The 72,089-nt window shown below is 38.5% G+C and overlaps 1 pseudogene; it reads left to right on the forward strand.

Annotated features, from left to right (window-relative positions):
- The first annotated feature begins 41,043 nt into the window (after positions 1 to 41,043).
- LOC138818539 (U6 spliceosomal RNA) lies at positions 41,044 to 41,140 on the forward strand (annotated as a pseudogene).
- Positions 41,141 to 72,089: the final 30,949 nt, after the last annotated feature.

A 72,089-nucleotide genomic window follows, 5' to 3' on the forward strand; every position in this document is an offset into this window, starting at 1 on the left:
ATATATATAATTTGGATTTATCTCTATATTTTGCTATAAATATTTATGATAAAAACTTTGAATAATTGATTTATAATATATCCTAGTTTCATATACCAAATTACATTCAGAAAATGGGATATAACAATTAACTAAAGTAAGTCTTGGCAGAAAAAATGGCACCCCTATACCATGTGACACCCAGTTCTGATATATTTCATTATGCCTCCATTTAATGAATGTGATTGTTTAAATGTTTCATAAGTACTAATTAAAATTGATCAGTGTATTATAATCTAATTGTTTACAATTTTATCCGAGAATCATTTAAGAACGTCCCATTCAATCATGACATACATCACATTCCATTGGTATTCATATGGATAGGAATGAGTTTCTTAGGATCTCCTGCCATTTGGAGGTGGCAGGACCAGGATTCAAACTGTGGGCTCCAGCTCCCACCACTTCAACCCGAGGATAGGGACTCACTGGTCTGTTCAAGAACATCAGCAAGACCAATGTTTAGGAAGGCACCAGTGGCTCTCAGAAGTCCTCCTTGATACTTATTATAATGCCCGGAGACTTGGAGCCCCCGCCAAAAGACCACCAGGGACCAAAGATCAATGCAAGCGGCAATGAGTCTTTTATTGACGAGCTCGAGCACGGACCCCTCTGTGCACTGATATCCGATTGCAGAGAGAGGCCCCAAGCACAGGGTTACAACACTTTTCATATGTTCTTTGGTAGGGGTAAGGCCTCAGTATGTATTGGCAATGAATTAATATACCACGTGGGAAATTTAAGTCATAATTCTAGCAGATGATTGGCGCAATACAAAGTGGGAAAAGGGCTGGGGCTAATAACTGGTCAGGTTAGTGAGCTATTGTGCTCTAAACTAATTAGACTGTACTTCTAGGGTAACTTAGGAGAAGTTGTTGCCAGATGGCCACTATCTCTGACCCCGACCCGGGGGAAGTGGTTTTGCCAAGCAGCCACTATCTCCGATCCTAGGCACAGGGGAAAGTGATCTGGAATGTGTACTTTTTCAGGTACTCCCTGCCAGAGGGTCGTTAATTTCAACTCCAGATCCAGGAGTTTCTGGGGCTCAAGGGAGGGTAGAATAGCAGCTGCATTCTTCAAGCAGATCTAATACAAAATGCAAATACAGGTCTATCTGATTATATATATCACACTTCTCATTACAAGGTTGAGATAGGAGATTATGGTCAAAGTCACCCTAAGCCGAAAAGTCCTTGAGAACCCTGTCCAACTTCAGGGCAAACAAAGCCAGAAGTATAGCCATATGACTCCAGTGTTAGAGGGCTAGCCTTCAATAAAGCAGCTCACAGACTGTGCCCAGATCCTGAATTCAAGGTCCAGGAGTGTTAACAAACAACCATACACAACAATCTGTGCAGCCATCTGCCTAAAGCAGGTCACCCTCAGCAGCATTTATTTACAATTTATTATGAGGCCAATGCAGGAAGAGTCACGCAGCGGAAGAGAAGACCAGGTTTCTTAGAAGTAACCAATATTCAGAAAATTAAAATTGAGGACATAAAATGGTAGCATATTTATGTAAAAACTACCATTAAGAAAAAGATGAGGGGGCTGGGAATGTGATTTAGTGAGAGAGTGTTGTCTAGCATGCAAGAAGCCCTGGGTTTGACTGCTCAGTAGCACATTCAAGAAAAAGCCAGAATTGGTCTTGGATGTCAGGAGGAAAGAAGGGAACACTCCCCAGTCATGAGGCCTTCTGAAGCGTGCCAGGACACCAACATGTTCTTCATACAACCACAGAGCAGGAAGACCGTCTCCCACTTCTCAGTCAGCCAAGGGCCCCAGAGTCAAGAGGGCAGAGCCAGGTTCTAACTCAGGTGCTTGGAGCCAGAAGAGAAAGGACCCTGCCTCTCTTTGGACTGGGGATTTGCATTAATGATGTGGAGAATGAAGGAAGGAGAATGGACAGGCAGAGCGAGAAGAAAGGCCTTCAAATCTGACAGATGGAGAGTCAAAACCCCACTCCCTAAGACCAAAGAGCAAGGCTCTCTATTGTTAACCTAAAGATAGCCTGAGGTTTCCTTCACCTGAGGGAGGAAGGTTAATTAGTCATTGTTTGAAGAGGCTGAGAAAAGCCTGATCATTGTGTAACTCTGACAAATGTTCAAGTTTTCCCCTCATTGCTGGCTGTGTCTGGAATGAATGAAATGGTTTTGCAGCTCACTTCCCTGTTGAGTGTGTACATTCTAGCTCCTAATCCTGTAGGCCTAGGTCTCTTCGCATAGTCTGGCTTTTGAAACTGGTTTCTGCCTTCAAATATTGTTACACTGGAGTTCTTCCTGCTAACAAGACTAGGGCTTGGAAGCTGAGAACTTCATGTGAACCCAGGATTGGTCAATGATGTTTATTTCCTGCTTTATAACTCAATAACTCTAAGAACATTTAGAGTGCAAGCAACTTCTCATTACCACGGGAAACACAGGAAGCTCTTGAACATCTGACCTTTCAGCAGTAGAAGTCAGAGAGTCATAGACTTTCCAGCCCTGGCTTGCTTCATCCTGTGATCCTCAGAATTCAGCCTCCTGAGCTAATGTGATGGGCATGAGCTACTGGTGCTCTCCTAGGTTCAGAACTGTAATAATGTTCGCATTACAAGTCAGCTGCTTATCACAAAGGGCTTGGGCAGCATATTAGGCCTTTCAACATTGGACCTTTCAGAAACCTGTAGGACACAAGGTTATAATGCTAGAATCTGAGAGGCTATGCATATGAATGGGCTACAATTGAACCTTGAACTCTAACTCCAATTCTGGTGTACATGAACATTCATTTTTTCCAGAGAATGTTCTAATTTGCAAACAGGCAATGTACTTTGCTTAACCCTCACTTTTTTCCAGTTTTTGGTCTCAAATTCAAGCCTGGGCACTGTCCCTGAGCCCTTCAGTTCAAGGCGAACACTCTACCACTTAACCCACAGCACCACATGTGGTCTTTTTTCGTTCATTGGAGATAAGAGTCTAACAGGTTTTCCTTGCCTAGGCTGTCTTTAAACTGTGGTCTTCAGGTCTCAGCCTCCTGAGAAGCTAAGTTTCCTGTTGTGAGCCACAGGCATCTGGTCTGTTGTTTCTGCCTGACCTGGGGCTTGAACTAAGGGCCTGGGTACTGTCTCTGAGCTCCTTTTTCTCAAGCCTAGTGCTGTACCACTTGAGCCACTCCACAGCTTCTGGCTTTTTCTGAGTATGTGGCACTGAGGATTCAAACCTTACCATTATGCATGCTGACTCAGCTCAATACCACTAAGCCACATTTCTAGCCCCACCATTACAATTTTATCCCTCAACTTGACTATCCCCAATATAAGGCTTCTGAGTAAAAATCATCTAAAGAAATTCCTTTAGGAAAATTATAAAGATAAAGAAGACAAAGTTCATACATGGGAGAGACTCTAAACATGTGAAGACTGTGAAAAATGTTTCCATTTAATTATGTATCATGTTTAACACTTAATAAAATATTAATGAAAAACCAGTCAATGTCCTAAATTATTGTGTACAAATTTATAATAGATGTACAACATGTACTAAATATTGTGTGCATAATAATACTAAATACAATAAACAATAAGTAAATGAAAAATAAAAAATAAAAAAATACAAAATCAATAATAAAAGTTAAAATATGTAATAAACATACAGATGTAAATATATATCATATATTACACATATATAGAAATATTTTTTCCATTGCAGGGTTTTCATTCAGACGCTGGGATCTCTAGCCTGAATTTCTTTTCCTCAAGGACAGTGAGCTTTGCCTACATTCATGGTGCAAAAGAGTTACCTGGATGGTTAGATCAAATCCCAGCAATGATGGAAATACTGGCCCCAGTTCCAAGACAGTGACTTAAATTTTTTAATGGAAGCAGTTATGTTTATTCAGTTACATACTGAACATTAAAAAAAATGCAGTGTAGAATTTTGTACATCTATTCAGACACTTTCTCTTACCCCCAAAATGCTTCTCTAAGCACTACTTTTTTCATTTTTTATTGTAAATATGTTGTACAGAGGGGTTACAGTTAAATGAGCATGGTAAATAGTACAGTTCCTATTGAGCATTGTTGCCTCCTCCTTTGCTTTCCCCCTACCATTCCTTCCCTCCCATCCCCACAACTACTCCCCCTGCTGAGCTCAGTGACTTAATTTTTAATTTTGGATTTGCATGGGGTTTGAACTCAAGTAGTGGCAAATCTGCATTTTCTTTCACATTGCTACATATTTACCATGACCCTGAGTTCAAATCCCAGGCTAGGAAAGAAAACTTGTAGAAATGCAAAACAAGGGAGCTTTATTTGTTTTTTAATTTAGTTAAATAATTAATTAATGTTTTTATTTATTCTTTATTTTGCCAACAAGGGGCTTGAACTCAGGTCATGGCAACTCTGCCTCAGCTTCAATCGCCCTAGGGTGGGGCACCCTCGGACCCATTGCCAATCCAGGGATTCTAGGCCCAGAGGGCTTTCAGGAAGAATAAGAAATATGTAGCATAGCACAAAAAATGGCAAGCTGCAGAGGACTGAGGGTTTTACATTTTTTTCTTTGCACAGTGACCATCCTAGGTCTGAATAACATGGCTGCAAAGTGGACCTGACCTGCCATACCTGAAGGCTGGCTTCCTATCAGAGAATCCATAGGCTAACCTGTGAACATAGGCCCCGGGTAAAAAATCCCAGTAAAGACACCTACCAATGGCAGGAGATCACAAAAGACTCGTTCCTCTGCATAGGAATACCAACTGAAAGAGTACATCATGCTTCTGTCTAGTCTAAAATTGGATGCAATAATTCTAGGATGCTGATTGATCTTAATTAATAGGTTATTATGCATGAAAAGAATAATATTCCCTCAATGGTGATATAATAAATGTGTAAGAGTTGGTAGGAATGTAGTAGGTGTCATTCAATCATGGATAGATGCCTCTGGCGCTCGTTACTAATATATATTTATTTGTATACCACCCTCTGCCTATACATGTATCACTGTTTTAGCCAAACCTGGGGCTAGATCTCAATACCTGGGAACCACCTCACAGCTTCATTGGCTAAAGGCTGCCATGTTTACACTCATCCATTCATGAATTGGGCTTGCTAAACCCTGAGTTCAGATCCCAGCATATCCAAAAATTTAATGTTTGAGTAAGAAGCCAAGTGTGATACATGTTTTCCTTTTCTGTGATAGTCCTGGGTGTCAGGAATGATGGAGAACATATTTACAAATCTGGATGCTGTTATAGGATGTAAACAATGTAATAAATGGTAGAGGGGTCATTAGAGTCAATGAAATAAATAGTAAATAAATGAATAAAACAAGAAATAAAATGAATAACCACACCCAACAAAATATGGTCTGACTGTGTGTATGGAAGCATAAATCCTATCTTTAAATTGGATATAAGGAGTATGTTTTCAAGCTCTTAGGCTTGAATTCAGGCCTAGAGAACAGGCCTGACTTTCATGTGTTCAAGCATGTTCAGATTCCCTTCCATCACGGTGCTGCATACGTACCCAGACCTTGAGTTCAGATCCCAGGCCTGGCAGAAAAAAATGTCATGAATTACAAACCAGGGAGCTAAATATTTTTTTAATTAAGGGCTATTGGAGAAGCCATAGTCCCACACGGCAACATAGGCCTACAGTTCGAATACAGTCATGCCACTTCCAGATGGTGGGATATCCTAAAAATTCGTTCCCATCCACAGGAATATTGATGGAATGTTATCAATGTCACAGTTGAATGACATGCTCATGAATGGTAATTGTACACAATTAGACTTCGTGATTTCAGTCGGCTGATTGATTTTATTTAATATATCATAAAACATTAAAAGAATACTATTTCTCACAGGGACGCAATAATTTCAGGACACTGATTTACTTAATAGTTTATTAAAGATAAAAATAATAACATTAATTACATGGAGGCATAATAAATACCCAAGAATTGGTAGGAATGTAGTCTATATAACTGAACAATGGATAGACATCTCTGGCACTCTGTATATATATATATATATATATATATATATATATATATATATATATATATATATATATATATATATATATCTTAGTGTACTATGATCTGCATTTAAATCTGTTCTTATTTTGTCAACCCTTGGTGCTTGACCTCAGATCCTGGAACTGCCTATCAGCTCAATTTGTTCCAGGATGGCATGCTGACACAAACACATTCATGAATTTGGCCCTGTAGGCCTTGAGTTTAGATGCCATCACGCCCAAACAATGAATCATGGAGTAAGAAACTGATGGTGACACATGTTTTCCTTTTCTGTGGAAGTCCTGGGTATCAGATATAAGTGGAATACATATGCAGAGCTATATCCTATTTAATCAATGTAACCAATGTTCTTTTTGCCATATTAGTCAATAAAATAAACAGTCAATACATGTTGGGTCTTTGTTTGCCCCGGAAAGATGGATGGGGCCTGGGAATGTTAAGTGTACCACTGGTCCTTTCCCTTAGCCCGGGAGATATTCAGACACAGTGGGGAGTCAAGTGAAGCAAGAACTGGTCAATTACCAGACAGCAAGTACCTTTTAAAGGGAAAATCTGCGAGCAATGGAAGGGGAGGGAAAGGAACCTACCAATCACTATAAAGGTCACACCCTATTATGCACCTAAGCTTTATCCAATCAGATTTTAAGGTAAACAATTGAGCTGTTCCCACTCAACTTCCTCTCAATCTCATCTTTGCTGCCCTTGTGCCCCACAAACACATGAATAAAACAAAAAATAAAATGAATAACAACACTGAATGCAATATGGAGTCAACCTATGTATGTAAATATAAATCATATACTTAAAATGTACACAAATAAGATGTATTCTAGTGCTGGGGATAGATTTCAGACCTAAGGAACAGATATGAATTTCTTGACTTCAAGAAGGCTAGCTTCCCCTTTCCATACAGTGAATCAGAGTTACCCAGACCATGAGTTCCAATCCCAGTCCTAGCAGAAAAAATGGCACCTTAATACTATGTGATGCCCAATTCTTAGGTATTTCATTATGCCCCATTTAATGAACGTGATTGTTTAAATGCTTCATGAGGTATTGATTAAAATCGATCAGTGTCCTATAATATAATTGTGTATAATTAGAATTATTAAAGAGCTGCCCATTCAATCATAACATACATCATGTTCCATTGATATTCATATAGAAAGGAATGAGTGTCTCTAAGGATCTCCTTCCATTTGGAGTTGGCAGGACCAGGATGCCAACTGTGGGCTCCAGCTCCCACCATTTTAACTGAAGGATAGGGAACTCACTGGTCTGTCCAAGAACAGCAAGACCAATGATTAGGCAGGCACCAGTCACTCTCAGCAGTCCTCATTAATGTTTACAAGTCTGTGATAGGAGGATCATGGTCAAATTCACACTAGGCAGGAAAGTCCTTGAGATCCTTGTCCAACTTCAGTGCCAACAAAGCCAGAAGTAGAGCCGTGTAGCTCCAGTGGTAGAGGGTTAGCCCTGGTCAAAAATAGCTAACAACACACACACACACACACACACACACACACACACACACACACACACACACACACACACACACACACACACACACACTGCAGTCTAATCATCTATCTGTTTATATATCGGCCATTCCTAGGGGTTGATCTCAGGTCCTCAATTTGCCCGCCAACTTCTCTTGCATCAGACTGGTGTGCTATTATTTACCCACTCATGAAGTGGGCCTGCTAGGCCCTGAGTTCAAGTCACAGAACTGCCAAAAACTTAATCCTGGTGGAAAGCCAATTTTCCCACTTGGTTTCTTTATCGATGAAATTCCTGGGACTCAGGAATGATGTAGAATACATAGGCAAACTTATGTCTTATGTAATAAGATGCAAAAAATATTATATGTGTAATCATATTCACTAAAATATATAAGAAACAAATAAAACACAAAATAAAATGAATACTCTAACTGTAATATGTAGTAAAAATTTGTAGGTCAATAAAATTCATGTACTTAAAATATATACGAATATTATTTTTTCAAGGGCTAAGACTTGAATTCAGGCCCTAGAAACAGGCCTGACTTTCTTGTCTTCCAGAATGGTGATCTTCCCCATCCCCCACAGTGCTGAGGATTTTCCCAGACCCTGACCCAGACCCTGAGTTCGAAGCCCAGGCCTGGCAGAAAAAATGGCATGAATTCCAAGCCAAGGAGCCTCATGATTTTTTAATATATTTTTAATGTATGTACATATGTATATATGTATGTATGTATGTATGTATGTATGTATGTATGTATGTATATATGTATGTATGTATTTTTCTTTTGTCAAGCACAGGGCTTGAACTCAGGTCATGGCAATTCTGCCTCTGGTTTGATCACTCCAGGCTAGGGTGCAGCCACTGGACCCACAGCCGAACCTGGGTTCCTGGGACCCAAAGGCTGACAAGAAAAAAAAATAATGGAAAAAAAAAACTAGCAACTTGCAGATGACTACCAGTTTTACATTTATTTTCTTTGCAAGGTGACCATCCTGCTTCTGAATGACACGGTTGAAGAATGTTGGTAACTTGGTACTGCTGAAGGCTGGTGGGCTACCAGGCAAGCCATAGGCCAACACGGCAATATAGGCCCTGTGTTTGAAGCCAGGTCCTGACCCCTACCAAAGGATGGAGATCCTATGTCTCCTTCCTATTCACAGGAATACCGATGGAAGATTATGAATGGCAAGGTTGAATTAGTTGTTTCTGAATACTACTATATAAATAGAGTGATTTTAGTAGTCCAATGGATTTTAATGAATATTTTTGACATATTCAAAGAATACTATTAATTACATGGACACAATAATTCCAGGGCAGTGGTTGATTTAATTAATAATTAAGGATGAAAACAATAATATTGATTACATGGAGGTATACGAAATACCCAAGAATTGATAGGAATGTAGCCTATGTAACCAAATAATGTATATACATCTCTGGCACTCTATAAAAATCAATATTTATTTGTGTACTACCATCTGTATGTCTATCTGTTCTAATTTTGTCAACTCATGGAGCTGGATCTCAAGTTCTGGAAATGCTTGTCAGCTCAATATGCCTCAGGCTGGCATACTGACACTCATCCATTCATGAATTGGACCTTGTAGGCTGTGACTTTAGATGCCAGCACACACAAAAGTTGAATCGTGGAGTAAGAAGCCAATGGTGACACAGGTTTTCCTTCTCCGTGAAAGACCTGGGTATCAGGTGTGAAGTTTCATACATAGGCAAATCTATATCCTATGTAATAAATGTAATAAATATTTCATGTGTAATAACAGTCAATAAAATAAATGGTAAGTAAATGAATAAAACAAAACATAAAATGAACAAGCACACTAAGCATAAAATGGGGTCAACATATGGGGTTCAATTTCAGGGCCTGGGAAGTGCCTGGCAGCTAAATTGGCTAGAGGCTGCTGTTCTGACAGTCAGCCACTTATGAATTGAGCATTCTAGGCCCTGAGTTAGATCCCACCACTGCCAAAAAATGTAATCTTGGAGTGAGAACCTGAGCGTGACACATGTTTTCTTTGTCTTTGAAAGTGCTTGGTGACAGGTAGGATGTATAATTCAGATGAAAATCTATATGTAATATATGCAAATCTATATGTAATAGGATGTCATAAATGTAAAAAATGTCATAGGTGGAAGAATTGTCACTACAATAAATGAAAAGCAGATTGAATTAGTAGTGAATCATTCTAGAATAAAATTAGACACTAAAATTATAGGATGTGGATTAAGTTTAATATTTTATTAAGTATTACCAGAATAAAAATTGCATGGAAACATAGATACCTAATAATTGGTAGTAACACATGATGCATAATTTAACTATATATATATATATATGTCTCATTCTATTAAATATGAAATTATGTGTATGGATGTATGTACATATGTGATAAAAATAACAGTATATTGAGTAATTTAGTTAATGCTTTATTAATTGTTAACTGGGACACATCATTAATAATTTAATAAGTAATAATTTGTAGTAATATCTATAAATTAATAATATACAGACATCTTTCTGTGTATATATTGCTTATATACATCAACCTCTATTTATACCTGTTCACTCCTGGGGCTCGGTTGTTGAGTACTCACCTAGTGAGCATGAAGCCCTGGGCTCAATTCCTCAGTGCCACATAAACAGAAAACCCAGAAGTTCTGCTGTCTTTCAATCAATTGAGTTCTACCCTTGAGCATAAATGCTTAGGGACAGTGTCAAAACCTTTTTTCAAGCCCCAGGACTGCCGCCAAAAAGAGGTACAATGTTCTAATGGCAACTATAGAAGGACAGGACTTCAAATACCACATGAAAGAGCAAGCTAGGAGTCTGGTGCTGACAGCTGCCACCTAACCTGACTTAGTCAGATATAAACTGCTGCAACCCAGCTCCATGGGTTACCCCCATCATCCTGGTTTACCATGGCTTACCCCCGATATCCTGGCCTCTCTGGGGCTTTAAAACTTGACAGGAAGTCTGCTAGACTCTTTGAAATATGGCTTTAAGTGGTAGAGTTCTAGCCTTTTGCAAATGTTATTAGAACAATAATATCCCCAAGCTTTAAGCTCAAGCTCCATGACTAACCTCCCCACCCTCCAAAAAAAAATCCAACTAAACTGTTAGGTGTGAACTTGTGTGCTTTGTGAAATGTGCCTCAAAGTATGGTGATATTGATTAGAGCACCCTAAGTCTAATGACAGCTTGTGGAACAGAGCTACGTGTGAGTCATCCATAGGGTACTCTGTGATGAGTCCTGCACATGGTGCTATGTGCTGAGTCCTTCACAGGTTGTAGTGTACTGAGTCGTGCATTGGGTGCTGGGTGCAATGCAAAGAGTGCCATGTGCTGTGTCCTTCACCAGGTGCATTCTTTCATTGGGTCCTTGTAAGATCTCCCCACTGAGATGATTATGCAGACAAGAATATTGAGGCTCATATATGTATCCATGGCAGGGACAAAATTATGTATTACTGTAGACTAGTGAGTTGTTTACTTCAGGCAATTGTTTGTTTTGTATTTTCTCAGTCATAAACCTTGAAATAGGGGTCTAAACTCTGACCCTTACCTCTTGGGCTCATGTTTAGCACTCCACCGCTTGGAGCCATGGGCCCCTTGCAGCAGATGCCACAGCCTAGGGGTCTATAGCTGAGGTCTCTCATCCTGCCTTCCGAGGAAGCTGAGATCTGAGGATCTGGGTTCCAAATTATCCCAGACACAAAAGGTCCCATGAGCGTATTATCTCCAGTTCACCACTAAGAAACCAGAAGTGAAAGCTAGGTGCTTGTCACTCATGCCTTTCATCCTAGCTACTCAGGAGGATGAGATCTGAGGATCATAGTTCAAAGCCAGCCTGGGAAGGAAAGTCCTTGAGACACTTAGCTCCAATGGGCCACCAGAAAAGCTGAAATGGTATTTTGCTCAAGTGGTAGAGCACAAGACTTGAGCTGAAGAGCTCAAGAACAGCATCCAGGCCCAGACATCAACTCCTACAATAATAACAATATAGAGAAACAAACTAACATACCTGAAGTAGAGGGCTTGGAGTATGCCTTAGGGGTAGAGTGCTTTGCAAATATGAAACCCTGGGTTTGATTTCTCAGGACCACAACAGTAAAAAAAAAATACTGAAGTAGCTCTGTGGTTCAAGTGGGAGAAGGCCATGATTGTACAAGACAAACTAGGTACAGTGCTCAGGTCCTGAGTTCAACCTCCAAGAATGGTGTATGTGTCCGTGCCCCTGTCCACCCACGTGCATACACACACACACACACACACACACACACACACTCACACACACACACACACACACACAGACTAGAATTGATGCTGTTACACAAAATGGTAAAGCACCGGGCTTCTGCACTGAGCTCATGATCAGCACCCTGGCCCTGTGTTCAACCCCCAAACCTAGCCACCCAGGGCCCAAATAGGAGAGGTCAAATGTTTCAAAACCTGATGGGATTCACCATCCCTAGATGACAGGAACCTTTGTGATATCAGACATGTGCTTGGATTTCCCAAGCTTCCAGAAACCTAGGAGAGGCATCATAGGCCCATAATCACTGGCAATGAAACAATGAAGTTCAGTACCCTAGTTGTCTGCCAGAAGGACTCTTGAATTATATTGAGCACTGTATCTGAGACACCGAAATATAGTCTCACAAAGGCAGGATAAGTGCACAGGACTTGTCCTGCCACAGGAGGTGTCACAAATGAAGGCTTCCTGTCAAACCAGAGCACTGGGGAGACAGAGAGTTTGGGATACAAAGAGAACTTTTTCTCCTGACCTTCAGAGCCTGCCCAAAATCATCCTCACTATCTAACCCAGATGGAGTTGTTTGTTACACAGCTGTACAAGAGTGAGGCCTTTAGTCTGCCTGTCCAGACAATGAGAGAGACTTTTTCCAGCAGGCCTGGGATGCAGAGACACCCTCAGGCTACACTGGGAACAGTGAGCGGAGCTCTGTATTATGCACTGTCATGAAAGCAGTCTCTGTTATGAAATCATTTTATTGAATACAAATTTCCTAGCTTGATGTCATTCATCATAACTACTCTGGAGCTTCACCTCTAGGAATATATCCATACATACCCAAAGACATGGAGGTACAAGCTCTTTTTGAGGGGGCAGGTCCTGGGGTTGAACTACGAGCCTAGGCATTGTCGCTGAACTCCTTTTGCTCAAGGGTAGTGCATTAAATTTGAATCACAGCCCCACTTCTGGGTTTTCCTGTGATCTCTTAGAAATAACAGTGTCATGGATTTTGCTATACTTGCTGGGTTCAAACTCAGATTCTCTATACCTCAGCCCCCTTTGAAGCTGGGATTACAGTGAGAAGCCACTGGCACCTTCTTTCTTTTCTTCTTCATTTTTTCATCTGGACAAGCTGACTTCTTAACAGGGTCATTCCAAAGGTTTGAATTTATAAATTATCTACCCAATGTTCTTTATAGCTGTTATCTCTGAGAAGGATTTTCTCTCCTCATCTTCTCCTCTCAGTCAGGTCACAGGTTTGAAGCCAAAAGTGAGAAAAGAGTGTCACAGGATTTGGGAGCAAATGTCCACAGGACACGCACGTTCTGTCACTTAGCATTGAGCTGCAGTGAATTTGCTGTCTCAAGATGAGAGGACCAAAAGCTGGAGCGATCCTTATACTGTCTTCATTGCTCCTTTTGTCTATAAAATGATCTAATAATTATGAGAGTTGTGTGTCTCCAACCTTAAGTATGTAGAGCACACTAGACTCGTCTTCATGTATCTCTTTTTCTCTAGTGCCTCTCGAGATTTAGACTAAGGTTTTGTATGGAGGGGCTCCTTGGTGTCTTCCTGAGGAAAGCCGATTGAATCCTGTTTGCAAGATTGCCATTCAAATTCAGCCTGAGCAGGCATTCTGTGAGACTCTTATCTCCAATAAACCACCAGTAAACCAGAAGTTGTACAGTGTTCCAGAGAGTAGAGCTCCAGCTGTAAGAGAGAAAACCGAGCAGGATTCACAGGCCTGACCAGGAAGGAAAGCCTGGGAGGCGCTCATGTCCAATTAACGACCAGATGGCTGGAAGTGGAGCTGTGAAAGTGGTAAAGCCTCAGCCTTGGGAAAAACAGCTGAGAAACGCACAGGCCCTGAGTTTAAGCCTTAGTATGGCCACAAAAAATTTTTAGCGCTCTACCTACTTAATCTGTATACTACCTCCCAGAATGCAAACAGACCTTATGCAATGCTTCTCCCTTTATTTACTGATTTATTTTTCAGATATGCTCCTTATGCATACTGTATCATTCTCTTCATTGCAGGCCCATGGCTTTTCTCTTCCAGGGTTCCAGGCTGTGTCCTTATATGATACACTGACGCTCTCAGCATATTTTATTTACATTTTATTATGAGGCCAATGCAGGAACAGTAACAAACCAGGCAGGGGAAGAGAAGAACAGGTTTCGTAGAAGTAACCAGTATTCAGAAAATTAAACTTGGGGACATAAAATGGCAGCCTACTTATGTAAAAAACTACCATTAAGGAAAAAATGAGGGAGCTGGGAATGTGGATTATTGAAAGAGTGCTTGTCTAACATGCAAGAAGTCCTGGGTTCGATTTCTTGGTACACAGAATAAGTCAGAATTGGGACTGTGGCTCAAGTAGTAGAGTGTTACAGACAGTGCCCAGGCCTTGAGTTCAAGACAAGTACTGGCAAAAATATACCTAGGTGTTGGGTCTGTGTCTGTCCAACGAAAGATGAACAGGGTCCGAGGAAAGGTCAGTGCCGCGCTTGCTCGTTCCCTAGCCTCCCTCAGCTCGGGAGACAATCATACACAGTGGGAAGCCAAATCAAGCAGGAAGAAAAACTCATTTATTAACAGAGAGCAGCCCTTTTTAAAGCCAAAAAGTGTGGGTGGCATGGCAGGAACCAACCACTGTCAAGGTCACACCCTATCAGGCAACTAAGCTTTCATGGGCTGGTTCCGCACTGAACTTAAGGCAAATTGGGCTCAGCCCACTCTACTCTCTCAGCACCTCTTTGCTGCCCATGTGTCCTGCAGATTCCCCCTCACTTTTTTCTTGTTTTAACAGGATTACATTTGTAAGAATAGGATTTGCCACACAGGGGTTTCGAGGCAAGTCTGGGGGCCGAGATTCACCAGACAAGGATAGGGAGGGCCCTTGTGCATGATCCAAGAGCCTGTCCCAGTTGCCTCAAATCCCCACCTAGCACAGTAATAAACATCAGTCCCACCACAGTTAGAAATGTCCGAAGCAGTTCAATTATTTCCTGGGCATATATAAAAGTCAGTATCAGTATCTCGTAAGATCGTCCTCTTTAGAACATGGGAGCAACCTGGGTATTGGGAGTTCCACACATGTGACACGGTACATCCTCGTGGGCCACCACACTTAGGCCGTTCTACTATAGTCCAGAAAAACAAGGAAATTTTAAAACAAACTGCAGACATAGCAAAGCAATCCTGGGCACCTGGTGTCTTTTAAGTAAGCAAGTTCCTTGTACATTCCTTTAAGCTAGCACAGGGGTCAAAATGACCTTTGAGCTTTACTGTCAATGGCTCCCAACATCATCTCCCCCATCTTTGTTTAAAGAAGCGAAACCACCTGTCTTACATTGGGGTGGATTGCCTTGTCTGCCTTACTTGTCATCGGGAAGTTCTTCAGAGTGAAGCTGAAGGCCCTGTATTTAGGTTGGTTAGACTGACACCCCCTCTTACCTGTCTCTGGCTGCGATTCCTCTAGGGGGGAAATTCATTCACTTGGAGCTTGATCTTATGTAACAGGCTGGCTAAGCTCAAATGAGTTTTGCAGTGTAGGTATTATGCAAGGAATGTATAGAAAAACCATTAGCAAAAGCATTACCAGGCCAGGAAATGTCATTACCAGTCCTTTAACATTAGTTAAGGATGGAATAGCAGTCTTTGCTACTTCAGAGTCCAGAGGTGGGGCTTGTAACAAAAGGTAGTTGTTTAACAATAAGTATGGATTCAATGCCGCCATACAAGCATTTAGTAAAAGAAAAATTGAAGCAGGTAATATTAAAATGACATACGGTGGTGATCAAAATGAAGGTCAGGCCACCAGGTCAAAGGGACAGCTTCTCTTGTGGTGCTATTGATGTTTTCTGCATTGCCAGCGCTGATAACTGCCCAGGTCAACCGTTGAGGTTGATGCAGATTCCGTAGGTCCATTGCCAGGACTGGGAGGGTCAGGACAGCCAACAGCTGGAGTATCGCCATCTGCAATTGTTAGAGAACACAAGAGCTTCTCAAGGGCTGGTTGCCCTTGGGGATAGTTATTAGATATCTTTCTGGATTTTCTCTTTTAAACACAAGCCTTGCCCATGGCTGTTTCTTCCCTTTGTTAGTTTATCTTTGGGCATCCTCTTGTATAGAGGAGATGGGTAAAAACTTAAGGTTCCTGGCAGGGATCCAAATGGGGGCTGTCTCCCCTATGGGAAAAACCACATCCAAATCCCCTGCCCATAGTAACTAAGGGGTCAGGTCCTCTCCAATGTCATGTCGGGGATAGAAAAAAACAATCTTTCACAACCAAGGTATATTCTGATGGTATAGCAGGAGTCCAGGGCATGCTTCTTAGGGGTGTTCTTATTAGCTCCATCCTTTCATGTATCTTATGTAGATCTTGGAGCATATGCCAAGCCCAGGAGGCTTTTTGAATAACAAATATTGGTGTTAGATATGGTCAATGGCCACTGCTCCATCCAGATTGGGCTTCCCGGCTTCCACCTAATGGGAGGTACTCCGGAGGAAGTGACATTTTAGGATTGGGGGTGCACCTGAGTGGGTAACCTATGTTCTTCTCTGTAATTATGAAAGTTAAAAAAATCCTTTTCCTTCACTCCCTCTAGATCCTGTTTAAGCCTTTGTGCTTTATCCCCATCCAGGATATCATCATAGGATGCTTGATGGTCTGTACTGACCACAGCATCCATTTGTCTTAGCATGTCTTGTCTTAGTAAATTGGCAGGGAGTTTTTTGCTACTAAAGGGCATATCTTTTCCTGTTCTCCATCTGGGCTAGTCCATGTCATAAGGGCAACCGTCTCTTGGAACTGGGTGTTGCCCTCTACCCCCAATAACAGGGGCCCAGGTGAAAGCTTCCAGTCCAAGGGCACTTCCTCCTCCCTGAGTATGGTTCCATCTGCCCCTAGTGTCAATTAAGCAGTGAAACTTCTTTCTGCCTACGAGAATACTCATTTTAGGGCAGAGTCCTTCCACCAGGGGGACGGTCCACTGGACCTGGGTCACCCTGCCACAAGGCTGCCTGGGCCTCTCAACAGATGGGGTTACTCCTTGAGTTAGTGGGGCTGGAGGATGCCCCTCCCCTACTTTAAAGGCTTCCCATCTAAATCAAACTTGTTTTCCTCCCTGCCCGTGGGGCAGAGTGTAGGGGATGGTTTGCCCCCAGGACGATTGTTGGTGGATTGTTGTAAACAGTCCCTCTTAAAGTGCTCTTCCTGCCTGCATTTAAAACAAGTCCTCTCCCAGATGATCTTGGGGTTCCTTGGCCCTGGGCTGCCAAATCCTGGGTAATAGCCTCAGTCATTGCAGATGTCTGAGCCTTTAAAGCTAAAGCTAATGATTGGAACTGGTGCTGTTGCATTCCCACATCCTGGGAAGCCACCACCCAGCTGCCCAGGGAACTCTCTCTCAATCCCATGCAGGCCATGCGATGGTCGGCATTCATGCCTTCCCAGACCAGCTGCTTTACAAACTGATCATGGAGGTTCCCTTCTGGCAGCTTGCTGTGAATGCTCGATTGGATTCGGTCTATGAAATCTGGTAGAGGCTCACCCGGTTTTTGTCTCACTCCTGCTATGGGGGACTCAATAGGCCTATCATCCTGTTTGTACCACGTGGCAAGTCCTGCCTGCCTCACCTGGTCACAGTACGGGCCAGGTATTGTGGCCTGTTGGATGTCAGTGGAGTACCCTTCCCCCATCCCTGCTAACATGGCATAAGTAATAGCTATCGCAGGTTGAGCCTGACAGTTATTCTCCGCCCACATTCTGCATTCCTCCTCAAAGAAAGCACACCATTTAATAAACTGAGAACTAGTAAGGACGGCTTTGGACATATCCAGCCAGTCCTTAGGGACACATGGGTAATAAGCAATGCCCTGTAATAGGGTCTGGGCCCACGGAGAGTTTGGGCCATCCTCTGCCACTGCCTTGCGGAGCTCTTTAAGATCCTTAGCTTCCAAGGGCCTACTACTCCAAGGGCCTGTTAGCCCCTGGTGACAGATTAAACAGATACGCTTGGGGAAGTGAATCCTGTGGCCTAGAATCCGAGCTCTCGGGTGGCCCTTACTTTCCAGGGTAGGTCTTCCAGTAGGTTACTTCCCCACCCCTTAACCCCTCCATGGGATAGGGGTCTGGGTCTTGCAAGTCCCTCTCACAGGTCTCGTAGGGTGCCATACCTCCCCTCCAATCAGGGGAATAGGGAGCGGACCTACGACGGTCAGGATCACCTGAGTCAGAGGGGTTAACTTTCACCCTTATTTTGACGTCCACTGTGCATGTTTCAGTGCCCCTCAAGTCAAGGCGAACACTCTACCACTTGAAACACAGTGCCACATGGGGTCTTTTCGTGGTTCACTGGAGATAAGCATCTAAAAGGCTTTCTTTGATTAGGCTGTCTTTGAACTGTGATCTTCAGCTCCCATCCTCCTGAGATTCCAGAGTTCCATGTGTGAGCCACTGACATCTCGTCTATTGTTTTTGGCAGTCCTTGGGATTGATCTTAGGGTGTGGGTACTCTCTCTGAACTCTTTTTCCTCAAGTTAGCCACTTGGGCCACTCCACAGCTATTGGATTTTTCTGAGTTTGTGACACTGAGGATTAAACTCGGGCATTCATGCATGCTAAGGGAACTCTTTACCACTAAGCCACATTTCTAGTCTCACTCTTACAATTTTATCCCTCACTAGATTTACCCAGCTCCTGGGTTCAAATCCAATGCCTGGAAGAATAAATATCACGAATTGCAAGCCAGGGAGCTAATTTTTTTTATTTTACTTTTCTCAGTAAGGGCTTGAATTCAGGTTGTGGCAACTCTGCCTCAGCTTCAATCACGCTAGGCTGGGGTGCAGCCACTAGACCTACAGCTGCTTCTGGGATCCTAGACCCCCAGGTCTTGCAGGGAAAGCTATGCACAGAAAAAATGTGGCCTTTTTATGTTTTCTTCCTTTGCTCGGTGACCCTCATGGGTCTGAATGACACTATTGCAAAGGGTACTTCACCTTGCGTTGCTGAAGGCTGCCAGAATATCTGGGAAGTCATAGGCCCACGTGGCAACATAGGCCCCGATTTGAATCCCTCTCCTAACACCAACCAAATGGCAGGAGATACTAAGAAAATGGTTCCCATCCATAGGAAGAAAAATGGAATGTTATCAGTGTCAAGGTTCAATGAGTTGATCATGAATGATGCTCCTATAAATTTAGGCAGCATCATTTCAGGAGGCTAATTGATTTTATTTAATATTTATGAAGCATAAAAAGAATATTATTACTTACAGGAACACAATAATTTCAGGACAGTGATTGATTTCATTAATAGTATAAGGATGAAAACAATAACATTAATTACATGGACGCATGATTAGTACCCAGGAATTGATAGGAATGTAGTCTATATAACTGAATAATTTATAGACATCTCTAACACTCTATAACAATACATATTTATTAGTGTACTGTCATCTGCATGTCAATCTGTTCTTATTTTGCTAACACCTGGGGCTTGATCTCAGGTCTTGGGAACAGCCTGTCAGCTCAATTTGCCCCAGGATGGAGTGCTGACACTAACCCATTCATGAATTGGGCCTTGTTGGGTTGTAGGCCGTGAGTTCAGATGACAGCACTCCCCAAAAATTGAATTGTGGAGTAAGAATTTGATGGTGAGACATGTTTTCCTTTTCTGTGAAAGTCTTGGGTGTCACATATGACGTGGAATACATATGCAGACCTATATCTTATGTAATCAATGTAATCAATGTTTTATGTGCCATAATAGTCAAAATAAATTGTCAATATATGAATAAAACAAAAAAATAAAATAACATCACTGAATGCAATATGGAGTCACCATATGTATATAAATATAAATCATATATGTAAATTGTACATGAATAGGATGTTTTCAAGTGGTGGGGATCTATTTCAGGCCTAAAGAACAGAGTTGAATTTCTTGACTTCAAGGAAGCCAGCTTCCCCTTCCCACACTGTGCAACAGAGTTACCAAGGCCACAGGTTCCAATCCCAGTCCTGGCAGAAAAATGGCACCTTTATATTATGTAATAGTATAGTAATTCCTAGGTATTTCATTATGCCTCCATTTTATGAATGTGATTGTTCAAATGCTTCATAAAGCATTAATTAACATTGATTAGTGTCCTATAACATAATTGTATATAATTTTATCCTAGAATCATTGAAGAAATGCTATTTCAGTCATGACATACATCATATTCCATTGGTAATCATATGGACAGGAATAAGTTTCTAAGGATAGCCTTCCATTTGGAGGTGGCAGGACCAGGATTCCAACTGTGGGCTACAGCTCCCACCACTTAAACCCAAGGATATGGAACTCACCAGTCTGTCCAAGAACATCAGTAAGACCAATGATTAGGCAGGCACCAGTGGCTCTCAACAGTCGTCCTTGATACTTACAAGGCTGTGATGGGAGGATCATGGTCAAAGTCACCCTAGGAAGGAAAGTCCAAATTCAGTGCCAACAAAGCCAGAATCCCTGTGGCTCCAGTGTACAAGGCCAGCCTTGAGCAAAAGCAGATCACAGACTGTGCCCATATCCTCAGTTCAAGGTCTGGGACTGGGAACACACAGCCATACACAACAATCTGTGCAGCCATCCGGCTAAAGCAGGTCACCCTCTTGTCTCCAACTGAATTGGACATTGTTCCCTGGGAAAAGGGCTAGGGGAGCTGCTATCTTCTTGACTCCTCACATACTGTTTGCATCACAGGATTCTGGCCACACCCTCATTCTTTCATTGTTCTTTATGACCAAAGAGATACAAGAATGGTGGCCACGCCCACATTCCATGCTGCCTGGTAGCACCAGGATTCCCTCTGTTAGTTTACACCACTACCAGCAGTTGAGGAAGGTAGAGATGGCTGAGTGGTGAGAAGAGACTCAAGGTGACTGGAATATAGAAGGAAATTGAGATGCCTGCCCACACCCCAGCCCCCTCCCTGCCTTCCCAAGGTTCGGAATTTCAAACATCAGGAAATGGCACCCTGCCAGGGCATGTAAAGCCCCAACCTGGTCCCTGGGTCTGGTTCTCTTCTCTGAGGCCATGTGTCTGCAATGCCACTGCCATTGCTGCTGGCCCCACCTGGAGCAGCCTCAAGCAACTTCTCCCAGGAGCACTTGTGAGTAGCTGCCGCAAAACCACCCTTACCCCGGGTCAGATACCCCTCTGGGGGCACCATGACCCCCTACCTGTGTCCTCTCCCTGTCTGTGAGGAGCCACCTTTCTGTCTTGGGCATTTCTGAAGCAGAGCCTGGCTCTGGCTGGACTGGATAGAGGCCCTCCTTTCTGTGACAGGTATGCTCCACCAGGCCTGGAACTCTGTAATTGGGATGGTAGACATTTAGCAACATACACAATCATTGATTTAGATGGATTATCCCTAACTTTTACTCCACAGCAGCCGAATCATTTTTTTCTTTTTTTTAATTGTGAAAATACTGTACAGAGGGTTTAAAATTACATGGGGAAGATAATTAGTACATTTCTAATCAAGCATTGTAGCCTCCTCCTTCGTTTCCCCTTCCCATCCCATCCTCCCCCCTCACCCTTACCCGATCCTCCACCTCCCCCTACCAAAGTGGTAAAGTTCATTTTTGACATACAAATTCGACGTCTCATTGTTGCAATGGGTCCACCTGTAATCCCTATTTAAACGATTTGTTTTTTCCCTTCCCCTCCATAAATTATAACATCAAAAACAGTGTAAGCAGGGATTGTACCGTGAGGGAGCGACATAAAAAGCAACAAAGAAATAATCTTATAAATGTACTAGAAACAATCGTATAAAAGAAAAAAATTTGAATACACACCTTAGGGTTCATTTTCCTAACATGAACTTATTGGAAATTTTCTGCTTGACTCAGATATATACTAGTTATTGCAAATAAGGGAAACCATGGGACCTATGTTTATTTGGGCCTGGCTTACTTCACTTAATATAATTTTTTCCAAGTCTTTCCATTTCCTAACAAATAGAGCAATGTCATTCATTCTGATGGAGGCATAGAATTCCATTGTGTATATATACCCCATATTGTTGATCCATTCATCTACCGAGGGGCATCTCGGTTGGTTCCATATCTTAGCTATGGTAAAAAAAAAAAAAAAAAAGGCTGCAATAAACATAGTTGTGCTGGTAGCTTTATTGAGGTCTTGTTTGTGAACATTTGGGTAAGTGCCCAAATTGGGATTGCTGGATCATAGGGCAGCTCTATGTGGAGTCTTTTGAGGAACCTCTATACTGCTTTCGAAGTGGTTGAACAAATTTACACTCACACCAACAATATAGTAAGGTTCCCTTCTGTCCACATCCCTTCCAGAATCTGTTGTTATCAGAGTTCTTGATTATAGCCATTCTAACTGGGGTGAGGTGGTATCTCGATTTTGTTTTGATTTGCATTTCTTTTATGGCTAGAGAGGTTGAGCATTTCTTCATGTGTCTATCGGCCATCCTCTTTTCCTCTACAGAGAAGTTTCTTTTTAAGTCTTTAGCCCACTTATTTATTGGGCAGTTGTTTCTTTGAAGATTTGTTGTTGTGGGACTTAATTTTTTGAGTTCCAGGTATACTTTAAATATGAGACCCTTGTCCGTTGTATGGTTAGTGAAGATTTTCTCCCAATTCATGGGCTTTATAATGATCTTACTAGTTATGTCCTTTGCCATTCGGAAGCTCTGCAATTTCACGCAATCCCATTTGTCCAACCTTTCTTTGATTTCTTGTGTTTCTGGGTCTCTATTAAGAAAATTTCAGCCTGTGCCAAGGAGACCTAGGATTTCTCCTATTCCCTTGTAATGTTTTCAGGGTGTCTAATTGACTCTGATTTATTTGATTCATTTGGAGTTGATTCTGGTGCAGAGTGATATATAAGGATCTAGTTTTAGTTTTCTATAAGTAGTTAACCAATTTTGCCAGCACCATATACTGAAGAAGCTGTCTTTCTTCCATTCTATTTTGTTAGCTCCCTTATCAAATATTAAATGGCTATAGGTATGTAGGTTCATTTCTGGGTTTTTAATTCTATTCCATTAGTCCTGAGGTGTGTTCTTGTGCCTTACCAAGCTGTTTTGATTACTATGGCTTTGTAGTAGAGTTTGAAATTTGGTATTGATATTCCTCCAGGACTGTTCTTTCTGTTGAGGATAATATTTGATATTTAGGATCTTCTATTTTGTCCACTATGAATTATTGGATTGCCTCTTCTATTTCCTTGAAGAATAAGGTTGGAATATGGATAGGTATCACATTTAATTTGTAGAGAGCCTTGGGAAGGATGGCCATTTTCACGATGTTTACCTTTCCAATCCAGGAGCATGGGAGTTTCTGCCACTTTCTAAGATCTCTTTTGATTTCCTTTTTCAGGTTTTTAAAATTTTCATCATAGAGATCCTTCACTTCTTTGGTTAAGTTAATTCCTAGGTATTTTATTTTTTGTGGGACTATTACGAATGGAGATGCTTTCCTAATTTTAGCCACAATTTTCTCATTGTTGGTATAGAGAAAAGCCATTGCTTTTTTGTGGGTTAATTTTATACCCTGCTACTTTGTCAAAGTTTTGAATCAGCTTGAGTAATTTGGGAGTGGCGTCTATGGGGTTCTTTAAATACAAGATCATGACATCTGCAAAAAGGGAGAGTTTTACTTCTTCTTTCCCTATTTGGAGCCCCTTTAGGGGCTAGGCATTCTAATGCTAGATTGAAGAGAAATGGAGAGAGTGGACATTCTTGTCTCGTTTCTGAGTTAAGAGGAAATGGCTTTTTTTTTTTCACCACTAAGTATAGTACTGGCTGTAGATTTGTCATATATAGTCTTTATTGTATTGAAGAAAGTTCCATGGATTCCTAATTTTTCCAGATCCTTCATCTAAAGATGCGTTGGATCTTGTCAAATGCTTTTTCTGCAACTATTAAGATAACCATGTGTTTCTTATCCTTGCTCCTGTTGATGTGATGAATTATATTAATTGATTTGTGAATATTGACCCAGCTGTCCATCCCTGAAATTAATCCTATTTAATCATGGTGTAGGATTTTTTGGATAAATTGTTGAAGTAAATTACCCAAAATTTTGTTGAGAAGTTTTGCATCAATGTTCATCAAAGAAATGGGTCTATATTTATCTTTCTGTGATAAGTTCCTGCCTGGTTTTGGGATGAGAGTTATGATGCCTTTATAGAATAAGTTCAGTAGTGAACTTTCTCTTTCAATTTCATTGAAGATTTGGAGGACTATTGGTGTGAGCTCTGTTTTGAAGGCCTTATAGTATTCTGCTGTAAAGCCATCTGGTCCTGTACTTTTCTTAGGTGGGAGGTTTGTTATTTTCGAAGAACCAACTCTTTGTTTTGTTGATACTTTCTATCGTTTTTTTGGATTCTAATTCATTTAATTATGATTAAATTTTAATTATTTCTTTGCATCTACTGGATTTGGGTTTATCTTTGTGCTCTTTTTCAAGGAGGTTTAGATGTGTCACTACATTGTTGGTTTCAGATCTCTCCAATTTGTTGATGTGGGAACTCAGAGCTATAAACTTGCCCCTGAGTACTGCCTTTGCTGTGTCCCAAAGGAGCTGGTAATTTGTGTGTTCATGAACATTTGAATTTCCTTTCTAATCTCTTCCATGACCCACTCTTGATTCAGCAGTATGTTCTTCAGCCTCCATGTGTTACAGGATTTTCTCTGGTGGCTTTTGGTGTTGAGATTAATTTTATTCCCTCGTGGCCTGAGAGAATGCAAGGTATAACTTCAATGTTTCTGAATTTGGACGTTTGTTTTGTGGACTAAAATGTGTTCTATTTTCAAAGATGTTCCATGTGCTGCTGAGAAAAATGTGTATTCTGATGCTGCTGGGTGAAATCTGTGAATTGTAGTTGATCTATGCAGTTTTTTAGATCTCCAGTTTCTCTGTTGAGTTTTTGCTGAGTTGATCTATCTAGTGGGGAGAGTGGTGTGTTAAATTCCCCAACAATTAATGTCTGTGTATCTAAGTGAGATTTGAGGGAAAGTGCTGTTTCTTGGATAAATTTGGGTCTTCCGTTGTTTGGCGAATAGATATTTAGAATTGTAATATTCTCCTGAAGGAGAGATCCCTTAATTAGTATGTAATAACCTTCTTTATCTCTTCTCATGTATTTTAATTTGAAGTCTCTTATATCTGATATTAGGATTGCAATTCTCACCTTTTTATGGGGGCCGTTTGCTTGGTAGATTTGTTCTAGCATTTCACATTCAAAATGTGTTTATTTTTATGGGCAAGATGTGACTCCTGAAGGCAGCAGATAGAAGGATCTTGCTTTTTAATCCAACTAGATAGTCTAAGTATCTTAATTGGAGAGTTAAGTTGTTAATGTTGAGAGATAGGACTGAGGTATTTGGGAGTACCTGTCATTTTATCCATCTTCTTGGGGGCTGCGTCAACTGGGTTCTTCTTATGGTTCTTGGATTCTCAGTTTGGGTGCGATTTCCTGGCATTTATTGTTATCTCGTTAGTTTTCTACGTGTACGACGTCTTTAACAATGTTTTGTAGAGCTTGTTTGGTGGAGATATATTGTCTTAATTTTTCTTTTCTATGGAAGGTTTTTATTTGACCTCCAGTTATGAAGGAGAGTTTAGCTGAGTACAGAATTTTGGTTGATAATTGTTTGTCTTTAGGACATGGTATACATCATTCTAGGCTCTTCTTGCTATGATTGTTTCCGCTGAGAAATCTGAGGTGATTCTACTTGGTTTCCCTTTAGAGGTGATTAACCTTTTCTCCTTGACAGCTTTAAGGATCTTTTCTTTGGTCTGAATTGATCATGCATGGATTATAATTTGATGGTGGGATGTCCTATATTGGTCTGGTCTTTTTGGAGTTCTAAAATCTTCTTGTATCTGAATGGCCTATATTTTTGCATGTTTGCGAAGTTCTCTGCTAGGATCCTGTTAAACAAATTTCCTAGACCATTAACTTCTGTTTCTCGGTTCCCCCCTACACCCATTATCCTCAGATTAGGCCTTCTGATGGTGTCTTCCCAGTGTTGAATAGATCTATCATATTTCTTGGATTTGTCTTGGATGGTTGTATGTCCTTTCTCTATAATATCTAGGCTGTTTTCAATCTCCGAGATTCGATCTTCTGCATGACCTAACCTACTATCAAGACTTTATACTTTGTTTTAAATTTCTTTTTCTTCTAGTTGGTCAGCTTTGATGGCTTCAAATTCTTTGTTGGAGCATTGTTTTAGATCTTGTGTGAACTTCTTTACTTCCTTAATTTGGTTGTCAGTGTTTATTCTCAAATTATTTAGTTGATTCTTTATTCCCATTCCTCCTGATGGGTTCCATTCAACATTCCCTTTGTTGTCTAGCTGACATCTTTCAGTTCTCTGTTTATAGATTCCATGAATGCCTTTAGTGATCATTCTGCATTCTCATCCCGCTTTCTCAATTCCCGTATTTCTCTCTGATTAGCTTGCTCACATTCACGCAGTCCCTGTAGTTCTCTTTGAGTGATCTCAGCCTGCTTACGACATTCCTTTATTTCTCTGAGTGTTCTGAATCTGCTCATGCAATTATGTATCAATATTTGAGTAGCTTCCTCACTCTCATGATATTCTTGTATTAAATTTTGTTTTGCCTCCTCTCTCTCCCTATCACGCTCATTCAGAGTCCTTTGCAGGTTTTCAATCTTTTCATTTACTATATTTACCAGTAGTGTTTGTAGAGCTTTTTGAGAACTCTCCTCTGGATTATTGATTATCTTTTCTTACCCCTGATTATCATGAGTGGGAGTTTGATACCCGGACTTGCCATTTTTCTTGTGTTTTTCCAGGTTGCTCTGCCCATTTGGGATGAAAGTAACGCTGGTTTTGTGCTAGCACACTATTTTAAGGCAAGCATCAACCACAGTTTGCAGTTTCACTGTCAAAAATCTGCAGATACAATCTAGTTCAACAGATATACATATTCAACATCAAACAACTATGTATTAAGGGGCTACAAACCGCAAAGAAGAATTTGGCAAACAGAAATTATTAAGTTTAGGTAGAGATATGGGTAAAAATCGGCATATAGGGATGTGGAAAGGCAGTGGGAGAGTTAAATTAACTAAATCCTAATCTCAAAGCAGGAAATAGGTTGGATAGAATGATAGTAGAGAGAGAGAAAATAAGAAGAAAGAGAAAGAAAAGACAAGAAAAATAGAAAAACAAAAATTAAAAATTAAGAAGTGCAACATTTAAAAATTATGCAAAATGAAAACGTAATATTTAGAGAAGAATGTGGATAGAATAAGAGAAGGGGAGGGATATAAAGGAGACGTGAAAAACTTAAAAATAAACATGCTTAAAATATTATGTACCTATAAAGAGGTAATACTGCTATTAAGGAATTTAAGTCTAAGAGGTTTTAAATTGAGTAATAAATGTCTGGATGAAGTTTGTACACAATGACGTCTAATAATCAACTATTGGCATATCTCAGGATGAGCAGAACAACAATTAAGTCATCCAAAGAAGAATGAAAAAGAAGAAAAAGTGAAAAGAGTGAGAAGGAAAGAAAGAAAGGATCAAATGATCAGTACAGCTAAACAAAAAAAATTTTTAAAGAGAAAAAAAAGTACACACACATATCCTCTAAAATAAAAATTATGAGAGGAAGAAAAAATTAATAGAAAAAATTAAAGTTAAAAAATAAAAAAAAAACTTTTAGAAAAAAATTTATAAAATGTAAAAAAAAAAGAGTTATTTGATTTTTTTTTGGGGGGTGGGGGAATTGGAAGATCCTGTATCTCCCTTCTGTCCTTAACCTGTCTCTTGTTGCAGTCTCTGGTCTGCTTGTGGTGTTTGATTTTCCTGTGGCTTGAATTGTTTCTTAAGTCAGTTTGAGCAGGCAAAAAAAAAAATCACAGCAGTTGATTCTTGACCACAGGTGAAGCTCTGGGTAGGGTCAAAACCATTAGACCTCATTGTCCTCAGAGGAGTTATGAGGAAACAAAGGATTTATACAGAGGGAACTCTGGAGCATGGCTAGGTACAGAGGGAGCAGCCTTTAGATAAGGTTCTCCGCAATTCTGTGAGCAAATAACAGGAAGGTAGCCGAAAAGGGCTCAGGTGGGGCCTGTTAATTGTGTAACAGATGTGGGATTATGAAACAAAACATTGCCCTCTTTCATAATTACCCTATACCCATGAGGAAGAGGATCCTTCACTATGTTGAGTTTTGCAGCTGGTGAAACCAAGGCAGAGAGAAGCCAGGTGAACTAGTTATGACTTCAACTTCACAGGAAGCTCTGCCTGACTTCGCTACCTTGCTCCCTAGGACAATGGGTGCTATTCAATCCACTTCTTGTGGTAGGAAGTCCACTTCTTGTCAGTCGTGGGGCTGGAACTCTAGGCATAGGTGATGTTCCTGAGAGCCTCAGCCAAAGGCTAGTGCTCTACCACTTGAGCCCAGAGCACTACTTCTGATTTTATGGTGGCTCTTTGGAGTAAGAGTCTCACAGACGTTCCTGCCTGGGCTGTTTATGAACCATGATCCTCATATCCAAGCATCCTGTGTAGTTAGGATTAGAATTCTGAGCTACTGGCACCAGACTTAATTGTAATTTTGACTTTTTTTCTCTATCTCTCACAAGAACTGGTTGAATGGGTGCTGGAGGAGGGGGCCCAGCATCCCCATGTGGCTGGAACCCAAGGAGGCCCTCTCATTCTGGAGGTTGGCTCTGGGTCAGGAGCTGTCTCGCTCAGCTTGTTGAAACAGCTCCATGAGATAAGCACCTATGTTCCCTGGCTACACCGTGAGAGTTCTTCATTGTCCATCCAGCCTTACTAGACTTATTGTATTGTATTTTTTTCTACATCATTTTCTAGCACCTGGCCAAAATTATGATACTTAGTTACGTAATGAAAATGTATTGCCATCTTAAGAAAGTTATTTAGGGCTCTGGGAATGTGGCTTCATGGTACGGTGATTGCCTACCATCCATGAAACTCTGGGTTCAATTCCTTAGTAACACATAAAAAACCCCACTGGAAGTGGTGCTGTGCCTCAAGTGATAGAGAGCGAGCATTGAGCAAGAAGAAAAAAAAAAGCTCAGGAAAATTCCCTACCCCTCAGTTTAAGCCCCTCGACTGGCAAAAAGAAAATAACAAATAAAAAAAACAAAAAAAAAACAGTAAATGCAAAATAAATAACCCATACTTGGAATATATAATTGGTCCTTCCATACTGACACCTGATTCATGTACTTTACTTATATGAGGCTACTGTGTTGAAAAAAGTTTTGTTCATTAAGTCACAGCAATTAATGCCAGGAATGTGCTTAGATGTCAGTTAAAGTTTAACTCTGGAAATTCAACGATTCCAGGATTTGTGTCATCATTGATAATCAGAAAGAGAAGAGTAGGCTATGTGTAATCTTGAAATCTTTTTGGTCAATTATGGCACCCAAAAGGCAGAGGTTAATTAATAGTTGTGACAGAAAATAAGGAATAACTCCAGACAGAAGGAATAAATGATAGTAATTAGGGTATACCAGAAACTGTTCTTGAGAATCATTTTTGGTTATTGTAGAACTAGTTGTCAACTAGGATTTTCCTCATTGCCTTTAGCATTCTAAATCTCTTAGGCTAGCTCTTAATCTCTGTTTGATAAATCTATCTCCTTCTATGCTATTCTTTCATACTTTCTCTCCTTTGCTTTCTAAAAATATTATTTCTATATTTCTCTATGAACATTTCCTGATACTAAATACACCTATTCAGATGTCACAGGATGCTAATGTAAGGGTCCCATAGCTCATCAGTCATTAATGTTACAAAATGGAAAAGGAGGACATATTTATTGCTACTTCAATTTTTCTAAAGTGCTGCAATGTCATCATTTGGTTAAAATTTCCATTCTTTGTCTACACAGTGTCATTCAGTGCACATAAATGCAAATATGAGCCAGGTGCTGGTGGTTTACTCCTTTAATCCTAGCTACTCAGGAGGTTGAGACCAGAGGATTGTGGTTCAAATCCAGCCTTGTCAGGACAGTCCATGAGACCCTAACCTTCAATTAACCACCAGAAACCAGGAAGTGGTGCTGTAGCTAAGCACCCAGTATCAGAGTTCAAGCCCCACAACCAACAAAAAATGTGAAATATGACTTTAAGTTTCCCCAAAAGGAACGACAAGATCAATAATCTTCCCAAGCAAAAGAGAATAATTCCAAAATGACTCAGTGCACCTACTTTTGCTGAGTTATGTTATGGATTCTTTGCTGGACATATTCTCCAAAAACAAATTGTTAAACCAGGGATACAGGTGGACCCATTGAAATAATGAGATGTACAAGTCGTTATGTTGAAAAATGAACTTGACAACTTTGGTGGGGAGGGAGGATCAAGTGTGGGGAGGGGGTATATGGGAAGAGATGGGAAGGGGAAACAAAGAGGAGGCAACAATGATTGATATGAAATGCACTCGTTATCCTGCCCATGTAATTGTAACCCCTCTATACGGTATGCTCACATTAATAAAGAAAGAAAAAATTGTCAAATATTCGCTTTACAATAAACTTCATCTAAAATTTCTTTTTGAAAAGAGAAGTCTATACAATTGATGTCACTTGGCTTTCTTACTATCTTAGTTTAAAGCCAAACCAGGTAGGAGAGTCTGTCAAACACTTATCTGTAATTACACAGCAAAAAATACAGAAGTGGAGTTTTGGTTCAAGCAGTAGAGTACTAGTTTTGTTGGTAGGTGAGCAGGAAAGAAAACTGTTCAGGGACAGGGTCCAGCCTCTGGGTTCAAGCCCCAGAACCAACACAAGCTAAAAAAAAAAAAAACAAAACAAAAAACAAAACAAAACAAAAAAACAGATATTTCATTGGGACCCTTCTTAAAGGAGTACTGATCTGAAAAGTGGCTCCTTTTGCTGATCATACGCACTAGATGCTTTTTTGAATCCTTATTGCTCTAGAGATCTCAGGACCAAACTAAAGGAATTGATAACTGACTCCTGCAACAAAAGAATCATCTCAGGGGCCGGGAGCTGTGGCTCACACCTGTAATCCTAGCTACTCAGGAGGCTGAGATCTGAGGATCGCAGTTCAAAGCCAGCCAGGGCAGGAGAGACCATGAGACTCCTATCTCCAATAAACTACCACAAAACCGGAAGTGGCGCTGTAGCTCAAGTGGTTGAGCGATCGCCTTGAGCTGAAGAGCTGAGGGACAGTGCCCAGGCCCAGAGTTCAAGCCCCATGGCCGACAAAAAAAAAAAAAAAAAGAATCATCTCAGGGGTGAAATATCCATCCCTAAAACACTTTTAAACTAACATGTCTTTGTTTCTTTGCAGTAGAATTTTTTTTGGGGGGGGGTGCCAGTCGTGGGCCTGAACTCAGGTCGTGGGCGCTTTACCTCAGCTCTTCAACTCAAGGCTAGCGATCTACCAATTGAGCCACAGCACCACTTCTGGCTTATTTTTGCTTATGCGGTGCTGAGGAATCTAACCTAGGGCCTCAGGCAAGTAAGGCAAGTGCTCTAGCACTGAGCCACCTTCCCAGCCCCTGCATTAGATCATATTTAAAACAACGTTATCTCCTTTTGTTCTATGCTGGTCATCAAATGGCCCATTATATCTTTCTGTAATTCTCTCAAATAGAAGTTTACAGAAAAATTATATATGAGTAAAAACACACTAGACAATGTCAGGGACAGAGTTTCCTTCAAGCCTTTGGATTCTCTTCTTTTACAGTAAAAAGGAAAGCACAAGTTAATTTTAACTTTATCAATCTTTTATGTTCCATTCCTCTCCTGGGTTCAGTTACCACATCCAGTAACAATTACTTTCAGGAACAATCTATGGTGCTGCTTGAGGTATAATGAATGTTTTCTGGCTTCACCGAAATAACACAAGGACACCTTTGGACCTGTGTTAACACGTGTTTCAGAGACAACTAGTAAAGAGAAAATATGAAATTTATATTTCTTATAAATACATTATCCATGAGTATATTGAGTTCAAAATTTGTAAATTCTCTGTAAATTAAGGCGAATTTTAAAGGGGAGAATGTTCTCAGATCATTTTTTTTGTGTGTGAGTGTATGTGCTGCACATTATTTCCCGAGTGTACATGAATTTGTTAACTCATGTTAACTATAGCAATAATAAGAGAAAGAGAAATTCTATGTTTAAGTATAAGGGTTCAATACACTACAGAAGACTCTACAAATAAGACCACGTTGAAACAATAAATCCATGTCCAGTATGTAGATTTATGAAAGTGATATAGAAAAAGCATTACGCCTACGTGGAACACAAAGTATATTCTAAATAACGCTTGCTAATGACACAACTTTGTAGAAAGTAGAATGGAAGAATAATTCTGTTTCAAATGCAAGTCAGATATAAAAGCATGAACTTAATTGGAAAAAAAAGTCCATCTTGAGAGAGCAGGGATTATACTTGCCATGAACTGGTGGATAAGATCACATTTTTTTTCTTTCCTTTACTTATGTATTTTTGTTGATGGTGGTCTTGGCACTTGAACTCTGGGCCTGGGCACTGTCCCTCTGCTATTCAGCTCAAGGCTAATGCTCTACCACTTGAGCCACAGTGCCGCTTCCAGTTTTCTTGCAGTAAATTGGAGAAAAGTGTCTCCGGGACATTCCTACCGGGGCTGGCTTTGAACCCCAATCCTCAGATCTCAACACCACCCAGCTTAGGATCACATTTCTAACAGTGTACACTCAGCATATGTAATTTGTATATTCATCTATCTGTATATGAAATCTTGAGTTAAAAATCTGGACTACAGCTTAGACTTTAAACTCAAAAAATGTTTGTAGTTTAAAAGTTGATTCTACTGGATAAATGAAACCTAAGAATGTAAAGGACTCTGGGAAGTTCAGTTTGCATCCAGCCTGGGCAGAATAGTGTTTGAGATACTATCTATAATTAACCAGCCAATAGCTGGATTGGAAGAATGGCTCAGGTGATGGAATAACAATCATGAGCAAGAATTATGAATAAGAGCTTGAGGCTTTTGCAAACATACATATAAACATACACATACACACAGAGGCACTTATATGTGCCACTGAAGCAACTCTCAGAATATGTAGAAAAGTTAGAAAACAATAGAAAATATGTCCTGAGTAAGACTGGAATCAAGTAATAATTTTTAAAATGAGAAAATCCTCAAATGAACTTTCTTCAAAAAAGTTTGAGAATATTACATATGTAAAGACCAGAGATAGTAAGAGAGTCAAGTAATCAATATTAAAGGGATTGGATCTATGGAGGAATGAATGAGAGACCCGGCAGATGCATTGAAAATGTTCATACCCTGTGTCAAATGTTAGAACATCTTTGAAAATAGTTCATGAACAGTCTGAGAAGTCCAGTGGATAATATCACTGGAGAAGTTCAGAATTTCTAATCTGTATCTAGATTAAATAAACCAAGCAGGGGCTGGGAATGTGGCTCAGTGGTAGAGAGCTTGGCTTGCATTCATGAAGCCCTGGGTTCGATTCCTCAGCACCACATAAGCAAAAAGAAAATAGCTGGAAGTGGCTCTGTGGCTTAAGTGGTAGAGTGTTAGATTTGAGCTGAAGACCTGAGGGACAGCACCCAGGCCCAGAGTTCAGACCCCATTACCAGACCCAAAAATAAACAAACAAACAAATAAGTAAATAAACCAAGAAACTATGGTGGGGCAATGTGATACAAGCCTTGAATTCGAGCACTCAGACTGACAGGAGATTAGAGACTGCAATTACTACTGATACCTTCCCTGAAGCAGGTAGTATAATTTTGTCTTAATAAAACAAACCAAACAAGATAGGAATATACTGTTGGAAGTTTGGGCTAATTTCTTCATTATTGTTTGAAAAGCCAAGTTTTCTATTGAAATGCAACTGGTATATAATCCTCAGTTGTGTTTTAAATGTTCTCTTCATTACAGAACATTCCTAGATGCAAAATGGTTCATGATTCCCATCCAAAATTTGAAAAAGTAAGTAATCATCATTCTGTTAGATTCCAAGGAAAGGATGAAGGATTACAAAAGCTTAAGCCTGGGGGAATAGCAAAGTTCATCTAATGTAGGTCTTTATAGATCTTGCTAAATTAGAGTTTAGACTTCAAAAAATACTTTGATTTCGTTTGTAATTTCATATTCTATATGATACAACAAATTATTTTTAGGTAGAGGGTTTAATTGACAAATTTATAAATGTTTCTTGCATTCTATTTGCCTAGCATATTGTTTCAAGAGAGTTATAATTAGATCTCAGTTAAAAGATAATTCTAACTGCTCATGTAGAAAATGATAATATGAATAATGTAGACCAAGTTGCCAACAAATTGATGACATTAATTTATAAATTTAGAAAAAGTGTAGAGAGCTGCGAGAGCTGACCAAAGATGGCGGGGCCACATGGCACGGCCATGACCAAAGATGGCACTGGCTTCCGCCTTCCGCATTCCCGTTGGCGAGTGCTCTCTGTGAAAAACAACTCCTTATATGGCTATAGCTTGGCTACTGGCCTGCTTCCGTGTTTGTGACCCTATTGGTATTTGCCACTTGGCACTTCGGGGTTGGGCATCCAGGAGGCTTATAACCGGAGTGCGTGTGCGGGGCGAGGGAGAAGCAGGAGAAGCTAGCAAACAAGGTTCCTGAATAAACTGCTTTGAGAAGAATCCCGGGACGTGTCTTCCTTGCTGGTCGAGGTAGATGCGACAAAAAAGCAATTTTTTGAGGCTTTAATATAACATGGTATGAAGAGAATTATTGTGTGACATCTTCTTTCTTCTACCTGTATGTAACACAGGAAGCAATTTCCTTAATTACGTGCCTCTGTATACAGTGAGAAAAATGCTAGGTTTGGGGTTTGTTTTTATTTTGTTTTTGTTTTATTGCTTTGTCATAGGGCTTGAAATCTGGACCTGGACACTGTCTCTGAGCCTGTTAAGCTCAAGGCTTTTGCCCTAACACTTCAAACTCAGTACCACTTTTGTCTGGCTTTTGCTGAGATGTTTATTGGAGATAAGAATCTAGGGAACCTTCCTGCCTCATGGGCTTTGAACTGTAATCTTCTGATCTTAGCATCCTGAATATCTATGATAGTTAAAAAAGTATAAATATAAATAATATTTGCAAGAATACCAGGGTAGGAAAAATGATGCAACCAGTTTATTGTGGTGTTATTTCCAGAACACGGAGGGCATCACATTAGCAGAGGTGTAGTATTTTTCCCAATAGAGATAAGCTATTTGTGATGTGAATTAAGGGAATTTTGAGGTGCACACTACAAGTTGAAAACTGTTGATCTAGGATGACTTTATGGCATAAATTATGGGATTGATGGTCATAGAAATAATAGCTTAATCTGATAAACAATTGCTTGCTCTTGAAGAATTAATTATAACCGATGCTTTACAGTTTTATCCTATACCAGAATGTGGCTATTTTTCTGTTCACTTCTCAATCTGTAACACCCCATTGGAAAATGCATCTACTGCAGAATTACATAACATGGAAACAGGTACTATTTTGAATCTCTCAGGTATGGAATGTTCAGAATTTAAAAGTGAGTAGTTATTAGTCATAGGAATTTTGAAGAACATACATATTCTGTCCTCTAACCAACTTATTTACTTTTAAAAGTTATGGGTTTCCATAGAATTAAACGGTTTTCGGTTAGTATGAGAAAGTACTAGTTAATTCTTTTTTGAAAATATTGGCAATTATATTGTGAAAAAAATTGTCTAATTGGATAACATTCAAGTTGATGGCCCTCCCATAAAGAAGGGGTAATTCATTCAAATTAGATGCCAAATAGTACTGATTTTTTAAAAGTTAGTACATAAAGAACAATATTTACTATACCAATACAGTGAAATTTTATTTCAGGCAGCTTATTTTTTAATTTAATTTTAATTTGAAAGTGATGTGCACTGGGTTAGCAATTGTAAGGCAGTGAATACATAACTTTTCAAACTTATTATCCCTTCTTTCATTTTTCTCACAGTTTTCCTTCACCCCAAAACCCCTCACAAGTTCTATTGTACATTTCCAACATATTGTCTTCTGAGTATTGCTATTGCATTGGTTTGCCTTTTGTCCTTTGTCTCGCCATTTTGTTGTTCCTCTTCCCTTCCCTAATTAAGGTAAATGTATACACAATACACAAGGTACCAATATCAAACACAGTAGGAGATAAACAATAGGGGAAAAACCCAAGGAAAATAGAAATCACATAGTACATTAAAAACAACAACTGCGAATAAATATCTCTTTCCATATCTTAGAGTTCATTTTGCTCAGCATCATGTTCATATATATGCATAACAAAGTCAGTGGAAAATAATAGTTTCATGGATACTATATCATGAAAACAACATGTTAACTGTTTTTGATGGTAAAGGTGGAATTAGGATTGGTAAATTCGCGATTCTGATAAAGGAATTTCAAAAGAGTTTTAAAATTATGACAGGTAAATTTTAATTGTTCAAAATTTTAACTTAGCCTATTAAGAAAATTTAAAATTGCCTGAGAAAATAGGCTTTCATGCAAAGAAATTCATGGAGACTTAGCTGAGAAGTAACAATGTGGGTAAGATGGCTCATTTTCACAATAAACAAACAAACCTCACAAACCTTGCTGTAAATCCTGTAGGTTCCCATAAAAATTTTCCTTACCCAGGAAATATACTCTTACTGCGTGAAACAAGGTTGTAATGGAATTTAAATTCAAAGTTTTTTTTAAAATAAGACATCAAAATTTGTGAATTGACCTTTAATTGCTAAACAGTAATTCTCTTAAAAAGATAATTTGAGTCAAAATATATAGGGAGAAAGTGCCCCTCACAATGAAAGAACGTATAGAGTTTACACTTTTCTTTTTTAATACTTTCCATAATGTCTTTGCACGTGAAGCACTGAAACACAGAACAAAATCTGATTGGATAATTCAAACCAATGATTTCTCATTTCATAGTAGCTTAAAAAACTATAATATCCTTATTAACATGAGATAGTGAAGACTTCTTTTATTACATAAGCCAAAAAGTTTGGGGATCAGAAAATAATTGAGCAAATTAAAAGGTAAGAAAACATGTTATTAGAAACCCTAGCTAGGCATTTTGGTTTCAGCTGTGGAGGGGACCAAAACTTTTTGATATAGATTGTCTTAATGTTTTTGCTACCTAAAATGATTTTACAGAGCCTATTTAGATCAGTGTAATGAAGAACAAATTGAATGAAGACATGACAATAAATTCCACCTCCAAGTAAAAGAGCTTTCAAAGAGAAACCATGAAGATGTAGCAGTGGGGGACTTCTTATAGTCATTCAGCTTCACTAGACTTGAAGCCAAGAAGTTGTGATTAATTGGAAATCAAGCAAGAGATAAGAGGAGGACATAGAAGTAGGAAATAGAAGTATTGTCCTTTGAAACAGACAATGTCATCCAAGGAATAGGTGATTTAACTCTATTCTTCTCCATACATCATGTTGAGCAAATACAAGACCAAGAGGAAAATAATCTATTTAAATAATTTTGCAAAGAATAACTTCACTGTTCCTGATATGGTATCTAAGGAGATTCTTAAGAGAGAAGATAAAAGTCTTAAGAGAGAAGATAATAGTGGAGTATTCTTAGGTTTCCTCCAAATATCTTGTTAGCAAAATATATCGTTGAGGTTAGAAGTGATTGAACCAAAAAGTGGTGGAGTACTTATTTTTGTGGGCACTTTAGACACAAGAAAATTTCAAGGTAAAAGAAAAAAGAAAAAAAAATTATAGCCAAATACTTATGATTATAGGTCCTTGGACTGGATTTTTGGAGACAAAGTTTTGCATTAGTGTTGCTCCTCATTAACATAGTTGTTGGGTTTTCGTGGCAACCAAATGAAAATGGGAAGTTTAATGGACTCGCTTGAACAAGTAAACAGCATGATAGAAAATAATGGCAAAAAATATTTAATGAATTATTTTGAACAATTACTTTGTGAGAACAAAGAAGGAAAGAAAATTCAAAATCACATGACGTTATTAAAAGTATGAAAATGGAGTAGTGAAGAGATTGAGAGAAAACATAGAGTACTATTTTCTCTCCAGTGGAGTAATAGGTTCTTGATCTTGCTTCTTCCATTCTTTCTTCACAAGCTATCAAGTGTGCCTCAGGACTGGAGTATCCAGTTCAGACAAAGAGCACTCGCAGAAGAAAATATTTGCAGTATATATAGGTGATTTATAACCTTAGACAATCTTGTTAAATCTGTTCAAAATTCTCCCCTACCCCAAACTTCCCTCTTTGAACAGCTTTCTTTGCTTTTCCAAAGACCTCCCTTCTTTAACTGCTTAAAATTTTGAGAGGGCATATTCATACTCTCTAGAGATTGCTGTTTGGTTGTGATTTTTGTGTGTTTTTATTGTTGTTTTTAAGTGAATTTCAAAAGGTTGTGCAAGTGTGTTACAATTAAATATGTCCATCTAATTGTCTAATGTTCCTGGATCAGAGTCACTCCTTCTATCATTCTCAACCAACCCTTTCTCCATGATTTAGTTCAGATTTACCACTTCCTTTATTACATATGTACATTGCGTATTCTAGCTGTACTTGCCCCTTGTTCCATTTTTCATTCATTCTATTTCTTGACTATTGTTCCTCTCTGGTTTCAATTTCCTGATAGTCATTCTGTTAAACTGCCTGTTAATACTTTGAAAGGTTTATATACATTCCATGGAGTTTCACTCTCACATAGACTTGAACTGTTGTCAGCTTATATTTCCATAATTCATTCATCTGCAATAACAATTTGCAAGACTGGAGATGTTAAGCACTTAGACATGATTTTATTCTCATTCATTTGGAAGATTAATCTTTAATCAATAAGAAAGTTTAAAAATGGCTTAGAATTTATTCCTAACTACCAGTTTTTATAAATAGCTTTGGACAATGGTGTGTGATTATTTTATTTTACATAGGATAATTTTTTCTACTACCTATACGTTTTGGAAAAAAGAACAAAACTAAAATTTACTTCTTAAAGGAATATGACAGAAATAGAAGACAGATTTTATGTTTGTCACATCTCTCATCAGTACCCATATTCAAGACTTAAAATCATATTTCTTACTATGTTAAACAGATAGGGAAAACATAAAACAACACATGATAAGGCAGCTATTAGTGACTTTTTCAAATGTACCTTCTTATTTGATGAAATTTACTTTGTTAGCTAATATTTGGTTTTGAAATATGGGAGGCTGATCTATTTAACACATTTCTGGAAGGCACCTACTAAACAACACAAATGGTGAGGGGTACTATTTCTACACTTTAATGAATGGTTTAACTTGTTTGGTATTAGTGCTGGGTACATAAATCAACTCTATTGTAACTTGCTCCCTACACTTGAAAACATTGTAATGCACTATCATCTACATGTCAAGGGTTTGGCATGTGTGATTTTAAATAGTTTATTTGAAAATGAGTATACTTTCAGGAGATTAAATGTAGGTTATCATTGGTTTGAGAATGACAACATTTTTATACCACAGAACCTAGTTTTACTGAACTACCAGTGTTTTGAAAAACTAAGGATCTTCCCAGTTAATGTTTTTCTAAATGATATTTGACCTCTAAATCAAGTATTCCTAGCCTTGGTAGACCAATTATGGATCTATCATTACAAAACTATATTTTGGGGGGGTGCAGTCATGGGGCCTGAACTATGGGCCTGGGCACTTTCCCTCAGCTCTTCAGCTCAAGGCTAGCTCTCTACCACTTGAGCCACAGCGCCACTTCCGGCTTTTTTCTTTTTGCTTATGTGGTGCTGAGGAATCGAACCCAGGGCCTCAGGCATGCAAGGCAAGTGCTCTACCACTGAGCCACCTTCCCAGCCCTACAGAAACTATTTTTTTTGGCTGCACTGAAATCTTTCATTATTCATTAGGAGAGGGGTACTAAAAATAATCTTGTTCATTTGTGATTTTGTTCACTCATATGGGCTGGTCATGTGTAAATTGAAAGTTTGAATTACAGTACTTTCTCTCAGATTTTGTGATCTCATCTTTCATTTTAAGTTGCCTTGCATTTCACAATTGATTTCTGCTAATTCTTGTAAGGAATTGGGGTCCTGAAATAACGTAGGAAATGAGCATTTGAGATGAGTCTTCAATTATTTTCTAGATTCACTGTGTAAAATTTAAAATCAGCACATATAAATATAAAATATATAAGTATATATAAAATAAAAATTGTTTTACATTATTGTGTTGTGGTTAGGGAATCAAAAGCAACTCTGTTTTAAAGTATTATTCCATTATCTCTATCTCAGTTTTTGGTAGAGTTAGACTTCAAGCTTTACCATTTGTAGATTTACAGCCTAGAGGCAAGAGGAAACAATATGATTAAAACATTACCAATTTAAGGCCTAATATCAAGGAGAAACATATGGCCTTCTTCAGGACCTATGGAAATATTTGGTGATAGAAAATCAGTAGTGTAAATTCCTGCCAGGTTGGATGATGGGCAGGCTAGAACAGTAGGTAATCATGCATATGAACAATTTTTTCACCTTCTTGGCTTTAGCTACTTTTGAAATGATAAGTATAATAAACAATTATATTTTGATAAAATACCTTCCATTCCGAACAATTCGGTCTGAACTGTTCATCTCTCTATGATTCCTTGTAACTAAGATTAGTTTTCTTCCAGTAAGAAAATCTATGCTGTCAGGGTAAGATATTCTGGTTGGTCTGTTCCTACACGGAAGAAGGGTAAAGGTTCAGGTAGACATTTGTCCCAGTAAGACCTCATTTGGGAAATTTTAAGCTGCAGAAGTTTAGAAGTAGCTCTTAAGCAAGACTTACTTTGAATCCATTAGCTCTACAAAGCTAACTGAGTTGATAAATAAGTATTGAAAAGCCATCACCTTTGGACTTAGCTGAAAAGGTTTCAAAGTATGATGAAATTTAAAATGAAAATGACAAAATAGACATTGACAAAAAAATTGTAAATGTAAGTAATCGACCAAACGATATGTTTTTTCCACAATACACAGATTTTTAGAGTAATAAGATCAATAGCATTTTTAGGAACAAAAAGGGTTCCTTGTTACAAATAATGAACCATGGATAGATGCCTGTATAAAGATTAAATCATTAAGTACTTAAATTTAGAGGGTACTACATACTTCAGAAGCAGGTCTACCCAAATTACAATAAAGAGATTAACATGGCACTTGCACAAAGATGATATGAAAATTTGTGAAGTATTCCATATTTTTCATTCTTCTGATGCAAGAAATGAAAAACAGTTATTAAAAAGTTAATTACAAAAAACAAGTGTAACAATACATGTAATTTATAGAATTAAAGGTTAGTTTGACATCAGTGTATTAATTCTTCACCTTAGAAAGGCCTTTACATAGCATAACCTTTACAAAACTTGAAATTAGATAACATTATAATTTTATCCCAAAGAAATAAAATAAGGACCTAGGAAAAAAAGAAATCTTAAACTTCTTCTATATGGAATGCAATCTGAAATGACACATTTATTTATGAACCTATACATTATATAACAATGTAGAATTCCAACTATTATATCTAGGAGTGAATGAAATAGATTATGGATATCATACAAACATAGACATACTTTTTTTCAGAAAACTACGAGGAAAAACTTTAGTTTCTTTACTATGCATTTCAACAGATAAGTTAAAATTATTTCTGATTTAAAAAAATCACAAACTGCAGAAATCATTATAGATGAATACAAACAACTATTGAATACATTTTGACATCAAAGTCAGGCAATTCACTTCGAAGAATACCATGGAATCCATGAATTTTTAAAGTAAGATATTGCTGTTGCTTTGTATTTTGAAAAAAAAATTTAAGGGACACAAAGGATGGACTGGCATTTTTGAAATTTAAGAAACTTAACCACACCCTTACGACTTAGGAGAACAATTAGTAGAGCCTTCCACAACTTCATAGAGGTAGTGATACATACTTATCTTTTTGGCAATATTAAATGCAGTTTCTTCCAAGTGGTTCTTCAGACCTGGTTTGATATAATCGTTCAACAGAGTATCTTTTCTATTTCTATTCCCAGCAGCAAGATGCAAGGCAATCAAGAGGCCTTTAGTTTGGGTATTGGTATCTGCATCATGATGAATTAAGAAAGAAGCCACTCTAGTATTATTGCACATATAAGCACTGTGCAGGGTTGTCAGCCATTCAGAGTTATTGCATGAATATCTGCCTTGAGCTACCAACTCATGGACAATGTCTAAGTGTCCACTCTAGGCTTCCCAATGAAGAGGGGTATACTCATCCTCATCCCTAGTATTCATCTGGGTGGCCTTTTTGTAAAGTAGTCTACACAGCATAGTAAGCCGATTAATTTCAGCATCCCAAAGAATATATTTGCTTGAATCCTACTCCATTTTTTTTCGTGCAATTGATACCGTTTCTCACTTTTTCATCTTGTTCCTTGTCTTCGTCAGAATTGCCTAACCAGAGACTTTGAGTGCAAATGGGAATGAGATGTCCATGTATTTCACCATGAGTTCACAATGGTTGAACTGAGCAGAAAAATTGGTGAATTTCCTGCATATGTTTTTTCACCATGATTTATTTTCTCTTTTTCCATTTTTAATATTTTGAATTAATCTAACGGGATAGTAGGGAATTGATAGACAGCAGAGGAAAGATTTTCCTCGGTATTCAAAGTACAGTCTGAAAATGAGGACCAGTGGGGTCTTCATGTGCAGCTTATTCTAGGAATGAGAAAATAGGAAACAATGCCTTCTATGTCAATGATTTGGGAAATACCATGTTAGAGTGTGAAAGAATTCACTATTCAACATAAAGGCTTTAATAGCTTTCTAATAGCTTTGTAATGTTGGTAACCAACATTAGAAAAAATGTATAATGCAGTAGTAAAATAGAAGTCCTTTGTATGACTACCTAAATTCTTGTCTTTTTTTTAATAGCTATAAAATTCTGAATTTTAAAAAAAATTTTATTGTGAACATACTGTACAGAAGGTTTACAACTACATGGGCAAGATAATGAGTACATTTCTTATCAAGCATTGTAGCCTCCTCCTTTGTTTACCCTTCAGATACCTTCCCAGCCTCCTCCTACCTCCCACCCAATCGTCCCCCCACACCAAAGTTGTAAAGTTCGTTTTCGACATTACAACTTGTACTGCTCATTGTTGCAACGGATCCATCTGTATCCTTATTTAAACGAATTGCTTTTCCCCATCCCCTCCTCAAATTATATCGACATCAAATACAGTGAAAGCAGGGGTTATATTGTGGGGGAGGGACATACAAAGCAACAAAGAAATAATCTTTTATATGCGTTAGAAACAAATGCATGAAAGGAAAAAAACCTTTTAAATACATATCTAAGATTTCATTTTCCTAACATCACCTTATCTGACCTTCTCTGATTGAGTCATACATATACTAGATATTGAAAATAAGGGAAACCATGGGATCTATGTTTCTTTGGGCTTGGCTGACTTCACTTAATATAAATATTTCCAAGTCTTTCCATTTCCGAACAAATGCGGAAATGTCAATCTTTCTGATGGAGGCATAGAATTCCATTGTGTATATATACCACATTTTCTTGATCCATTCATCTACTGAGGGGCATCTGGGTTGGTTCCATATCTTAGCTATGGTAAATAATGTTGCAATAAACATAGTTGTGCTGGTAGGTTTAGTGTGGTCTTGTTTGTAAACATTTGGGTAAATGCCCAAAAGTGGGATTGCTGGGTCATAGGGGAGCTCTATGTGAAGTTTTTTCAGGAACCTCCATATTGCTTTCCAAAGTGGTTGAACAAGTTTACATTCCCACCAACAATGAAGTAAGTTTCCCTTCTGTCCACATCCACTCCAGCATCTGTTGTTGTTAGAGTTCTTGATTTTTGCCATTTTAACTGGAGTGAGGTGTTATCTCAATATTGTTTTGATTTGCATTTCTTTTATGGCCAGGAATGTTGAGCATTTCTTCATGTGTCTATTGGCCATCCTTCTTTCTTATTCAGAGAAGGTTCTCTTAAAGACTTTCGCCCACTTATATAATGGGCAGTTGTTTCTTTGAGGATTTATTGTTGGGGGAATTAATTTTTTGAGTTCCAAGTATATTTTAGATATGAGACCCTTGTCTGTTGTATGGCTAGTGAAGATCTCCCAATCGTTTGGCTTTCTATTGATCTTGCTAGCTATGCCCTTTGCCATACAGAAGCTCTGCAAATTTATGCAATTCCATTTGTCCAACCTTTCTTTGATTTGTTGTGTTTCCGGGTCTCTATTCAGAAAATTTGGGACTGAGCCAAGGAGACCTAGGGTTTCTCCCATTCCATCCTCTAATGTTTTCAGAGTGTCTGCTTTGACTTCGAGGTCTTTGATCCATTTGGAGTTGATTCTGGTGTAGGGTGATACATAAGAATCTAGCTTTAGTTTTCTACAAGTAGTTAAGCAATTTTGTCAGCACCATTTACTGAAGAGGCTGTCTTTGTTCCATTGTATTGTTTTAGCTCCCTTATCGAAGATTAGATGGCTATAGGTCTGTAGGTTCATTTCTGGGTTTTCAATTCTATTCCATTGGTCCTGAGGTCTGTTCTTATGCCAATACCAAGCTGTTTTGATTACTATGGCTTTATAGTAGAGTTTGAAATTTGGTATTGATATTCCTCCAGGAGTGTGTTTTCCGTTGAGGAGCGTTTTTGCTATTCGGGGTCTTTTATTGTTACATATGAATTTTTGGATTGCCTCTTCTATTTCCTTGAAGAATGAGGTTGGAATTTTGATAGGTATCACGTTAAATTTGTAGATAGCCTTGGGAAGTATTGCCATTTTCACGATGTTAATCTTTCTAATCCAGGAGCATGGGAGGTTTTGCCATTTTTTAAGTTCTGTGTTGATTTCCGTTTTCAAGATTTTAAAGTTTTCATCATAGAGGTCCTTCACTTATTTGGTAAAATTAATTCCAGGTATTTTATTTTTGTGGAGCTATTACAAATGGAGTTGCTTTCCTAATTTCAGCCACACTTTTCTCATTGTTGGCATACAGGAAAGCCATTGATTTATGAGGGTTAATTTTTTACCCTGCTACTTTGCCAAAGTTTTGAATCAGCTTGAGTCATTTGGGAGTGGAGTCTATGGGATTCTTTAAATACAAGATCATGTTGTCTGCAAAGAGGGAGAGTTTTGTTTCTTCTTTCCCTATTTGGATTCCCTTTATGTCTGCATCTTGTCTTATTGCTGTAGCTAGGCATTCTAATACCAGAATGAAGAGAAGTGGAGAGAGTGGCATCCTTGTCTTGTTCCTGAGTTAAGAGGAAATGGCTTTAATTTTTCACCATTAAGTATAATGCTGGCTGTAGGTTTGTCATATACAGCCTTTATTGTATTGAGGAATGTCCCATGGATTCCTAATTTTTCCAATACCTTCATCATAACGGGGTGTTGGATCTTGTCGAATGCTTGTTCTGTGTCTATTGAGAAAACCATGTGGTACTTACTCATGCCCCTCTTGATGTGATGAATAATATTAATTAATTTGCGTGTATTGAACCAGCTTTTCATCCCTGAATTGAATCCTGTTTGATCGTGGTGTATAATTTTTTGGATGAATTGTTGAAGTCGGTTGGCCAAAATATTGTTGAGAAGTTTTGCATCAATGTTCATCAAAGAAATGGGTCTATAGTTCTCTTACTTTGATGAGTCCCTGCCTGGTTTGGGGATGAGGGTTTTGATGGCTTCATAGAATGTGTTCGATAGTGAGCTTTTTCTTTCAAATTCATTGATGAGTTGAAGGAGAATTGGTGTGAGCTCTGCTTTGAAGGAATTGTAGAATTCCGCTGTAAAAACATCTGGTCCTGGACTTTTCTTTGCTGGAAGGTCTCTCTTATTGCTGTTTCTATTTCAATGCTTGATATGGGCCTATTAAGCTGGTTTAATTCATCTTCGTTTAGTTTTGTCATGTCAATATTTTCTAGGAAAAGGTCCATTTCTGTCAAGTTCTCAAACTTATTAGCATAAAGTTTTGAGGAGTATTCCCTTATAATGTTCTGAATCTTGGTTGTTTCCATGGTGATGTTTCCATTCTCATCTCTGAGTTTATTTATTTGGGTGTGTTCCCTTCTTTTTTTGATAGATTTGCTAAGGGTTTGTCAATTTTTTAATTTTTTCAAAGAACCAACTCTGTTTCGTTGATTCTTTCTATAGTTTTTTTTTGATTGTAATTCATTTAATTCTGATTTAATTTTAATTATTTCTTTCCTCTAATGGATTGGGGTTTATCTTGCTGCTCTTTTTCAAGGAGGTTTAAATGTGTCACTACATTGTTGGTTTCAGATCTCTCCAGTTTGATGATGTAGGAGCTCAGAGGTATAAATTACCCTCGGAGTTTTGCTGTGTCCCAGAGGTGCTGGTCATTTGTGTGCTCATTTTTGTTGAATACCATGAACATTTGAATTTCCTTTCTAATCTCTTCCATGACCCACTCGTGATTCATCAGTGTGTTGTTCAGTCTCCATGTGATACCGGACTTTCTTTGGTGGCTTTTGGTGTTGAGTTCTAATTTTATTCCTTTGTGTTCAGAAAGAATGCAAGGTATAAGTTCAATGTTTCTGATTTTAGACAAGTCTGCTTTGTGGCCTAAAATGTGATCTATTTTGGAAAATGTTTCTTGTACTGCTGAGAAAAACTTGTATTCTGATGCTGCTGTGTGAAATATTCAACTAGATATATCAACTAGATATTAAATCTAGTTGATATATGCAGTTGTTTAGGTCTGTAGTTTCTCTGTTGAGTTTTTGCTGAGTTGATCTATCTAGTGGGGAGATTGTTGTGTAAAAATCCCTAACAATTAATGTCTTTGTATTTATATGGGGATTTGAGGAAAAGTAGTGTTTCTTGGATATATGTGGGTGCACCATTGTTTGGCAGGTAGATATTTAGAATTTAATATCGTCTTGAAGGAGAGATGCCTTTATTAGTATGTAGCAACCTTCTTTATCTCTTCTCACGAATTTTAATTTGAAGTCTCTTTTATCTGATATTAGAATTGCAAATCTCGACTGTTTATGGGGGTTGTTTGCTTGGTAAATTTTGTTCCAACGTTTAACATTGAAAATGTGTATGTTTTTATGGGCAAGATGTGACTCCTGAAGGCAGTAGATAGAAGGATCTTGTTTTTTAATCCAACTAGACAGTCTATGTCGCTTAATTGGAGAGTTCAGTCCGTTAACATTAAGAGAAAGGACTGAGAGGTATTTTGGAATTCCTGCCATGTTATCTACCTTCTTGGGGGCTGCAAAAACTGGGTTCTTCCTATGGTTCTTGGATTCTCAGTTTGGGTGCAGTTTTTTGGCCTTTATTGTGGTCTTGTTGGTTTTCTATGTGTAGGACATTTTTAAGAATCTTTCGTAGGGCTGGTTTGGTGGAGATGTATTGTTTCAATTTTCCTTTGTTATGGAAGGTTTTTATTTGGCCTTCAGTTATGAAGGAGAGTTTAGCTGGGTGCAGTATTCTTGGTTGATAGTTGTTTGTTTTTAGGGCGTGGCATACATCATTCCAGGCTCTTCTTGATTTGATTGTCCGTGCTGAGAAATCTGAGGTGATTCTAATTGGTTTCCCTTCATAGGTGATTAATCTTTTCTCCTTGACAGCTTTAAGGATCTTTCCCTTGCTCTATGTTGATCCTGTGGATTATAAAGTGACAGTGGGATGTCCTATTCTGGTCTGGTCTGTTGGAGTTCTAAAAGCTTCTTGTATCTGAATAGGCCTATCATTTTGCATGTTTGGGAAGTTCTCTGCTAGGATCCTGTTAAACAAATTTCCTAGGCCATTAACTTCTGTTTCCAGGTGCTCCTCTACACCCATTATCCTTAGATTAGGCCTTCTGATGGTGTCTTCCAAGTGTTGGATAGATCTATCATATTTCTTGGACTTGTCTTGGATGGTTGTATGTTCTTTCTCTATAATATCTAGGCTGTCTTCAATCCCTGAGATTCGATCATCTGCATTGTCTAACCTGCTATCAAGTCTTTCTACTTTGTTTTTTATCTCTTTTCCTTCTAATTGGTCAGCTTTGATGGCTTCAAATTCTTTGTTGAAGCTTTGTTTTAGATCTTGTATGAACTTCTTTACCTCCTTAATTTGATGTTCAGTGTTTATTCTCAGATCACTTAGTTGATTGGGTATGGTTTCCTTGGACTCCCATTCCTTCTGTTGGGTTCCATTCAGCATTCCCTTTGTGGCATCCCTGACTTCCTTCAGCTCATTGTTAATGGATTCCATCAATGCCTTTAGTGATCTTTGTGTATTCTCTTCCTGTTTTCTCAATTCCTCTATTACTCTTTGATTAGCTTCCTCCCGTTTGTGGGACTCCTGTAGTTCTCTTTGAGTGCTTTCAGCCTGCTAACGCAGTTCCTGCCTTTCTCTTTGAGTATTCTCAAGCTTCTTACGCAAATCCTATAACAGTTTTTGAGTAGCTTCCTCATGCTTATGATATTCCTGTATAAACTTTTGGATTGCCTACTCTCCCTCCCTACATGCTCATACAGAGTCCTTTGTATGCTTTCAATCTTTTCATTTATCATGCTTGCCAGCAGTGTTTGTAGAGCTATTTGGGAATTCTCCTGTGGATTATTCATTATCTGTTCTGTCCCCTGATTATCAAGATTGGGAATTGAGATACCCAGATTTGCAATTTTTCTTGTGTTTTTCCGGTTTACTCTGCCCATTTGAGATGAAAATAGCACCAGTTTTGTGCTAGAACACTATCTTAAGGCAAGCATCAACCCAAGTCTGAATTTGCACAGTCAATAGTCTACAGATACAATCTAGTTCAACAGATACATCTATTCAACGTCAAACAACTATACATTAATGAGCTACGAACCCCAAAGAAGAATTTGGAAGACCAGAAATTATTAGGGTTAGGATGAGATGTGGGTAAAAATAGGAATAGATTGATGTGGGGAGGCTTAGGGAGAGTTAACTAAGACCTAACCTCAAAGCAGGAAATAGGTTGGGTAGGATGAAAGTAGAGAGAGAGAATAAAAGAAGAAAGGGAAAGGGGAAACAAAAGACCAGAAAAAATCGAAAGGTAAAAATTAATAAAATTATGTAGAATCAATTACAATCTATTTAGATAAGAATGTGAATTTATTGAGAGAAGGGGAGGGATATAAAAGAAATGTGAAAAACTTAAAAATAAAAATGCTTAAAATATTACATAGGTATAAAGAGGTAGTACTGCTATTAAGGAATTTAAGTCTTAGAGGTTTTGACTTGAGTAATAAATTTGTGGATTAAGTGTGTACACAATGTGGGTAGGGTCTAATAGTCAACTACTTGTTTATCTGAGGATGTGCAGGACAAGAATTAAGTCACATAAAGAAGAACGAAAGAGAGAAGAAGGTGAAAAGGATAAGAAAGGATGAAGAAAAAGATGAGAAGTTTAGTAGAGCTAAGCAAAAAACAAAAAGATAATTAAAAAAGACAAAAAAAAAAGAGAAAGAAAACCAAAAAAGAAAGAAAAACGCACACTCACTTATTCGTAAAATAAAAATTATAAGCGGAAAAAAAAGTTTCTGGAAAACAATTTTTTTTTCAAAAAAGGCAAAGATTGAAGATTTAAAAAAAAGTTTTAGAAAAAAAATTTTATACAAGGTACCAAAAATAAAAAATGAAAAAAATAAGAAGAAGAAGAAGAAAGAAAGAAAAAAGTTCTTTGATTTTTTTTTTTGGAGGAGTGGGAAAAGTCCTGCATCTCCCTTGTGTCCGTAACCAGCCTCTTGTTGGAGTCTCTGGTTTGCTTGTGGTCCTGTGGTTTGGTTGGTTTCTTAAGTCAGTTTGTTCAAACAGGCAGAAAAATGCTCTGCTTTACCCAGGATTTGGCGATCCTCCTCCCTGGCTAGTTCATTGGGAGGCAGATCTGCTTTGAGTATCAGAAAAGAGGGGGATGCTGTGCTGAGGCTAGGTTCTGGGTAGAGTTGAGGCCTTTCAACAAACAGTAGCTTTTCCAGGGGGCTAGTTTGTGAAAACTCATAGAGCCCAGCCTGGAGCCATTCTCAGGGTTTCTGTTTACTGAATTTCAATTGATTGTCGAGGCTGCTAGAGGGAGGAGCAGGCCTCTGGATCTGATTACGCAGTGGAGAAAGCCACTCCAAGGGCTGGCACCCGAGCTGTGGGACTTTTCCCTGGGTGGAGCTGAGTCTGGCAGGTCAGGCTGCCGTTAAGTTCTTGTGACCTGCTAAATGACTCGTTTTATTCCAAGGCCTGAGTTGGAGCTTGCAACTCTTCTGAGCTTTGTCGGTATCCAAGATGGAGATATCCGGTGCTGGGGGGGGATGGCCTTCCCTCCTCTGCTCCCTGAGAAGGAGTGAGCATGTCAGGCTTCTACTCACGCTGAGTCTTGGTTCCTGGGTCGTCTCTGGTCTACAAACTGCACGATAAAGATGTCTGCTCTTTGTTGGTTCTTGCTGGTGTTGAGTAGAATCTGCTTGCCTCCTGTGTCTGGCTCCTTCATGACATACTCTCTGTGGCTCAGGTAGGCTTCTGCGCTTACCCGCCATCGCCACAGCGGCAGCCCCTGCGGTGGCTGCAGGCAAGAGCTCAGAAGTGTCTCCTTGCCTGGGTTTCCCCTCTCTGGCCTATCACTCTGTCCTGTGATGGCTCACTTCATGTAATTCTCTGGCTTAGGACTGTTCACTGGAACTCTAAAACTGCTTTCTATGCGAGAGCTTACTTAGACTCCAGCTTCTCCTCCACCATCTTCCCGGAACTCCCCAATTCTTTGTTTTTTAAAAAATACACATGTTTTCATCTACAAATAGGCCTGTCTATTGTCTTCAGGTGATTTTGATGATTGAAGATGATTAATGAGAAGTCAAAATGTATTAGTAGTCCTTTGCTATCAATTAAATTTGACTTTTTCTTCTTGGAGAATATAATGATCAAAGCAATAGTTCACAATCAGCAAGCAACAGTTCAGAATCATGGTTCAACTGCAAGTGAATCACCAGTAAGTAATCCGTGATTCCATTTTCCACAAAGTTTTGTCACAGATACAATCTGCCTGCCTTCTCTAGTTGATTTCGTAGCCTGGACTTATTCCTTAATTGTACAGGAAAAGTGTAATTCACCTGATTTCAGTCAGATCTTTTAGTAGAATTATCAAGTATATAGATTTTTTTTTATTAAATTAGTTGTGGGGCCTGAACTCTGGGCCTGGGCACTGTCCTTTAGCTCTTCAAATCAAGGCAAGCGCTCTACCACTTGAGCCACAGAAACACTTCTGGATTTTTCTATTTGTGTGGTGCTGTTTTGGGAAATGGCAGAGCAGAAAGTGAAATGATGCAACCAAAAATATAAAAGCAAAATAAATTAGGATAATTATTGAGCAACCATATTGTCTATGAGATCCATGAAAGAGAAAGCGGAAAAGAGATACAGATGTGCAATGACCTAACTAGCCACAAAATCCATGCTTCTAATCAATTTACAGAGCAAACAATTTTTTTATTTTTTAAAAGAGACGGAAATAATATTTATATATAGAAATTAGTAAATACGTTTTTAGTCGCCTACATAAAGAGAAGAATCTTAATCCTTGGACTGGGAAGGTGGCTCAGTGGTAGAGTGCTTGCCTTGCAGCTTACTACAGTGCAGAGACGACTTTCCAAAAAGGCCACTCATATGAATACTAGGGATGAGGATGAGTATACCCCTCTTCATCGGGAAGCCTATAGTGGACACCTAGACATTGTCCATGAGTTGGTATCTCAAGGCAGATATTCATGACATAACTGTGAATGGCTGGACACCCCTGCTCAGTGCTTATTTGTGGAACATATTGCAACAGCACAAACACACACACACAAATATACACACACATCATCAGATTTCTTCTTAAATATTTTTTTGTGTATGATCTTAAGAAATTTGCAATACTAACTTGAATTTCTGACAGGACAATATTATCACTGTACATCTTGCTTCTATGTTCTCAGTTTTAAATTAATATCTAAGTATGTGCATTACATAAGTACAGGAAAAAGTAGGAGCCACACGGGTGGCTCAGGTCTTTAATCCTACCTCATCAGAAAGATGAAATCTGATGATTGTGCTTTGAAACCAGACAAAAAACGTCCCTTAGAATCTCATTTGAAAGTAACCAACAAAATCTAGAAATGGCGCTGTAGTATAAGCAGTAAAATGCTAGCCTGGAGAAACCTAAAACAAAAAAGTTAACAAATTCTGCGACAGAGCCAGGCCCTGAGTTCAAGCTCTAGTATTAGCACCAAACTAATGAATGAAAGAATGAATGAATGAATGAACTAAAAATAAATTAAGTGGTCACATGTGGAGAGACAGGTAAAATGTAAAAACCGTGGTGACTGGATTATGTATTATTTTGTAATAAGTCAAATTATCATTTTTCCTAATCACTAATATTTTATTTGAACTTTTTTGTACAATAAGCCCTGAATTTGGCATGCATGTATATGTGTGTGTACATGTGCACACATGTGTGTGTGTGTGTGTGTGTGTGTGTGTGTGTGTGTGTGTGTGAGGTTGCAATGTTGCTTGCCAATGTGGACAGACTGAGGCTAAAAAGAGCTGTGTTGCAATGTTGTTATTTATCAGTGTTCCTTCCTGTCATTTCAGTGGAACCACCCTTCTGCACATTTTATTTGTCAAATAATAACATCATCATAATCAAAGAATTTAGATCATTAAGTTAGATAAAAGAGAGCATTTTCAGCTCTTAGTAAATGTTAGGTAAGAAGATACACATATAATTAGGTAGTAAGTTATTGCTGTAAGATGACTGTCAGTACAAAATATGTATTTGACCTCTTAAATTGGATATACTTTTAAGATATACTCATGGAGTGATTTTGACCAACTTGACCAAACAGGTATTACAAGATATGTATTTTAAATGTTTTTCTTTTTCTTTCATGCATTTGTTTCTAACACATTTATAAGATTATTTGTTTGTTGCTTTGTATGTCCCTCCCCCACAGTAAAACCCCTGCTTTCACTATATTTGATGTCGGTATGATTTGTGGAGGAGAAGGGGAAAAAAAAGTCATTTAAGGATACAGGTGGACCCGTTACAACAATGAGAAGTACAAGTTGTCATGTCGAAAAAGAACTTTACCTCTTTGGTGGGGGGGCAAGGATTGGGTGTTGGGGCGGGGGAGGCTGGGAAGGGATGTGAAGGGTAAACAAAGGAGGAGGCTGCAATGCTTGATAAGAAATGTACTCATTATCTTGCCCATGTAATTGTAAGCCCTCTGTACAGTATGATCACAATAAAAAATGAAAAATAAATATGATTCTCACTTGTCAGCCTCCTTCGTAGCTAGGGTTACAAGCATGAGCCATTGCTGCCTAGCTATATAATTATTTTTTACACATTTATGAAGTATGGAGTGGTAATCCCATTCATTTATATGTTGTGTAATGATCAAGCTACATCATATCCATTAATTTCTGCATGTAACACTTCTTTATAGTGATAATGCTCAAAAACTTATCTTCTGGCTATGATGAAATATCTATTCTTAACTATAATAACTTTGCTTCTTGTAGTATAAAATTGATATATTTACTTTTAGTCATGGAAGTCTGCTAATTAAAGTTATATCAAAAAAATGTTGGAATCATAAAGTTATATCAAACATGAATTGTAAAGTGAAAGAAATTCATAGTTCCATTACATGTTTAAAGAAAATGATTATGCACTTTTTCAATTATATTTCTTTGGAATGTGTAATATTCTTTGATTTAACTTAAAATTGATAATAATTATATTATATCAAATTGATTCAAACTTGTATTTGAAAATTGCACACAGCACAAATATACTTCCACTTTCTTCTAACACATAATTAAAATAACATTATTGGAAAATTTGGTGTTAGCTGTTCATGTGTAGAATCATAGAAACTCAGGATGCTAAGACCTGAATATTTTAGTTCAATACCAGTCCAAACAGACAAAAATGTGAAAACTTATCTCCAATTATCTAGCAGGAAGCAGAAGGTGAGGATGTGGCTTAAGGAATGGCGTGTCATAAGCCATGAGCAAAAAATACAACAGAGACCATTAAACATTGAGTTCAAGCCCTAAAAATGGTAAATACACAAAAGACAACAACAAAAAAGTAGTATAAACATCAATAATAAAGACAAAACTAGTAGAAAAGATCATGAGAAATGTTGTGTGAACATCTGGAAGCCAGAAATCATTTGCCAGAATTTTGATTCATTAGAGGTAAAAGTCACAGTATAATTTTAACAATCTCCTTGAAGTCATTTGTGTTGAAACCTGGCTATTGGGTAACAGGTGAAAGAGCAGACTGGATTACCTGACATAGTAGACATTGCCTGAAACTATACACCATCCCACTCTGCAAAAATCTACAATCGTGCCTGTTAATTTAAAAAGAACCTCATGCTAGAGACTTTTTGGTCCACACAGACTGGGGTCCTTATTTTGTGGCTTCAGACCAGTGCTTTTTTAAATAACCACTCCTGTTTTACTACCCTTCACTGGTGAAGCTATACCCTAAGCTGGCACCATGTCACTCCCTAGAATAGGGCAAGAGCATTTGCCGATGCTCTTCCAACTTCTCTCTGAGTCTCTGGATATCCAGACTCTTGTAGCTAGTATGGGTTACTTTGATGTCCAGGTTGCCTCAAACTGGAGATAATCATGTAATGGATATGTCAACCTGAGTTAGTTTCAAACTATGATCTTCAGATCTGAGCCACTATGCTCAGCCCAGTATTTCCAGTAAGTTACTTAATCTTTCTGACACTCAGGTTCTTCCTGTGTGGAAAGTGAAAAGAATTACTTTGTGGACCTATGAATCCAGTGGGAGTTATGACTAGGTGCAGGAAGTATAAGTGTTCAGGATGTGTGGACAGAGTCTGACACTCTCATAAAACTACTGGTATTTATATTGAAATGAATTCCAGGAATTGGAAACAAGAGGGATATTTCTGTTCTTGTTTATCCTTTTATGGACATTGAAGGAGCCACAGAAATTCAAGGAGAACAGGGAAACCAATGCAGCAGTTGTACTCTGTACATATTATATTCACAATGAGCTAAACTTGTGGACAGGGACAGGATGGAAAATCAGAGAGAGAACAAAGTGATGAGATTGTCAAACAAGAAGTGAACTGATTAGCCACTTATAAAATGGTGATCTGTATATACACTACCTTAACAAAAACCATTTGTAAAATCCAGGTGGATGATTCTCTATTCCAGTTTTTGTAGAGGTCCTTAAGACTCAGGTTCACCTGGAGTTTTTGAAGGTCAGATTATATGATTATTAATGTAGAGCCAGAATCTCTTAAGAAATGTTATAAAAAGTATTTCATTCTTAGTACCTCTTTCTTTTTGAGTGGCGATTCTATATGTTGCTGTTAGATCTAAATTTTTACTTTTTGTTTTTAGTACTTGTCAGGTGTTGAATCCTTCTTAAAGCTTTGTGACAAAGGTCTGCTATATCTTGGCACCCTGCCCCTAACTAAAATGGTAATTAATCTTTTAAATTTATGTATTTGAGTATGAGTTTTATTTATTGATTTAATTTGTGGGTGGTGCTGAACTCTGGGCCTGGTTGCCATCCCTCAGCTCTTCAGCTCTAGTCTAGTGCTCTACCACTTGAGCCACAGTACCACTTCTACCTTTTTCTGCTTAGGTGGTGCTGAGGAATCAAAGCCAGGGTCTTCTGCATTCAAGGTAAGTTGTCTACAACTGATCCACCTTCTCAGCCCTTATGAGTGGTATGTTTGTGCACAGGTCTATCAAGCAAATCTATTGAGCAAATGTATTCATTTGCCACTAGACATATTCAAAATTCTGAATTATCTGATATTTTAATGAATAAAACTCTTATCATTGATACTAGGAACTCTTTGTCTCCCCATACTGAAAACACGGAGGAGGGTTTTTAAAACTAAAACTACAAAATAAATTTTAAGATCTTTTTGCTAACAAATGTGTCCAGGTGTTATTACATTAAACAGAAAATTCAAAATGGTTTTTTTCATGAATACAGAGATCAAAGGTCTTTTAATTCTTATTTCGAGATGAAAATTAAAGGGGAAAAACAGTCATGAGGTAAAATTTATATTGAATGTTAATAGTTAAGAGGAAAAGAAGATCCTAGATGACAAATTAAAGACAAAGCAATATCAGAGCACTATATGCTCAATATTAAATAAGAAGGTTTAATTGAAAAATTGAGCTGGAATGTGCACATCAGGCAAAAGCAAGAAATCAGAGCTTACCACCAACAAAGAAACACCATAATGCATATCTCAGAAAAAGGAAAAAAGTTCCTTGTCCTTGATTTCAATGATACATATAAACCCCCCCATACACGCGCGTGCGCTCACACACACAGACACACACACGAATGTATGCAACAGCTCAATCTAGTCACATTCATTCAACATGAATCAAAGATCTTCCTATAATATTTGGAACTTTAAAAGTTTCTAGTCTTGGAAATAATTGATAACAGATGACTAAGCAAATATTTTCTGAATAACACTCTGTTATGTAAATGAGAATTTCTGATGGATATAAGTGAAGTGAAAGACAGTTATCAGAGACCTATGCTGCCTCTAATTCTCAGCAGGCTTCAAACTGTGACACCTTTGATTCTGCTGTGCCAGGCCCACAGTTATTTTCCCTAGAGCAGTGGCCCTGCTGGGCTTGGAAATGGGGTCTGTTTGGAGAGGGAGGATGCCACAGGGGAGGCCAAGCTTTGGTTGGGGCTAAGAGCGGTGGGGAGAGGACGGTGGGGAGGCCCTGACAGAGGCTGTGAAGGGAGGAAGAGGCAGTTGGCCAACAGCTCATGCAGCAGCAGCCCTAAAGGCAGCTGGGTTCTGGGGAGTGTCTGTGAGGTGTAGAATTTGGGGTGAATTTGCTAGGGCCTGTTTGTTTGGTGAGGAGAGGAAGAAGTCTCGAGTCCCACCCAAATAGATAATGAAAAATGAGACAACCAATGCCTGAAGAATTTCAAGAACAAAGGCAGGGACTTATAGGTAACCTCTAGGGGCAGTGAGGACAGCAAGGTTGGGCCTTGGTTGTCATGCCTCCTTCGATGCCCTTGGAAGTGAAGGCCAGCTCTGCTGTGATCTAGGCCTGGCTCTTGCCTTGAAACAGGCACCAGGAATTGTCAGCACAGCCTCAGCTTGGCCCAAGGAGGTGGCCTGTTGTGGGTGCTGTAGTCTGGGCAGTTGCTAGGAGGCTATACACAGAAGGGCAGAGGAAGCATGGCTGGTAGGCTCAGTTCCAGCCCAGCCAAGCACAGGGCCACATGAGAAGTTCCAGCTCTGGATCAGGATCAGGCACTGCTCCAGACAAGTAGGGCCTTTGGGGACCTGTGCAGTGGCTGCCACGTGTGGGTTGTGAACCTCCTTAGAATGGCCGAGGAGTCTCAATGGAGAGATGCATTTGCTTCTGTGCCTCTCCCATCTTCTGGATTCCTGCTCTCCTCCTGCCTCCTGCCATGTCCAACTACAGGAGTCAACTTCTCCAAGCCACTGAGAGGCCATCCCGGAGATGTTCACAGGGCTTTCCAGGCTGCTTCACCATGAATGCAGGGCTCACAAGATCCCATTCTCCAGGCAAAGCATACCCCCATTTCAGCTTGGCGACTCCTGCCTAGAGGGTCACAAACTGCATTCTTACACAGAAATCCAGGGGTACACAAAGCTGTCCTGCAGTCTAAGGCATCCTTTCCTTCCTCCTGCTCAGCTGTGGAGCAGCTGTGGAGCCAACTGCAACATCATGATTGATTATCTAAAAAGAAGTGGAAAAAAGCTTCATTGTCCGAGATACAGCTGCTCCTGGGTGTCTCTGTGTACACTAGTCTTGTGCTTAGATAACGATCCCCAAAGACCACCATGAAGCCAGTCTCATGTGACCACATTAGAGTCATTTATTTCAAGATCGAGCCTGGACTCACAACTGTCACCACTGCAGTGGGTCAGAGTTGATAGCCCCGACCCTTCAGTTAACTGGGTAATCTTATAAAAATCTTATTGGCTATCAACTGCAAGCTAAGCAATAAACAATAATTTGTGGAGGAGAAGGGAAAAAAAACCAAAATCTTTAAATAGGGATACAGGTGGACCCATTGCAACAATGAGATGTACAAGTTCTTATGGAGAAAAACGAACTTTACAACTTTGGTGGGGAAAGGGGGGAGGAGGTTTCGATGGAGGGTGCGGGAGGAGGATGGGAAGGGATGGGAGGGGGAAACAAAGGAGGAGGTTACAATGCTTGATAAGAAATGTACTCATTATCTTTCCCATGTAATTTTAACCCCTCTGTACAATGTTTTCACAATAAAAAAGTTAAAAAAAAATTAAAAGATTAAAAAAAATCTGTAGCTTTAGGTACTTCCTGTCATCCGCTGATGGCTATTGCTAGGGGAGTTATGGGCAGAACGTTATTGTGACATTTCACGTTTTTTCCAGGAACCTGAGTTCTAACTTTCAGGAAAAGTCTACTTACAATGGGTACTTTCAGTAAAGGTCTTCACAATGGATATTTTCAGAGTATTTGGAGTCTAAGTCTAGAATGCCTGTACTTTGGCAAAGACTTCTCAATAGGGATGTGTGTGTGTGTGTGTGTGTGTGTGTGTGTGTGTGTGTGTGTGTGTGTGTGTGTGTGTGTGTGTGTGTGTGTGAGTGTGTGTGTGTGTGTGTGTGTGTGTGTTGTGTGAGAAAGTCAGACACAGCTGAGGTTTGGGGTAAAATACTCTTGCCCTTCAGAATTGAGTTTTGGTATCTATTGTTAGTCCCACCTCCCCAATTTTGAATTCTAAAGTTGTCCTTCTAAATATATTTATCCTTTGATCTTCTTGATATTCAGATTCCTAAGGTCTGCTTATGAACTTCAATATTTGCTTCATGAAGGTGATGTCTTTCTTCTAACTTTTATGAAGCACTTTGCTCTCTTTAAATGCAGTTCCTGCTGTGTTAGTGGTTTTACTTAGCCCAGACTGTGGTGGCCCAGGCTGTGCCTGTTAATTCTGAGTTCAGTTTATGCCAATTTGAGATACTATACTTTAGTATATCAGTGAAAGAAGTTCAGCATCTTTATTGAAACAATTTCCTGGCTGTAAATACAAACAAAAACATCCAGTGATAAAAAATGTACAATCTGTTGTTTTAAGTTAATTGTGCACAACTGTAATGAAAAAAAAAATCTTTTTACTAAAATGAGTATTTGTAATGGGAAAAAAATCAAATGTTACAAATCTTAAAAATTGATCAAATACCAAAAGAAAAAGCAAGACACTAATCAGGAATGAAGGAAAAATGTAAGTGTTTAATAAATTAATGAAATGTTTGAAATTCATATCCAAATAGAAAATAAGAAGAAAAATAAAGAGGAAAGTCACTGAGATCCTATCTTACACACCAGAATAGCTATCACCACTCAAATAAATAAAATGCTGGAGAGGTTGAAATAAATCAGGAACTATATTTGGTTTTGTGGCATTGTAAACTAGTGCAAACCATAGGGATATCTTAATGGAAGTTTACACAATATCAAAAAGACAGATATATGTTTCCCCATAATTTGTTTTACTTTATAACAAATGGATTAGAATAAAGTGTAATTAAATGTCTGAAGATGCTAACACTTTCAAGTGTCATTGATAGAATCCAGCAAAGGAAAGTAACAGAGAATTAGGGAGTAAGAACAACCTGGTGTATGGATAAAGATACTCAGTAGGACTTTGTGAGGAAAGAATGTGCTCCGTTTTCCTGATCAAAATAGTGCTAGGACAGCTAACTTTTGACAGAACACTTGTAATGTAGTGTACTGGAGGTAGTAATTTAGGTAGTAATTTATTACTTTTATTCCCTAATCTTATGATGTGATTCCCAAATGATGTGAGTGATACTAGATTTTCTTTTTTGGGGGGGGGGTGGGGAGGTCCGGTTGTGGGGCCTGAACTCTGTGTCTGGGCGCTTGCCCTCAGCTCTTCTGCTCAAGGCTAGTGCTCTACCATTTGAGCCATAGCGCCATTTTCAGCGTTTTTCTTTTTGCTTATGTGGTTCTGAGGAATCAAACCCAGGGCCTCAGGCATTCAAGGCAAGCTCTCTACCACTCAGCCACCTTCCCAGCTCCCTGATTCTCGATTTTCTGAGCCCTTTTTTTCACCAAAAGTTTCTAATTCCTCACACTGCCAATGGTTCTGCTACTCTCATTTCTCCTTGTTTCTGAACTAAACAACTGTAACCTTTTGGTTCATGAGAAAGAGCTGGAGAAATATGAGGATGCCTTGGAGTCTGAGCTAACATCCAATCCAGCTTGGAGGAGCTGGTAAAGAACTTCCACCTGGGACTCAGAATCTGATATTAATTGACCTCTTTCGAAATGGAGAAAGTCACTCCCTCAGGCAGAATCTGTCATTCCTTGACGTTCTCTGACAAGGTTTGATACTAGGGCACAATTCATAGAATGAGCTTTCCCATTGTCAGATGGAACAGGTTGAAAACTAAAAGTGGCCTCAGGTCCCAAAGGGCCAGTCAGAAACCAAGAGATCACACTTTCCTCCTCATCAAGGACCTTCTGGTTGGAATAGAGTCTGTGCAAAGTCTAAGATGGAGATAAACTGAGACTAGGCCTAAGGAGGAAACAAAAGAATGACCCTCTCATTGACTACAAGGGAGTTATGTAGTGAGACATGAAAACTTCCTTCATAAAAAAAATTCACTAGGTGAGTTATCTCACTGCTCCTTTGCAGGAGGTCAGTTTCCCCAAAGGAGAAGTTGTTAAATGTTGTGACTGCCAGTTTGCTCTCTAGGCTGTTGTCTCTCTCACCCGTTCTCATGTCAGGAATGCATTGCTTCTTTCAGGCACTCAGCTACCTGTCCTGACTCCTAGGCAGGAATACTATAGGCTGTTCTTTGGCTAACCTCTTGCATTTAAGGTAGAATAGGCCCAGGCTATGGTCTGGCCAAGAGGTAGATTCAAGAGGTGAATATAAGCTCAGATTTGTACAGAACAACAAACATATTGAAAAAATTCAATTAAATTAATAGGTAAGTAATTTAGGGTTTATAGCAACAAAATTAGGTAATTATTAGTAATACATCTAGAATCACGGATTAGGAAGCGAACAGTGAAGTAGGTTCAGGATACAATGGAAAGACACGCCATAGCCATAACAGGAGATGAGAGTATGAAGGAACTATTAGCATAGGTCCATTTAGGATTGACCTTGGATAGGAGGCTTTTAGAATAATATCTAAAAGAGAGTGACTTTCTGGGCACTGGTGGCTCACACCAGTAATCCTAGCTACCCGAGAGGCTGAGATATGAATATTATGATTCAAAGCAAGCCCAGGCAGAAAAAGCCAGAAGTGGTGCTGTGGTTGAAGTGGTAGAGCATGAGCCTTGAGCTCAGGGACAATGCCTAGGCCCTGAGTGCAAGCTTTAGGATCAGCAAAACAACAAGAAACAATAATGACAAAAGAAATAAAAGGACTTAAAGATATGCGATGGAATGATGATCATGTGTAACTGTTTAGCGATCATAAAAGGAGACAAAATTTGGAGCAAAATGATATCTATTTTTTACTAATCCAGGATGCAACGCAAATGCCAAATTCCTCTTCTCAAAAACTCCTAAACTTGGGCTGGGAATGTGGTTCAGTGGTAGAGTGTTTGCCTTGCATGCATGAGACCGTGGGTTCGATTTTTCAGTGCCACATAAGCAGAAAAAGACAGAAATGCTGCTATGGCTCGAGCAGTAGAGAACTAGCCTTGAATTGAAGAGGTGAGGGACAGTGTTCAGGTCCAGAGTTCAGGCCCAGTGTCCGTCCTAAATAAAAACAAAAAAATAAAACAAAAGAAAAAACTTCCAAACTTATCTTTTCTCATAATTGAAGAGAGGCTCCTTTTACAGATATTCTCCTTATATAGCTCAAGGTCATCAGAACTTCAGTAGACTTTTCCTGTTGAGATATAATGCACCTAACTCTACTGACCTAATCATGGCTTGGAAAGTATGGACATTGATATGTTTGTTGTATTTTTCCTTATAAATATATAATACTGTCAGTTATTATATAATATATTATAATATAGAATATATTATACATTGTATTATATATTAAATATATTATAACATGTATTATGTATTAAGAGACTTCCTAATTTTAGATGTAGGAACAGGCAACATATTGAAAGAAAAATGATTAAATCTCTGAGTTATTTCTCTACCACAGTACAATACCAGGTTTCATTCTTATTACCCAGAGAGCAACATAGGAAAGCGAAGCCCATGGATGTGGTTCTCTGGATTTTGGAAATTGTGATCATATATATATATATATATATATATATATATATATATATATATGTATATGATATAGATGATATATATATATATTTAAATATATATAACATATCATTTAATAATAGTGAATATGTAAATGTATAACAACAGTAAATAAGTGAATACTTATATGCACACACTCCCAGTCACCTTAATGTATACGAATTTCTTTTCTTGCTCCTATTCACCAACACAGGGAGTATATGAGTTGCCCTTGAATTGACCTGGACGTTCTTTATCGGTATACTGTAGCTTCACATCCTTTGTTCCCTAAGTAGCCAGATGCTATGTATTCAATAACAAAACTGTTACAGGCAAAAGTATCCACCCTGAAACATAGAGGAACTTGGATTTCAGAAATGCCACAAATAAGTGGGAGGTACAGCAGTACTTTTCAAAATTGAATAGATTACATATTTATTAGAAAGCTTGTAAGAAAAAAACTTCAGTGTAGGATGATACACCTGAAGAAAACTACAGTTAAATTACATATAGCCGGTGCTGCAATAGACAATAAATAAGAATTAAAAAAATAAATTATATGTGACATCAAATTACAAAGTTCCAGGGCATTTCCCTACTCTTGAGAACTAGAGTAATCCATATTAAAAATAAATAAATGAAAAGACGAATATTTTATACCAAATTTAAAAACATACTATATGTTGTAGAAAGGAAATTCAATAAGCATGCATTTTACAGTCTAGTAACATCATATGGTATGATGAATCTGATTAACTGATTCATAAAAATCAATACAATTCAGTTAAAACATCTGATATCTCAAGTTTCAACTTAGGAGAATACTTGCAATCTATGGTGTCTATTTTGCATATTATTCTGCCCTATCCCTCCCACAATGGCATAAGGCTCTTCCTGAGAAAGTCCAGAGATCGTTCTACTGTGAGTGCTCAATGTTGACCTGTTCCCATTCTCTTTTATTTGGGCATGTGATAGACTGACTATCTGTTAATTGCCAAAGGCACAATGGAGACAGGCTTCCATTAATGATATTTTAGCTCTCAGAATAAAAGGGAAATTGAAGACAGAAAGACAGAGGGAAAATCTACCAGATCCCTGAAAGATTTCTATCATTGTGCTAAACCTGTAGTTTTCTATTTACAGTTGAACAAACTGCAGCAATTGCCACTCCAACCACATGTCCAAAAAGTGGCTTTCCAAATATTGGCCTATTTTCACTTTGGTAAAACAAGACACACTATTGTGGCCCCGTTTTACTTAAAGTATCAGCTATTGTTGACCCGAAGGATAGTTGACCTTACCAATTTCTTAAGTTTTAGGTCATCACACAATCACTTCATAGCCCTTAAACATTAAAAATACCTACCCATATAAGTCTGCATTACATACTTATTACTGTTTTTCTTCATTTGTCATGTTTTACATATTTGTGTATCCCAGGACTTAGCTCTGTAATATTCCTTCTCATGGTTGTTACCACTGAGTACAGTAATTATTTCTGTATTTTTTCTCCAGTTCTGTTTTCTTTAATTCAAGTCCTTAATAGCAGCCTATCTACGGAAAACTCCTAACTACTGATTTTAGCAAACTCAAAAGATCCCAAAGTGAGCTTTGATCTCTATCTACAAACCAATCCCTCATTACTATTTGATTAAGTGATAAATCTTCCAGCTGTCTTTTCAAAATACCTTGGAGTCATTTCAGACTTACATACTTTTTCACACCTCATATTTAATCTCTGACCAGGTTTTGACAAATTAACTCACTGTATATTTTAGGAACTATATATATATATATATATGGTATATGAGTGCCAGTACTATGACTTAAATTTGGGGCCTAGGTTCTTTTATTTTTCTTTTTTTGGGAGGAGGGGTCCAGTCATGGACCTGAACTCTGGGCATGGATGCTATCCCTCAGCTCTTCAGCTCAAGGCTAATGCTCTACCACTTGAGCCACAGCGCCACTTCCAACTTTTTCCTTTTTGCTTATGTGGTGCTGAGGAATTGAACCCAGGACCTCATGCATTCAAGGCAAGCGCTCTACCACTGAGCCACCTTCCCAGCCCCTTACTTTTCTTTTTTGCTTAGGCTTTACTTGGTATAAAGATCACCTACAATGTCATTACGCACACCCTTTTCATTTAAAAATATGTATATTTTGTAGCAATGTTATTGCCATTATAACCATAATTAGGAAGATTATGTAGGTTCATCTGCTCCATACATCTTGAAAGGTAATGAATATGAGACTTACAGAATATCCTCAGATATGCCTGGTGGAAACCTGGATTTGAATTATGGGTCGACGGCTGATCAGTATTAGGTACTTGGGAAATTTGTTTGGCCTTCTTTCCTACTTCTGTTTTTCATAAAATAATTCATTTCCTAACTGGAAGAACTATCATGAGCACTAAAATTACCCTAATGCAGGTGCAGTTTTGGAATGGTGTCTGCACATTTGTACTAGGTCCCAGAGAAGTCAACTTCCATCAACATGGTCCCAGCATCCTTCCTGAAGGCCTTAAGACATATATGCCCAATTGATACTAATATCTGTGAAAATTTGTCTTAATTAAAAAAAAAGTCTTTTCTTCATATGAAACAATGAAAGTAATGTTGGGGCTGTCCTGTGGCTTTTACTCTGAAGTTTTGCCTAAATTTGATTCTTACTCTATTAGTGGTATCAGTAGCATTCTTTAGTGCTACCCTTCATTTATCTAGTTCTGTGTTCCATTTGGAATACTATTGTAACTTAGTTTATAATCTTTGTTATCAGAATAAATAAACTACAACTGCTGAAGTTATAAATAAAGAGACAATTTTAGGTGTGCATTACATTTTATGTGCTTAGTACTTTCCTATAATTATTCCTTTTAGGTTATATATCCTTAACAAACCATTTATTAAGATTTCTTATATGATTTATATATTTATTATGTGATTCTTATATGATTTCTTAGAGATCCATAAATAAAACATCTCAGAACAGGAAAAGAGTAGGTAAGAAGTCATAAAAATACTATTATGGTGTCTTAATGGCTAAGTGTAAAGAACATGTAACAAAACAGTTGGAAGATTCATTTGCTCTTTTTTCTATTCTCTCATCCTTCATTGTAGAAACCTTCTCACTATGAAGTGCCAAGTCGTCTGGACCTTTCAAGCCTCGTCTCAGTGACAGAAGTGATGGGATTAGGACATGTGCTCCAATGACTGGCTTTTAGGAAATTCACAATAAAGCAATACAAGTACATATAACGAAACATTTGTGAGTGATGTGGATTGACTTCCTCAATTGATAAAATTAAATTCATATGTCAAAACATCAAATTACGTACATTATAATATATGCAGTTCAACTGGCATCACTAACACTTCCATAAATCAAATGCAAACTAAAAGCTCTATATCAAAAACCAACATCTAAGGCAGTGCTGGAAATACAAGTAGAAACACAATAAATCTAATGGAATGAGATCTTTAACACTGGCAATGAGAAATGATAGCTGAATTTTTAACCAAGCTTGGAAAGTTCAGGTGTCCACTAATGATGTGATTGTAGTTGCGGAACTGACCTTGGTTTAAGATTAGAGGTAAAATTCAAAGGCAGCTAAGGTTGCTGCACTATTGTAGCTCGATACAGTGTGACCCTCCCTGATAATGGTATAGCACAGAGTAGAAGCTAAGTCAGTAAAATGTACAGGAAAGATTTTCCACTGAGAAAAATTGTATTGAAAATGTACAGCCCATCATTCTACTTTAAATTCTAGAGTATTTCTGATCAGAAGACAATTATAACACACCAATTTGCTGTGAATACTGAGCCGTTTAGGTGTGTATTACTGTAATATATGTAAAATCTTTAGAGGTATGGAGTGGCCTGACCCTCATATTTCCTTCTGTTAAGTATCATGGAGAAATGTTCATAATTATGCAATTCACACTCATCTAAGTCGGAATCAGGCAACTGAGATGGTAAGACATTAGGCTCATTACTCCAGTGACGAGGTTTGTAAACTATGAAATAAATACAATGCTTGATAAGAAATGTACTCACTATCTTGCCCATGTAGTTGTAACCCCTCTGTACACTATTTTCACAATAAAATAAAAAAATAAAAAATAAAAAAATAAAAAGAAATGTACTCATTACCTTGCCCATGTAATTGTATATTATTTTCACAATAAAAATAAATAAAAAAAATTTAAAAACCTCCCCAAAATAAAAAATTACATTATTTCACAATGTATATGCGTTTCTGAAAATTTATACAGTATCAAATACCAAATGTAAAAATGGGACAATTGTCTATCGCTTATATTATCAGAAGGTAGATACTCCTGTATTATACTTTCTTGCTAGAGGATCATAGGGAGACTGCTGATGTTTGGTACCTTTTCAGGTGCTCCTATATATTTGTAAATTTTCTTTGAGGAAATGTTTTTCCATCGTTTGTTTTGAGGTGTTCAAAATATCAGTACTGTCACTAACCACAAACATAGAACAGCAAAGATGATGGGATACCTTGCCAAAGAACTGAGAAATCACAGGAAGTGATAGGAAAGAGACACCAGAGGTCCCAAAGCCTCATTGCTATCTTCTGGATCCTCAAATCCTGCTTATCATGCTTTATATTCATTCTACTACAGAGGTGAGGTAGTGAGTGGCTACAGGTATGTCCACAAACTAAGGCATCAATCTAGCTTGTGGTTACAAGTATTAACTGAGGTATTGTTTGTATACATAGTGATAATTGAATCCCTTATTTTTCGGGAGCAGAAGGGAACAATAGTCATTACAACCATAGCACAGACATCCATCTTGTCTCCAAAGTCTTAAACTTTTAGTGTACAACAGCTCTAACTTAAATACTTTTGAGTTAATAACCCATACCCCTGTCTTCACTTAACTGTTTGACCTTTCCAGAGCACAGCTCTCAGCCTTTTGATTGCCGTTTGAGATGGATTCCCAATATATTCCTTTACAGGTATAACAGTTTGACTCTAGAATCCCACACAAGTACTATTACAGATGGGTTATTTTGAAAGGCTATTTTTTTCTAGGGTAGGTTCACTTTTTTAAATTGTATTTTATTTAAAGGTACTGTACAGAGTGGTTACAGTTACATGAGTAAGGTACATTCCATGTTGAATATTGTTACCCACTCCATTGTTGTTCTCCTATCCTTCCCCCCCCTTACCCCCACCACCCCAAAGTTGTAAAGTTCATTGCCAGTATAGTGTATTGTGAATATCATTGTTGCAATGGATCACTTCTTTCATCATTATGTTATTTCCCTTTCCTTCTCCAAATCAGATAATGTATATACAAAATGGAAGGTACCAGAATCAAGACAGAGATGTCCAGGGATAAATCAAAGACAAATGAAATAAAATAAGATCTAGATACACTACTTTCCGACATCAAGGTTGATATCTGAAAAAAAAAGTACTTGTTGTTTCCATGTCTTGGTGTTCATTTCAATTAGCATCATTTTGTATGGTCAAATGTACATAGCTCTGGAGCCAGCAATCCCACTCATGGGCATTTGTCGAAATTATCTCTAGATACTTAATGGATGAAAATGGAATTGAAAATAGCAGAGAAAAACAAATCATCATGCAGGTATTCGGATTTTGTAATTCTAATATGAAAGAACTGAAGCTTTTGTTTCATGAAGAAGGAAGTTTAGCCTGTAATTTCAGTGAAAGTCATCGGTTGTAATGAGTCTAAAGTATTTTCCTCCAAGATATCCAAGAGCACTATACTCATCCTCTGAAGAGGATTATTTTATTATTATTATTATTTTATTTTATTTTATTTTAATTAGCTTTGCTTAATATTAATTTATTTGTAGAAAATAAGTTAAAATATCTTCTCTCGGGCTGGGAAGGTGGCTCAGTGGTAGTATTTGCTTTGCAGGCAAGAAGTCCTGGGTTCGATTCTTCAGTACCACATAAGCAAAAAGAAAAATGCCAGAAGTGGCGCTGTGGCTCAAGTGGTAGAGCGCTAAACTTGAGTTGAAGAGCTGAAGGAAGCGTCCATGCCCATAGTTCATGCCCCACGACCAGACTCCAAAAAATAAAACACTAAAACTACAAGCACAAGTATGTTTATTTTTGCAGCATTATTACCATATCTAAGATATGCAACCAGTCCAGATGCCCCTCAATAGATGAATGGATCAGGAAAATGTGGTATATATATACACACAATGGAATTTCATGCTTCTATCAGAAAGAATGGCAGAGCCCCTTTCTTAAGAAAACGGAAAGACTTGGAAAAAATCATTATGTGAAGGAAGCCAGACTCAAAGAAACATAGGCTCTATGATTTCCCTCATTTTTATTAATTAATATATGCTTAGGATAGTCCTGGCAGATAAGTTCGTTTTCTTACACACTTAATATTCGCTGTGTGTGTGTGTGTGTGTGTGTGTGTGTGTGTGTGTGTGTGTGTGTGTGTGTGCAGTAATGAAACTTGACTCGGAGCCTCAAGATCTTGCGTGTTTTATTCACTCATGACTGACTGAATCTGTACTATTTTAACCAAGGTTTCATTCTGTTTGATTGAACAATTGAACATGAATGTCTCATGGATTGTTACCCCAGTCATCTGTGAACCATGGTCTTCCAATCTCAGCCTCATGAGATGAGATTCTGGCATCTAGCTCTATTGCCAAGTGTCATTTGCTTTGTTTGGTTTTGTTCTGTTTTTGTGCATCCAAAATCTGTATGGAAAACAAATAATTTATAATCAGGACTATTCACATAAAATGTGTGTTGTTTAAAGATTACCTTAATAATGTAATCTTTTGCATCCACATTATGTGATTTGATTTTTTGAACTCTATTGCAGTCAAGTCACTTATATATAATTTGAATCTTCTTGTCTTGGTTTTATAGGGTGTTACATGTTTAAAAACAATTTATCAATGTTTAACTCTGCACTACTGAAACAAGACCTTCATGATTATTCAATGTGCTGTAAATCAGAAGTTTATCACTACTTGAGGCACCATATGAGCACAAATAGTTTCCTGTAATACCTACACATATTTTAGACCTCAATGCCATGCAATGCACACTTCTGCCAAATATGCAAGGGCATACTTTGTAATTCTCCATGGATTTTCACTGTTTTTCTCTCTACTCTCCAGTGCTAAGTCCTGTGATGCTCATGTTGATTTCCTCCCCTGTTACATTCATCATTGCATCTTGGGAACTACTGGTATGCATTACTGTACTTCTGTTCATTCTCCTTGTGCTTCGGCTTGTACCCCTCTCACCTCGAAGGGCTAAAAATTGGGGATATTTGCTTTACTCTTTATCTCAGACATCTATCTTTACTTCCTAGAAATACATTCATTGAATTCCTTCTGTAAAATCTAGTGTCTTGAAAATCATTACTGCATCTTCATGGCTTTGTTATGTGGCATAAGGGAAGAACATAGATCAGTACTGTAACTTAGGTAAAAGATTATTGCAATCATGCTTCAATAGATGTTGTTCATTGGATAATGTTTACTTCAAGGTCTGCCTGCCTGCTTACTTTTCACTGTTTTGTTTATTTTTCAATGTATTCTTTTCTTCTGGAAAATATTTATGGGCCTAGTGAAGATCAATTCCTACTGTAATTAGTCATTAATTTTATTCCAACCTCATTTCACAGATCCTTCGGAGTTTCTTCAGGGTCTGTGTAGTGCTTCACATTTTTAGGTATGTTTTAACATCGATGCATCTTATGATGAAGACACATTCCTTCAGTCACCATTTTGATGACTGAATGGAAACCATGCTGCAATCTCACTATATGGCAATTTTCAGGTTTTAAATTCTTTTAGATTAAAATTGATGCTGGACAACAAACATTCTGTGTACAATTTTATATTTTCCTAATTATTTTAGTATATTTCCCAATATTATATAAAGCTGAAACATTATCACTTAGTTTTAGGATTTCTAAAACAGTCAGAGTAAAAGTTCTATTCATTCACAATTGTAAGATAATAGAGTGTCCGTTATACCAAGTGAGATATTTTAAATTTTTTATTTGTAGTCCTTAAAGGTTGTGCTGGGGAATCAAGTCCAGTGCTTCATGTGTCTTAGTCTACTGTGGGCCTCTGAGCTGATTTGACCTGTGGTTTTATTTTCACTCAACTGGAATAAAGAAAAATTTCACTAGGAATTATTACTTGCTTACTTTCTCCAATATCTCTCACATACACAAGAGTAATATAATTCTACACTGACTGAGAATGGTGTTCCTATTAGAGTAATTGTTTATTTTTTGTATCCCCACTCTTCATTGTCTTGTCCCTTTCCTATCTCCAATTACCATAAAACTTGACTGGATCCACTGTAAACCCACTTGCAGTCAGCCTCGTCCTTAAAAAGCCCAACCTTAACTAACCTACCCCCTGGTAGTCTTGCTATAATCTTTCAAAGTCCTGACTACAACCAGAATCCTTCCTGAAAGTCCTCCTCTGCTATAGGGAAAGACTTTATCCACTCCACTCCTTCCTGGAATCCCTGTTCTGCACCACCAGAAACCAGACCACATCCACATCTCCTCCTATGATCTGCCTTGCTGCACCAAGAACCCCGCCTACATCAGGCTCCTCCCTCTAATCCTAACTTCATCCACCAGATATCCTGTCCCTAACTATTCTATTCCCTCATTGTCCCATTGCTCCCATATTCAATTACCTCCAAGCTCCTATCATCCCTTTCATACCCCACTCCCATGCAGACTTCTCCTTCAACCCCTCCTGGTTTCATCAGAAACTCCATCCATAACTAGTCTACTTCAAAGTGGCCTAATGTCTTAAACCCAGTCTTGAACCTGCCTCTTCCCACAAAGCCATTCATGCAAAACCAAAAACCCTCCACCTCTCTATAACTGCCCTTGTAGCCCGCCTTGGTTAACCAGAAGCTTCTTACACAGCCCATCTCCTGCCTGGAAAGCCAGCCCTGCTGCACCACAGGCGGCTTTACCTCCATATCTACTCTCTCAATGGCTGTAATGTTCCCGAGATGAATCCTCCCCTTATGGATCCTCCTGCAGATCCACACTCTACTCCACCAGTTACCCTGCCCAAAATTACCCTACACATTTGTAGACCTTCCACTCCTTCTTCCCTCTTCCAATTAATCCCATGGCTCCAAGCCCTGACCTGCTCTAGAAAACCCCCACTAGACAACACCCAACACACTATCCAATCGCTCGACACCCATATTGCTCCACTGCAAACCACTGCATCTGTTGGCCTCCCTCTGGAAACCTCACCAGGCTCAACTGTAAATCCCTGTTCCTTCATAGTCCCTTTGTGAAGGTTGCCTTGCCCCACTGGAAACCCTGTCCAAAGTCTAATGTCCTGCCTTGCAACACTAAAATCCCCACTCAACCTTACTCCTCTTTTCGAAGTGGTGACTGGCTACACCAGAAACCCTGTCCTAACTAGTCTAGTCCACTGGATCCTATCCCTGCTATCACAATGCTCTGGTCCTGAAAAAGTTCTTCCATACATTATTACTATATCCTGCTCTGCCAGAAACCCCACCTCCACCCTAACACACTTCCCAAAGGCCTGCCATTCTCCATCAGAAACCGCGCCCGTTCCTTGCCCACTTCTTCCCAGCACCGCTATGCCCTCTCACAGACCCTGAAAAGCCTCTCCCTCAAAGTTCCACATTCCTGCACCAGAATCCCCATCTTTTGTCAGCCTCTTGCCTTCATTCTCTTCCCTGCCTTATGGGAAACCTCACCCTACATATCCCAACAGGGCTCACAGTGCTACATCACAACCTT

This window comes from Dipodomys merriami, unplaced genomic scaffold (assembly GCF_024711535.1).
Source record: "Dipodomys merriami isolate MVZ:Mamm:240054 unplaced genomic scaffold, mDipMer1.0.p SCAF_773, whole genome shotgun sequence".
In the NCBI taxonomy this organism is placed as follows: domain Eukaryota; kingdom Metazoa; phylum Chordata; class Mammalia; order Rodentia; family Heteromyidae; genus Dipodomys; species Dipodomys merriami.